We start from the raw sequence: 72,089 nt of genomic DNA, 5'->3' as shown, positions 1-72,089 counted from the left end.
ATGAGTCAATGTGATATTAAACTCATTTGGTTTACCATTAGAACTAGAATACATAATCTCTAAAACATTTAGAGATTACTTAATCGTCATGAAGAAAGAAGATAATGGATGTAGAACGATACGTAGAACGATGATTATACTCGAGGTACATAATGAGATGTTGAGGCATGGATTGTTGATGGTACTGGTGCTGTTACTGATGGTACTGTTGGTGCCGATGATGTTGCTGAAGCTGGTACATTTTGCACCATATTCTCCAAATTGATTACTAGAGCGCGAAGTTTATTGATTTCTTGTATTACTCCGGGATGATTGTCGGTCGGAATGAGAGGATGAATAAGGTTTAGAATCTGAGTTATGATATAGTCGTGGCGAGATATTCGAGAAATGAGGGTGAAAATGGTGTTACGAACAGGTTCACCGGTAAGTGCTTCAGGTTCTTTGCCAAAAGGTGAATTCGGTTAGTGGAAGGGATTGCCTTCTGCGCGTCTCCATTGATTAATTCGACTACGAATCCATCAGATGAATTGGGGATGGATGATTGTTGATTCATTCTGCTGACGTTGCTTCCGAAGCATAGATGACTATCCATTCGGAATAACTGTCGGGATAACTATCGGAATAGCTGTCGGAATCCGAGGGACTCAAACTAGTTGAAGGATTCATCTCGTATGATCAGATGAAGGATTTTCGATAAGAAATAGATTATAGGATGTAGATTAGTATCCTGCAATACATAATTTACATATGCATATATAATACTAAAATCTCATAAGTTACGGAGGAATCTACGGAAGCTGTCAGGCAAAGATAACAATAACAGATACGCTAAGATATGAATTTATCCATACACTGTTCATGCAATCTAGGCAGTAAGATATGTCTAGATTAAGAATGATAAGCAAGTGATTTCCTAAGAATGATAAGCAGGTAATTTTTGACACGAAACGATAAGTAAAACTTTTGGCATGCAGACACGGTCGAAGTCCAGACTCACTAATGCATCCTAACGACTTATCAGTTAGACACACTAATGCAGACTTGGTTCGCTAAGACCACCTCTCTGATACCAACTGAAGCGACCCGTCCTAATCCATCCGGACGAAGTCCATATTGATTATAAACGATTCACAATAGTTGATTACATCGCGAGGTACTTGACCTCTATATGATACATTTTACAAACATTGCATTCGTTTTTAAAAGACAAACTTTCATTACATCTAAAGTTGACAAGCATGCAACCCATTTCATAATATATCAAACTATAATTGACTTAATATTAATCTTGATGTACTCAACGACTCGAATGCAACGTCTTTTGAAATATGTCATGAATGACTCCAAGTAATATCTTTAAAATGAGCAAATGTACAGCGGAAGATTTCTTTCGTACCTGAGAATAAACATGCTTTCAAGTGTCAACCAAAAGGTTGGTGAGTTCATTAGTTTATCATAAATAATCATTTCATAACTTTTAATAGACCACAAGATTTCATATTTCCATTTCTCATAAACATACGTCCCATACATAGAGACAAAATATTCATTCATATGGATTGAACACCTGGTAACCGACATTCACAATATGCATATAAGAATATCCCCATCATTCCAGGATCCTCCTTCGGACATGATATAAATTTCGAAGTACTAAAGCATCCGGTACTTTGGATGGGGCTTGTTGGGCCCGATAGATCTATCTTTAGAGTTCGCGTCAATTAGGGTGTCTGTTCCCTAATTCTTAGATTACCAGACTTAATGAAAAGGGGCATATTCGATTTCGATCATTCAACCATATAATATAGTTTCAATTACTTGTATCTATTTCGTAAAACAGTTATAAAAACAGCTCATGTATTCTCAGTCCCAAAAATATATATTGCAAAAGCATTTAAAAAGGGAATAATGAAACTCACCATACTGTATTTTGTAGTAAAAATACATATGACTAAATTGAACAATGCAGGGTTAGCCTCGGATTCACGAACCTATATCATTTGTATATATATTAAAATGTATAATCGTAATCAAACAAGTTTATATATTATCTTAAATTATATATTATACTTATTTAGTTTGTGTATATATTCAAAATGTTTAATATCTATATTTTTAGTTATATTAATATATCTTTATATATATATGGTTAGTATTATAATAAAAATATCATTAGTTTGTTATATATAAGTATTTATATAAATATTGTTATTATGTTTGATATGTAGGTATGTAAACTATTAATATAATTATAATATATGTATTAAGTATATTTTAGGTACAAAATAGTTATTTGTAAAAAGATGATAGTTTTGATAATAATGATTTACTAATATTAACTTTCTTAATATCGATAATACTAATAATAATAATACAATGATAAAAATAATACTACAATAACGATAATATTAGTATTGATAATATTAATAATTATAAATATATTGATAATACTATTATTTATAAAATGATACAAATTTTAAAATTAATGATAATAATATTAATAATCCTAATCATGGTAATAATAATAATGGTTATACTAGTAATAACCATAGTAATAATACTTTTAATTATTCTATTAAACATATTGATAATATTAATAATAATAACAATTAACAACAATAATAATTAATAATAATAATAATAACAACAACAATACTAATAATAATAATGATATCACTAATAACAATAATACTAATAATTTATAATAACAATAATAGTAAGAATAATAATAATAAATTTTTTTTGGTTTTGCAAAACTACCTCAAGATGCTTTAAAAAAATAGTTGCCTCTAGCCGGGCTCGAACCCGCGACCACCCATTCCCCAACCAAACGCCTAGACCATTGAGCCGATGCTCATTTTTCTCAAATATCATCCCTTTCATTTGTATTTAACCCAAATTGCTTTTTATGTTCCTTTAACCTTCTTCTTCCTCAGTTACAATTCGACCAAAGCCCAAAACCATTCAATCAGGGAGTTAATTATTTGGCTTAGGATTTAATGACCAACATTGAACCATTACATAAGATTAATTGGATTGAAAAGTAAAAAAAAAATCAATCTGCTGTGTCGCGGTTAAAAAAAAAAGTTTGATTTCAATTCTCGAACTTTTTGGATGATGGTTGCAACACGAAATATGTTTTAAATACATCCTATGATCTTTCCAAATCGTCAATTTGACTTGAATCGTAACACATAGTTCGAATTCGATTGAAGAAAAATATGTTGACTTTTAAAATAAAAACTTTGACCTTGCAATTCACACTCGTTAAGAGGAATTGGAGTTTAGGATTTTGCATTTAGATTAAGTAAACAATTCCTAACAAAATAGCATTAACACAATTTGAGAGTTGAATTGAATTCGAGTTTTAAAAAAGTTTTGACATGAACAGAGGTATCGAGAGATAAGAAAAAAAATTTTTTTTGTTTAATTCCTGAATTGGTGGAAAAAAATTTAGCTGGTAATGGTGATGTTATATCGAAGGGTTTTTAAAAATTCACAGGCAATTGATTGATATGATCTGAAGGTGTGGATCAACAGATAATTCACGGCAAAAAAATAAAATAAAAAGACTAGAAAGTTGAAAGTGAAGCTTAACATCTTATTTGGGATTTAATGGGGGTAAGTGTCGACAGACCATCACAAGCAGCACAGAAAAAAAAAGAAAAAAAAAATAATAATAATTAAAATAAATGGTAGAGATATTACGCATACATATCTATATTTATAATTTTTGTTTAATATTAATAACTAATATATATAATTAATAATAATAAATAATAATGATAATAATAATAGTAATTCACAATGATAATAATAATCTTATAAAAAAAATAATACTTTGTATTATTTTTATATATATATATATATATATATATATATATATATATATATATATATATATATATATATATATAGTAATAATAATGATATTGATAATTATAATAATAATAATGAAAACGATAACATTAATATTGTTATTGATAACAATCATAGTACTAACTAATAAAGATAATAATAATAATATAAGTAGTAATAATATAACATTTTATATCAAATTTCATATTTATATGTTATGTCCTTAAAATAGTAATATTATAAATGTTGACAATAATATTGGAAGTAAATAATATTATTACTATAGCAAATCTTATTTTAACTTGTAATAAAATTTAATATATATATATATATATATATATATATATATATATATATATACTTTACATAATATAAAGTATGTAATATTTACTATTATAATTATATATAATGAATGTTTAATATTTATAAATTTTATATATTTTACAGTATACATATAATTATATTTATGTATAGAATTCATATTCATATATTTTCAAATTACTATGTCTATAAATATGTTTTCTCAAATTTAATTACATAGATAAGTTTATAATGATTATATATATTGAAACAGATAAATTTAAAATATATATATATTTATCTACAAACAATTGTTCGTGAATCGTCGAGCATAGTCAAAGGTCACATGTATACATGAACGCAGCTCAAAGGTTTTGAGACTTTAACATTACAGACTTTTGCTTATCATGTCGGAAACTTATTAAGATTAAGTTTAAATTTGGTCGGAAATTCCCGGGTCATCACAACTCCTGGATGGTTCTGTCGGTCGGAACAAGCAGATGAATAAGGTTTAGAATTGTGGATAGAATATAATCGCGTCGAGCTACTTTGGAAATGAGGCTAAAAATGGTGTTTCGGGTAGGTTCGTCGATAAGTGCTTCGGGTTCTTCACCAAGAGGTGAATTCGGTTGGTGGAAGGGATTGCCTTCTTCGCGTCTCCATTGATTAAGTCGACTACGAACCTATCAGATGAATTGAGGATGGATGATTGGTTGATTCATTCTGGTGACACTGCTTTCAAAGCTTAGGTGAATATCCATGTCGGGATACCTGTCGGAATAACTATCGGAATAGCTATCGGAATCCGAGGAATTCGAACTGGTTGAGGGATTCATCTCGTACAATCAGATGAAGGATTTTCAATAATAAATAGATTATAGGATGTAGATTAGTACCCTGCAATACATAATTTACATATGCATATATAATACTAAAATCTCATAAGTTATGGAGGAATCTACGGAAGCTGTCAGGCAAAGTCTACAGTAACAGATATGCTAAGATATGAATTAGCAGATACGCTAAGATACGAATTTTGTCTATACACTATCAGTTAGACACACTAATGCAAGACCTGGTTCGCTAAGACCATCGCTCTGATACCAACTGAAAGGACACGTCCTAATCCATCTGGATGAAGTCACCAACAATTGGTTCCATTGCGATGATCGACTCCAAAAACTGTTTTTAAAAATGAGCAAATGCACAGCGGAATGTTTCTTGCATACCTGAGAATAAACATGCTTTAAAGTGTCAACCAAAAGGTTGGTGAGTTGATTAGTTTAACATAAATAATCATTTCATAATTTTAATACACCACAAGATTTCATATTTCCATTTCTCATAAACATACGTCCCATGCATAGAGACAAAAAAATATCATTCATATGGATTGAACACCTGGTAATCGACATTAACAATATGCATATTAGAATATCCCCTATCATTCCGGGATCCTCCTTCGGACATGATATAAATTTCAAAGTACTAAAGCATCCGGTACTTTGGATGGGGCTTGTTGGGCCCGATAGATCTATCTTTAGGATTCGCGTCAATTAGGATGTCTGTTCCCTAATTCTTAGATTACCAGACTAAATAAAAAGGTGCATATTCGATTTCGATCATTCAACCATATAATGTAGTTTCGATTACTTGTGTCTATTTCGTAAAACATTTATAAAAATTGCGCATGTATTCTCAGCCCAAAAATATAAAGGGTAAAAAGGTAAATGAAACTCACCCTACAATATTTTGTAGTAAAAATATTCATACGACAGACTGAACAATGCAGGGTTGGCCTTGGATTAACGAACCTATATCATTTGTATATTTATCAATACATATAACCGTACTCGAACAATTTCACATACTATATATATATATATATATATATATATATATATATATATATATATATATATATATATATATATATATATATATATATATATATATATATGTTATTTATTTAATTTGTATATATATATTTGAAAATGGTTATTACTTATATAGTTATATATATTTATGTTGTATATATATTTAAATGATTAATATCTATATATTTAATTATATTAATATATATATATATATATATATATATATATATATATATATATATATATATTTATATGTGGTTAGTATTATATCTAAAATTCTTTGGTTTGTTATATATAAATATTTGTGTAATTAATGTTAATATGTTTTATATATATAGGTATATAAACTATTAATACCATATATATGTTAGGTCAAAATATTTGACTGTAATAATAATGATAGTTTTGAAAATAATGATTTACTAATAATAATAACTTTCTTGATAATGATAATACTAATAACGATATTGTTAAGAAAATATTTATATTAATAATAGTAGTAATATTAATAATTACGAAAAATGATATTAATACTAATTTTAGTGGAACTAATTATAATTTGTATCACTTTTATAATAACAATAATAATAATAATCCTAATCATAATTATAATAATAGCACTTAAAAAGATAAGTTAGTAATCATAATAAAAGTAATATCATTCATAGTTGTGTTTATAGTCATAATACTAATAATAAATGATAACGTCATTGATGATTTTATTACCAATACTTTTGTTGATAATAATAATAATAATAATACCAACAATTTTATAAAATGATACTAATAGTAATATTTATAATGATAAATTGTATTATGTTCATAATAATGATAATAATAATAATAATGATCATAATTATAATTATAATAACAATAGTACATATGTAATAATATTAGTAATAATAATATTCTAACAATATTAATTAATACTAGTAAGAACAATAACAATAATAATAATAATAATAATAATAATAATAATAATAATAATAATAATAATAATAATAATAATAATAATAATAATAATAATAATAATAATAATAATAATGATAATGAAAAGAAATGGTATACCATAAAAAGAAATGCACCCAACGGGACTCGAACCTCCGACCTCTCGTTAACCGTCACCTCCTTAAACCATCTGGGCTGATGCCCGTTTTCTGATTTATATCGCTACCTAAATGTATTTAACTCGTATTATTTATCATGTTCATATCTTCTTCTTTCTCAGCTCCAATTCGACCCAGACATCCTAATCACAATCCAATAACAAATTTTGTTTTATAAATAAAGTTTGAACTTAACTTTCAATTGATTTATAACAATATTGATTTCATAAAAAAAAATAAAAAAATATTCTGCTGTAAATATCCCCACGATGAACACCCAAAACATTAATTCAAAAATTTAATTTCCAGACTGTTTAAGGTTCCTTAAATAAAATAGAAATGACTCATACCAATAGTTTGAATTAAATAGAACAGAAAAGAAAAAAAAAACTTTGTGCAGGTAGTAAGAACACGTACCTGAACTCAATTTCAAAAATCAGATTTCAAGTCGTTTCAGCCTAAACTTACATCATGAAAAAGATGTGAAATCACCCCTAAAATCTTTCTGAATTATCAATTAGAACTAAAACACCTAAGTGATTACGAATTTCATCTTGAACAAAAAGTTTGACTTTCAAGAACCGAAACTTTGACTTCAAAATTTGTGATGAATATGAAGAATTGAAATCTATAACTTTGCAGATAGTTTTAGTAAAGGAAAATCAATAAGATTGCATTATTACAATTTGAAAAATCATTTGAAATTGAATTATGGCGAAAAAGTAAATGATACAGAGGTTACGAGCTGTATAAAGGAATTTCTTTTTTAATTCCCAATCAGACTGATACGGTAGTGATTTTTACCTGTTAGTGTCGATGGACAACTGGATAATTTTCTCAATAATGTTGTGTAATTTATCTGAGTTATAGCAAAAAGTGTCGACACATTTTATTTCCTCAGGTACAAGATATATAAATAAATATATAAAGGAGATTATGACTAGCAACTGATTTCGTTTGCATTCTAATCTATTTGGACATAATTGTAGACAGTAGTACCCATTTTATACAGTTTGAGGTTGATTTATAACAACTCTCAACTTTCTGATTTCCTTTTGGGTTATAAATAAATATAAATATTATTAATAATAATAATAGTAATCATAATAATATAAGTAATAATCATAATAATATCACTAATCTTAATAATAATGATTCTCATAATTGATAATAATAAGAATGTTAATGGCATTAGTAATATTATTATTTATGTTAATAATAATTTTAATATATATATATATATATATATATATATATATATATATATATATATATATATATATATATATATATATGTATTATATCTCATATTAACATTAATAATGATAAAAGTAATAAGAATATTAATAACAATAATATTAACAATAATAAATTACATGTATCAACTTCATATTTGTAGATTATATGTTATAATAATATTAATAATACAAATAATTAATATTAATTTTAATATCAATAATTAGAATAATGGTAATAATAACATAACAATTACATTTAATATGTTAACATTACATATTGTTAATTATGTATACTTATTTTATATTTAACATATTTGAATATTTATTATTTATATATTTTATATTTATTACAATATATTAATACTTATTAATAGAATTTATATACAGATTTATAATAATAACATTTATATACATTTATATATATTCATTTTAATGGTGACTTAATTATTCTAATTACTAGTCTTCTTTTTTAATTCCACTTGATCAAAGTATACCTTATTAATTCAAGATTTTTATATATACTCTTATTTATATTTATATATTTACCTATTTATTTACACACAATTGTTCGTGAATCGTCGAACATAGTCAAAGGGTATTTGAATATATGAACATAGTTTCAAAGTTCTCGAGACTCAACATTATAGACTTTGCTTATTGTGTCAGAATCATATAAAGATCAAGTTTAAATTTGATCGAAAATTCCCGGGTCGTCACAATACTTGGGCGCACTGCTCTGCGCATGTTTGGCGCTATTCCTTCTACTATACATGGCATGGTTAAATTTTCTGCCAATAAGGGAATTGGCACGCTAATTTCTGTGGAGATGGAGCCATTCTGCGCTATGATTATGGCAAATGCGAATATGGGTATTGAAGGACATTCAGTTAATCCTGAATAGTGCGAAATTTTAAAAGTTGTAATGAGATACTAAGGCAAACTTCATCAATGTATGATATAATGATGCGAATATGATTGTTGCGTTTATTTTTGAACCTTGTAATGCGAAACAATAATGAATGAAGCAAAGTTAATTTCAGTGTTAGTAGTTATTTCTTTAATAAAGCGAACACACTGTGTGTGGCCACGCGTAGTGATAATTTCGCAGAATACAATTACTTATCTTTTATAACACTAAGTTAATGTTTATTCTGTGGATACTTTAAGTAAAGTGGCATGGTTTTTGCTAAACGTGACCTACTTAAATGTTATAATAATGCAAAAATGCATTGCGAAATAATTTGTTAAACACAAAGTGATGAAATTGCCCACTTGTGTTAATAATTGTGAAAGGATAAAATTTCCTAAGTATTTGATCTTGCCAATACTTAGATGCTTCGCAATGCTAAATTTGCCTAAGGATCGATTTGTCGGACTTAGAAGATTCATAATGATTAAAAGATTGTTTCACATAAAGTACGCTTTGTTATATGCACAATAGCGAATGCAGAAATTGTAAAGGGCAAGTCTGAATTATGAATATATGATAATGTAAAGCACTATATAAATAAAAGAAGTTGCAACTGCGAATTGTAAATAAGTCATTAATATTAAACGTGGAAACAACGCGGATCATTACAAAAAAACGCAATTTAGGATTGCGAGAATACATTCAAAAGCTAGCTAAGGCAAATTTAAAGCTCTAATGCTTCAATATCTGCGAATGAAACGCCCTCGCGCTGACTAAGTTCCTCCAGGGCAGGTATGCTGACTTTCTCGACCTCCTTCTTCGCTCTCTCGAGTGCTTCGCGAGCATCATCTGTGGCGCATATTTCTTTCGCCATGTCAGAAGGTAGAGGTTGAGAAAGATCGCCAAGCTTGCACAATAGATCATACCACTCACAGCGAGTGGCAAGTTTTGCTGCTGTCATACCCCGTCCAAATTTTCCTGAACGGATACAATAACATCTGGCACCATTGCAATGAACGGACCTCTATATGCCATGAACGACTCCATGTAATATGAGAAAATGCACAGCGGAAGGTTTCTTTCATACCTGAGAATAAACATGCTTTCAAGTGTCAATCAAAAGGTTGGTGAGTTCATAGGTTTATCATAAAACAATAAAATTCATCATTTTGATAGAACACAAGATTTAAATGCTGCATGGTATAAATGGGCCCGAATCCTATACCCACCTGTAATGTACATGCGATATGTTTTAAATACAGTACACATTTCTCGTGTACGAAATCATCTTTCATAAATCTTAGTAACCGTACACATATCTCGTGCACAAAAATAACATACACATAACCTGTGTATAAAATCTTTCTCTCGATACATAACATTCACTTTTCATTGCTTTCATAGCTTAGCTTGGTAACCGACCTTAACATATAATGCGCATAATAATATCCCCAAAACAGAACATCTCGTCTGTATAATAATCATATAAACTTCGAAGTACTAAACACCACGCCCACTAGCCCTTCCGTCTAGTGAACATTCTGGGAGAGGGTGTTAAACCCGGTAGCTACCTTTAGGATTCGCGTGAATTAGGGCCATACCCGATTCTAATTCTTAGGTTACCAAGCAATAATAATCAGGGGGAAAATATTCACAACAATTATTGGCAATTATCAAGTCCACATAATTCAATAATAATCCACAGAACTTCTGTCTGCATAATAATTCATTCGAGGAATGTTTTGCTTGTGTCTATCTCGTCAAACATTTATAAAAGCTGATAGTTAAAGCTAAGGGGTATAAAATACTATTAAATTTTACAACGAAATACTATTAAATACGATACAATTTTACACAAGATATTTATTTATTTATAGAATGGATATACATAAACCTTGCTACAACACTTATAGGCAGTGTACCTAATCGTACAGTAGTGTAGTTTTTAGTAAGTCCGGTTCGTTCCACAGGGAAAAATCTTTAAACAAAGCTTAACGCTATATTAGTTTAATTTATAAAAATATAAATATATATAAGTAATATTATTATTATAAAAGGGGGTTTTTACCGTTTAATGACCGGTTTGTCGATTTTTAAAACTTTAGTCGCAGTTAAAACCTAATGTAAAATATAAAAAATAAATACAAGACTTAATTTAAAGCATAAAGTAAATAACGATAATGAAATTGCGATAAATAAAAGTGCGATAAAATAAAAGTGTGATAATTAAAAAGTACGAAAATTAAAAGTGCAATTAAATACAAAGACAAAAAATAAAAGTGCAATTAAATACAATAACAATAAATAGAAGTGCGATAATTAGAAGTGCAATTAAATATAAAAATAAAGGAATTATGCTTATTTAAACTTCCGTAATCATGATGTTTGACGCGTTGATTTTAGTTTATTCCCATGGGTTAATTGTTCTTTGTCCTGGATTATTTAATATGTCCATACGGATTTGTCCATAATAGTCCATCAGTCATAAATATAAAGAACGAAAGATTTCGTCAAATTATTCTTATTCCCGAAGTCAAATATTCCAACTAATTGGGGATTCGAATTGTAACAAGGTTTTAATACTTTGTTTAATGAATACACCAGGTTATCGACTGCGTATAAACCAAGGTTTTACTACTTTGTTAAAAATTACACCAATTACCCTTGAATGTAATTCACCCCTGTTTCAACAAGTCTATTAACTATTAATCCAGTTCCGTGTCCGGTAAAATGAATAATTATTGGTATTTATAGATATCCCGCCTACCGTACCCAGTCAAGCGTATGTGATTATATATAAATACGTCAAATTATAAGTTTGTATATTAAATTAACAAGGTATTGTTTAGTTAATATAAAACCCATTAATAGCCCATAGTCTAATTTCCACAAGTGTCGTTCTTTTATCCAAACCCCAATTATGGTACAAAGCCCAATTACCCAATTTTAATATTTTTAGCCCAACATCATGATTACTTCGGTATTAAATAAGAATAATAATAACTTAGCTACGAGACATTAAATTAAAAAGGTTGAACATAACTTACAATGATTAAAAATAGCGTAGCGTTACACGGACAGAATTTCGACTTACACCCTTACAACATTCGCTAACATACCCTTATTATTAGGATTTAAAAATAAAATTAAAATTAAAATATAAATTATATATATATATTACGTATATAGATAGAGAGGATGGATATATGGATATTTTTTTACGATCAGAATGCGCGAGCTTTATAGGCAGTTTCAGAATTTGGGGCTCCGCGACTCGTGGCATTTTTCCCCTTCAAACTCCGCGAGTCGCGGAGTTTGATTTTACAGCTCACTCCATTTTGGATCCTTTCTTGCCGACGGTTTTTAAATATAATATATTATATATATATTAATTTTAAGAATTAATTATATATTATATTATATTCATGTGCATAGTTGACTTGTATTTTTTAGTCTGTTGCGTCGAGTGTTGAGAGTTGACTCTGGTCCCGGTTCCGGATTTTCGAACGTCCTTGCGTACAATTTAATATCTTGTACTTTGCGTTTTATAACTTGTACTCTTGTAATTCTGAGACGTTTCTTATAAATAATTGGAACCTCTTTGATTGTATTTTATACTTTTGAACTTTTTGGTCGTTTGCGTCTTCAATTCGTCGAATCTGTCTTTTGTCTTCACCTTTTATTATTTAAACGAATATCACTTGTAAATAGAACAATTGCAACTAAAAGCTTGTCTTTCTTGAGGAATAATGCTATGAAATATATGTTAGTTTTTAGCATTATCAAATATTCCCACACTTGAGCGTTGCTTGTCCTCAAGCAATATAGTCTTGAAATACTAGAATCACTTCTTTATTCTTCACACTTTGTACATCAGTGATTTCTATATGGCGGTATAAACAATGGTAGTAACGTTATGGTTTACAGTCCCACATGACTATAAAAAATTAGATCCTTAAGGAAATTGGATCTTTATGAAAACATTTGATCTTTTGAAAATTAAATCTAGCTTTTACCCTAGATAAGTTTTCCGGAATAACCCTTCACCGGTGTTTGCAAATTCTTTTTGTGGGTTTGGTGGGTTTCATATTTGAAATTATTAGCTCAAAACTTGTGGTTCTGTGTCACCCAACTGCTAACCTTGTATTAGGAAAGCAACACGTCCAGTATACTTGCTCCGAATATTACCTTTCAATAAACTACCGTCCGGTTGTAAAGGAAAGCGTTTGAACAAGCAACTGTTAAGGGAATGTCTCCTGACATGCTTTTAATTATGGTCTATAACATGTCGGACGCAATTACTATCCTTTGCAGGAGCAATAGTAAAGCTCACCCTTATAATTTTTCGGTCTGGCACAAGGTCCTGTCTTTGACCATGCTATGCAACTACCGTTCTTACGGTTGACACCCGATTTGGTTCAGGTGACCTAATGAATTCCAGTTGAATTCCTAGGATTTTACGTTCAATGGTAATGAACGCATTGAAAATAGGTTTTCAGAAAACAAATCGGTTTTAATTTGATCAAAATATTTTCTCGTTCAAGCTCGAGTTTAGATATCATTGAATTCCATGAGTTTGTAATTCTCAATCTTTAAGGTCAATCTCAAGGATTGAGTAATATCAGGCTTAAAAGCTGATTTTTAATCTTTAAGGAGATTATCCTTTCTGGGGGTCTGATTCATTAGTCTTGTCAAGCTAATTTCCATGGCGCCCTTCCCATTTTACGAGACAGATCCTCTCATGGTTAGGATAAGTCTGACCACTTGGCGACCCTGTTTGATGCTGAGGTCTGTAGATTTCCTGCTGATTTTAGAGATGACTTTTCTAGATTTTTCGTCAACCTACAGCTGGTCTGGACGACAACTTCATGACCTAAATCAAGAAGCGCATTTCTTTTTCGGAAGACTTTACTTCCTTTAAATGATGGAATTGATTTTTCGTGTAGATCCATCTTTCTTACAGTAAATCGGGTAAAACTGTTTAGTTTAGTCCAAAGCAAAAGTATATTGTATCTTTAAATATATGTGACATATGTTTAAAATAACTTGGTAAATTTTCCCACACTTGGCTTTTATTTTCCTTTTTATTGTCCTCTATTCCATTTTAAATGAATTCTAACATTTTAGTTTGTTTCTCAATTTATGTCCTTTCCGAGGTAACAATAATTTCGGTGTTAACACCTAGTTTTATCGTTCATAAATATGTATAAACATGATTTTGAGTTCATTTAATTGAAAATTTTAAAAAATTTTACTAGAAGTGGGTAGTCAGTATATAAGACTAGGGCTGTTCTTTATTATTAGAGTGCACTAGATTCTAATACAACTACTGCTTTACTAGTACTTTTAATGGTAACCAAGTGTTTAAATAAAATTTTTTTAAAATTCTAAAGAATTTAACCCCTTCCCACACTTAAGATCTTGCAATGCCCTCATTTGCAAGAAATCAGTAACAATTTAAATTATTGAGGGTGATTAGCGTAGAAAAATGATTAAATTTTACCAAAGTTTTCAAACATATTGTTGTTTGTGTTGAATGATAAATGGTGCACATCATTTGTTCATTCCGTCTTGTCGTTATTTCACATATATTTTGCATCTTGTCGTCAAAATTAGTTGCTTTTGCTGAACTTAATGCCAGTCTTTGAAAATGCATTGTTTTACCCTGTTGTGTACATAAGATAAACTGCAAACATATATACATATTTTTGAAGTTTGGTATATTACCCCACATTCAAAAATTATTAAAATCTAATAATAAAAGTTAGAAAATTATAAAAACTATTACAATATCAACATAAGTGTATAATGTAGTAACATTACAAAAATAAAATAAATAAAACTAAATAAACTAGGGTTGTTACTGATACCAGTAGGGGTTCCATGCATAACCGTATGTGTTATAAAATGCTTCAGCTGGGTTATAAGTAGGATACGGTGGTTGGATTTCTATAGACCAGGGAGGAAATATGGGCGTTGGAATAGGAATATAGTTTCTACCTACATGTTGGCAATGAGCTATGATTTGGTTTTGATGAACTTGCCAATCTTCAAATGCTCGATGTCTAGCATTTTCATACTCTTGTGAAGCTATAAACCTTTGCATTTCTGTCATTTCATTTCCCTCTCCCACATTACCTGGCTGTTGATTTCTCTCAACCTGTGGATGTCTTCCATTATATCTTACTGCTGCGTTATTTCACCTCTTCAAAACCTTAGCACCATGATATACATTTAAACCAATTGTATCGCGGGGTTCTGGTTCTTCAATTAATAATCCCCCCCACTTATATCCACATTGAGATACTCAGCAATTAATGTAATAAATATACCACCTCCTATTATACTGTGCGGTCTCATCTCCCTAACCATAGCTGATAAATAATAACCCACACAATAAGGTATACTTACAGCGCTTTGTGGGTCTCGAATACACATGTGGTAAAATAAATGTTGCTCATTTACCTTTTCCTTATTTTTACCTCGCTGTGTAATCGAGTTCGCTAGAAACCTGTGAATTACTCTTAACTCAGCTCTATCAATATCAAGATAAGAGTAATTTCCCCCTTTAAATCGGTGATGGCTAGTCATTTGACTCCATACACCATGCGTATCAAAATTTTCATCAATCTTCCTACCATTTAATATCAACCCTCGATAATCGGCAGATGCTAGCTCCTCAAGCGTATATATACGTAAGGCCTGAGCCATGTCTAGTAGAGACATGATGCGCATCGAACCTCCTAACAAAAATCTAATAAAAGTTCGATCAGTTAAACTAGCTACCCGATCATTTATTTCTATACTACACAATAATTCTTCACACCATACTTTATATACAGGTCTACGCATGTTGAATAAACGTATCCAATCGTTAAAAGTAGAATTACCATACCTTTGAGTAAGTAATTCCCTAATTGGCTCGGCCAATTCTACGGCTTCTAACGGTTCCCATTCTATTACCCTAGATACTTCAACAGCTTTAGAATGTAGAGTATGCAAGCCCCTTTGGTATTTTGGATAATCTATCCAACGTCTGTCTAATCTCAAGTTCGGGTGCAAATTTTCCACGTACATATCTGAAAATGTCATAACTAGATGAGGTATATCTTGTTTGTAATGGTTATCAACATCTTGTTGTTCCGCATTCTCAGGAGGAGCAATGCGAGCTTGGGATGAAGATTCACCCCTTTCAGTCTGCAAAACACATCAAACACAATTTTTGTGCATCCAAATATGCATTAGTGTCAGCAAAATTATCAATCAAAATAATTACAATGACATGTTCAATTTATATAAAACTTATGCTCATTTTCATATTTTTATCAAATCTACAGTTTTTCAAATAATCATATACGAAAATGTTCGCCAAGTTCATAAGCATTCAACTCAAATAACATGTCAAAATAATCATTATTAGCAATTAAACAAGTTTCAAATGGCATTATCTCTCAAAAATCAAGTTCATGAATTTTAGACTTGAAAAAGTCCACTTTAATTCTCAAAAATCATGTTTAGGCTCAAAGTTTGGATCAATTAACTACTTAAACATGTTACACTACTTAATTTAGCAATAATTCATGACAAAAATAGGCCATAACCTGTTTATATCAAAAAGCCCCAAATTGCTCAAGAACACAAACCTTAGATTACTCAAAATTTGAAGTTTAAGGCTTCTAATCATGTTAAATAGCATCAATCTAGGTTATACAAGCATAATACATAAGCAATTTAAGCATAATTACACTAAAAAGCATCAAAATCGAATTGGGTATAAATTTGTTCAAGAACACTAATTTTCGGATTAAATGGTGTTTTGGTGTAGAAATTTAATGTTTTCCTTGAGTAATTCCTTGATAGCATTCTTCTCAACATGATTTTGTGAAAGATTTGATGAAAAATGACCAAAAATTGCGGATTTGTGTGTGTTTTTTGGGTGTTTTTCGCAGTAAAATGGGGTGTGGTTGTGTTGGGGACTGATGCGTTTTATTTTTTTCTGTATTTTGCATCCTCCGCGAGTCGCGGTGAATTTCCTCTTCAAACTCCGCGAGTCGCGGAGTTTGTATATTTTTTTTTTATAATAACTTAACTTATAAAACAATTAATTAATTAATTTTAAAATTTTGTTTCCCTTGTTATTTAGGACGAGGTCGTTTCGGAACGATGTCCTAGTCCGTCCCTCGACAAAATTTTAAAATTTGTCAATTTAAAGCGCGGTTTTAAAAGCAAAGATTTTTGGGTTTTTTTTAATATTTTTGACATACTTTAATTCAATAAGATTAAAAACAATGATAATAAAAGTTCTCGTCCCTCCCTCGGGTAAAGTAATTTCGGTTCAAAGACCTAGTCTTCAACTAACGACGAATTTTAAAAATCATATTTTTAACTTAGCGAAATAAAGTAAATTTTTGTTTTTAAATTCACACCAAACTTAAATTTAAAATGCATAAAATAAAAAAAAAAAAAAATTTACACCAAACTTAATTAAAAATTCATATTATAAATTCACACCAAACTTAAATTATATTTTTGTTTTTGTACATACAAAATTATATTAAAAATATTAATTTTCCAAATATTTACAATTTTAAATATATTGATTTAAAAAGTTTACAATATCAATTTAAGATTTATATATTAATTTTAAAAACATGGTAAAAATAAAATTAAAATTCTTTTTGGCTTTTATCCCACTTTAAGCAATCAAATATTATCAAAAATATACGCCCCTCTTTTCGATAAAGTAATTTCGGTTCCATGATCTAATTTAACTCATGAAGAATTTTTGAAATATTTTGGGTTGATTGATTAAAGATATTTATACCTTAAGAATAAACGTTAAATTTCGCAGTGATGTAATATATTTTTGTATGATATCAATAATTTCGGTCGCAAGACCTAATTTCATCGAATACCAATTTAATACTTTATAGCGAACAAATTAGCGTTTATTATCAAAAGTTTAAAATAAAAATAAAAATAAAAACTGTACAGACTTACCTGTGAGATAGTATTCTTAGTGATATGCTCTAGCCCACTCATAAGATAGTCGGACTAATTGATTTTCCATGGCAACATAGGCGTAACCTCGATCATTTAACATTTTTTCTTCTAAACATATGAACGGTCCATCTCTGCATAAAGGAACGGTCCATCTCTGCATAAAGTAACTAATTCGGTGTTTGAATAGGTTTGATTATTTGAACATTTACCTTCGTGTGACCATTTTTCGCATTTGTGACATTTTTCAAGGTGTCGTGCTCTCCTTTTCGCTGCGGATTTTGATTTTCCTTTACCAAATTGTAACTTATTATCTTCGCATCTGGATTCTTTTCTTACTCCGTCCAATTTACCTCTGATTAATGATACTATTTCACTCGGAAGTGTGTCATTATTACGTTTAGTGATCAAAGCGTGTAGCATTAGACCATGGTTTAGTTCACAGGAAGTCTTCATTTCGAAAAACCTAAAAAAAATAAAAATTCAGAATGGGGTAAGAAGACTAGTTCTGTAGGGTCTGCTAGGGAAAGACCATTCGGGTTCCATTTTCGAGAACTACACGAAAACAGAAAATATAACTCTAACGGAAATACATATTATCCTTTAAAGACTTGATTCTCCCCACACTTAGTTAGCTGTGGTATCGAAATTGTGATTAACTTCGTTGTCAACTTCCATCGGACTATCTATGTAGTGTTTAACTCTGTGACCATTAACCTTAAATTCAATCCCATTTGAATTTATTAATTCTACTGTTCCTTATGGGAAAACTCTTTTGACTATGAATGTTCCAGACCATCTTGATTTCAATTTTCCAGGAAATAGCTTGAATCGTGAATTGAAAAGAAGAACTCTGTCTCCTTTTTTAAATTCTTTTGAACTTCTGATTCTTTTATCATGCCATTTCTTCGTTCTTTCTTTATAGATTAACGAATTTTCATATGCTTCATGTCTTAATTCTTCTAATTCGTTTAATTGACTTAACCGTAGACGTCCAGCTTCATGTAAATCAAGATTACATGTCTTCAAAGCCCAAAATGCTTTGTGTTCAATTTCTACTGGAAGATGACATGCTTTTCCGTAAACGAGTCTAAAAGGTGTGGTTCCAATTGGAGTTTTGTAGGCTGTTCTAAAAGCCCAGAGTGCATCCTCCAATTTAATGGACCATTCCTTCGGATTTGATCCTACGGTTTTCTCTAGAATACGTTTTAAAGCTCGGTTGGTATTTTCAACTTGTCCACTTGTTTGTGGATGATATGCGGTAGAGATTTTATGAGTTACTCCATATCTTTTAAGAACTTTCTCAAGTTGATTATTACAGAAATGAGTTCCCCGATCACTTATTAAAGCTTTCGGTGTTCCAAACCTTGCAAAAAGACGTTTTAAAAAGTTGACTACAACTCGTGCATCGTTAGTTGGGAGAGCTTGTGCTTCTGCCCATTTAGATACATAATCAGTGGCTACGAGAATGTAGAGATTATTATGAGATTTTAGAAATGGACCCATAAAGTCAATACCCCAAATGTCAAATACTTCACATACTTGAATGACATTTTGTGGCATTTCATCACGTTGACTTATTTTTTCGGCCCTTTGACAAGCATCACAGGATTTGTAAAGAAGGTGCGCGTCTTTGTAAATTGTAGGCCAATAGAATCCAGCATCATAAACTTTTCTTGCGGTAAGTTGAGGCCCATAATGCCCTCCTGTTGGTCCTGTGTGACAATGGTTTAAGATTTTACTAGCTTCATCTCCGAATACACATCGGCGTATTATTCCATCGGGACAACTTTTAAACAAATGTGGATCTTCCCAGAAATAGTGTTTTATATCACTAAAGAATTTCTTTCGTTTTTGGTACGACAATCCTTTTTCAAGGAATTCACATACTAAGTAGTTTGCATAGTCTGCAAACCATGGAATTTCATTATAATCTATCTTCAATAGATATTCATCAGGAAAGTTGTCTTGTATGGCCGATTCATTTAGAACTTCTAATTCGGGATTTTCAAGACGAGAAAGATGATCAGCGGTGAGATTTTCTGCTCCTCTTTTATCTCGGATTTCAATATCGAACTCTTGTAAGAGTAAGATCCAACGGATTAATCTTGGTTTGGCATCTTGTTTCGAAAATAGGTATCTAAGAGCAGAATGGTCGGTATAGACCACCGTTTTTGCTAGAACGAGATATGAACGAAATTTGTCAAAAGCAAAGACAATAGCAAGGAGTTCTTTTTCAGTAGTTGTATAGTTCGTTTGTGCTCCTTGTAACGTCTTACAAGCATAATATATAGGTTGAAATCATTTTTCAATCCTTTGTCCTAAAACGGCTCCCATTGCAAAATCACTTGCATCGCACATTAGTTCAAACGGTAGATTCCAATTTGGTGTTATCATGATCGGCGCATTAGTGAGTTTCTCTTTAAGAATATTAAAAGATTTGATGCATTCATCTGAAAAGACGAATGGAGCATCCTTTTCTAGGAGTTTATTCATAGGAGTGGCAATTTTAGAAAAATCTTTTATGAAACATCGGTAAAAACCGGCATGCCCTAGAAAACTCCTAACTCCTCTAACATTGGTGGGATGTGGAAGTTTAGTAATTACATCTACTTTAGCTCTATCCACTTCAATTCCTTCCTTTGAGATTTTATGACCAAGAACGATGCCTTCTTTAACCATGAAATGGCATTTCTCCCAATTAAGAACTAGATTTGATTGTTCGCATCTAATAAGCATTCGTTCAAGATTAACTAGACATGATTCAAATGTATCACCGAAGACTGAAAAGTCATCCATGAAAACTTCCATGCATTCTTTTATCATGTCGTGAAAAATTTCCATCATGCACCTTTGAAAGGTTGCAGAGGCGTTGCAAAGTCCAAATGGCATGCGTTTGTAAGCAAAAGTACCATAAGGGCACGTGAATGTGGTTTTCTCTTGGTCTTCGGGTGCTATTGGAATTTGAAAATATCCGGAAATTCCATCAAGAAAACAATAGTAACTATTTCCGGCTAATCTTTCCAACATTTGATCAATGAAAGGTAAGGGAAAGTGATCTTTTCTGGTGGCGTCATTTAATTTTCTATAATCAATACACACACGCCATCCTGTTACAGTCCTAGTAGGAATAAGCTCATTTTTCTCATTTGTAATGACAGTCATGCCACCCTTCTTAGGCACGCATTGAACTGGGCTTACCCATGGACTATCAGAAATTGGATAAATTAAACCCGCATCAAGCAGTTTAATAATTTCTTTCTTAACAACATCTTACATATTAGGATTTAGTCTTCGTTGGCGTTGTACATACGTTTTATGACCTTCTTCCATAAGGATTTTATGTGTGCAATACGAAGGACTTATTCCTTTAATATCATGAATCTTCCATGCAATGGCTGGTTTATGAGCTTTCAACACAGAAATGAGTTGTGATTTCTCATTTTCAGTAAGAGAAGACGATATTATTACAGGTAATTCAGATTCACCATGTAAATAAGCGTATTCCAAATGGTTTGGAAGTGGCTTTAACTTTAATGTCGGAGGTTCTTCTATCGATGATTTATATCGATATCTGTCTTCTTTTAGCATTTGAATTTCTTCTGTTGTTGGTTCATATCCATTAGCTATTAGTGTAGCTAACATTTCAGTTTCATCAATTGGTTCAGTTCCTTCTCCTAAAGAACATTCTCCTGTTCCTTGTAATTCTGGAAATTCTTCTAACAATTCTGCATGTGAATCTATAGTTTGAATATAATAACATGTATCATCTGCAGATTGCGGTTGTTGCATTGCTCTATCAACTGAAAAGGTACCACTCTCATCCTCTATACTTAGGGTCAGTTTCTTACCAAACACGTCTATCATTGCTTTAGCCGTGTTTAAGAATGGTCTTCCTAATATGAGAGGAACTTGAGAATCTTCTTCCATGTCCAGAACAACAAAATCTACTGCAAATACTAAAGTACCAACTTTAACTAGCATGTTCTCCATTATCCCTCTAGGATATTTTATTGATCAATCGGCTAGTTGTATGCTTATTGTTGTTGGTTTCAATTCTCCAAGGTCTAGTTTAGCGTATAGTGAATACGACATTAAATTTATACTAGCACCTAAGTCTGCCAATGCTTCTATTGAACTAAGACTTCTCAGAAAACATGGAATTGTGAAACTTCCTGGATCAGATAGTTTTTCTTGTATCTTATTCAACAGCACTGCTGAACAATTAGCATTCATAGTAATGGCCGAGAGTTCTTCCATTTTCTTTCTATTTGATATTAGATCTTTCAGAAATTTAGCATATCTAGGCATTCTTGAAATTACATCAATGAAAGGAAGATTTATATTTATCTGTTTAAACATATCCAAAAATTTGGATTGCTCGGCTTCAAGTCTTTCTTTTTTCATTTTACTCAGGTAAGGAAGTGGTGGTTGGTATGGTTTAACATAAGGTTTAGTCTTAACTGTGTTATCTTCATTAACCTTTTCAACTACCGGTTCTTTTTCCTTATCTTGTTTAGGTTGTGGTTCTTGTGGAGTAGGAATAGCTTCATCAGAAATTTCAGGTATTTCAGGTGGTTTAAGTGTAATACCACTTCTTGTGGTAATGGCTTTAGCTGTTTCATTCCGGAAGTTAGCATTTGTATCACTAGGTAGACTTCCCGGTTTTCTTTCACCTATTAACCTTGCTAGGTTACTTACTTCTTGTTCCAGATTTTGAATAGAAGCTTGTTGATTTCTAAATGCTTGAGCATTTTGTTCATTAGTTTGTTTCTGAGATGTGAAAAACTGCGTTTGAGTTTCAACTAGCTTCGTCATCATATCTTCTAAATTCGGCTTTTTATCATCGGTTTGTTGTGGTTTGTTTTGAAAATTAGGTCTTTGCTGATTGTAAGTATTATTGGATACTTGTTGATTGCTAGGACCTTGTTGGTTGTTGTATGGAACATTTCGATTATAATTCTGGTTTTGATTGTAAATTGGTCTTGGCGGTTGATAATTATTCTGATAATTATTTCCAGGCCTTTGGTTTATATATGAAATATTCTCTCTTTGTTCCATTGTTAGTTCAATACTGAGACAATCTTTTGTCAAATGTGGTCCTCCAAACTGCTCACAACTAATTCGTATTGAGTGTATATCCTTAGTCATCTTTTCCATTCGTCTCTCGACAGCATCTATCTTTGCTGAAATGGAATCTAAGTCATGGCTAGAATCGGCTCTAGCTGCTTTAGATGATCTAACGATATCTTTTTTCTTGGTGCCACTCATGTATGACGAACCTCAATTTTCCATTTCTGTTTATACTGTTCAACTATTAGGACTTTGTGCTCATGAACTTTATTTAACAAAACTTTGATTAGAACTAATGTAAAAATTTATAAAGACATGGACTAATAAGTAAATTAATAAACAAAATTTAAATTAAATAAATGTAACTTAAAAAGAAATATAAAATATATAATTATATTAAAAGGTCGATTATTTAAATAAAAAAATATCACTATTTTTAATCGTTGATTATCGATACTATATCATTTTGAGCTAAATATATAAACCAAATGTTATACATATATTACATTATTATTGTACAATAAATTTAACGGGAGTAATAATACTTCCAAGTTTTTGATTGTAAATTTAATTATTAATTATTTCACATTCAGATACTCATATACGAGTCTATCCTAATAAAAGACTAATAATTAAGTTAGTTGATTTAGGATTACAAATTAAATATATTCAGTGACTTAAATGATAAGAAGTGTATACAGAGTCAAACTTGGAACTTAAGATAATGCCAACTCCCAAACAATTCTTAACGTCCTGGATTAAAATAATGAGTTATAAACAACTTAGGAAGTACTTTGTTAAGAATCCAAACACATTCACAAACTTGAACACGTCAAACACGTTTATTCATCTTTCCTTTTATCATAATCTTTACGGTTACAAAGTTCGGGAATACATCACACGATTTATGCTATTTACTTCACCAAAACCCACATTGTATCAAGTCTCAGCATATATCTATATCATATACGTATGGGTTAAAAATGATCAATCATCAAAACACTCCAAAAACTCCCTCACCCTTGTGCATTTCGGCAGCCTCAAAGAGCTCCACAATCACCACCTTCGGCCACCACCTAGCCGAAAACCATCATCATTCTGTTGCTACTTTTTGGAGCCCCACACTCCACCAAAACTGCAGTTTTGCTGCTGTTTCCTGCACGCCAAAACAGCCCCGAAACCACCACAAAACAGCCACCTGCTGCTGTGTTTTTGCAGCCATAAAACCGCCATTACCACTGCATGTTTTGCTGCTATTTGCAGCTGCAAATCATCCTAGAATACCTCTGTTTGCAGCCCCTGCTGCTGCTCTTGTTTTCTGTTTCGAACGCCACACAAGACCACCACGAACTGCTTCAGTTTCGTGTCGATTTGCTGCGTTTTAGTCACTGTTTCTGCTGCTTTTCGTGATCAAATAGTCTCTTAATTGATCCTAAATTGCTACGTTTTTCCTCTGCTTCTACGTGTTCAAAACAGTCCAAGAAACCCTTCAATTGAGTCGTGATTGTTCCTGCTGGTTTTGCTGTTTTCTGTCGAGCCAAAACAGACCCAATTGGGTCGAACTTGTTGCTGTTGGTTTCCTGGTTTTGTTTCAGTTTTCATTCATCAACTTTCTTGATCTCTACCCTAATAAGGTATACCTAAAACCCTAGTTAATCTTGCTTTTAATCTATTACTTTTAAGTTATTTATATAAGTATTATGTTATAAGTATTATATTAAGTATGATCGTGATTATTAAGATCATGTTGTAATGTTATAAAATCAAATATGAATTATGATTAAGATTATGAATAAATTATTAAAGTGGATTATGAATAAGTTAATGATGATGTAAAAAGGTTATGAATAAGGGTTACAAATTGATTAATAATATTGTTAACCTAAAAAGGATTATGAATTAGTTATGATTGATAAAAGTTGAACTAGTTAATGAATCATGTAGGAATAAGGATTATGGTTATTGAATAATAAACTAGTTAATATAATTAAGTGTTATGAATTTTAAATTGATTATGAAGTATTATGATTAAGGTTAAAGAATTGATAGGTTGGTTTGAGATTGTGTTAAAGATTAATAAGAATAGGAATAATGATAATGAATATCATTAATAAGTTAAGGTTGATTGAATAATTATGATATAGATTATGAAGATGAGTTAAGTGTGATTAAAAAGGTTTAGAGTTAATGAATAATGATAGTAGATTATGATGTTATGTTAAAAGTATAATTATAATATTATGATTATGATAAAGATGTGTGATTAAAGGATTAAGATTTTATGTAAGTGAATAAGCTAGGAGATTAATTAGTTGTTATAATCAATGATTAGGATTAAAAGATAATAAAAGTTATGATTTTAAAAGGTTAGTGAAAATAAAAAGAAAAGTAAATGGTGTATATGTATATGTAACATCTTACACACACACACACATATATATATATATATATATATATATATATATATATATATATATATATATATATATATATATGTAACACTTACATATAATATGTACATATATCACATAGCTATAAACATATATATGTATGAAAATAAATAAAGAATGTATGTATGTATCACATATGTGTATATCTATATATGTAACATATAATGATAAGTTTACATAATAGTTGAATAATTAAGGACTAATAATACCATTATAACTTATACACTTATCTATATAGTAACACTTAAGTACACGAAGTATATTATCCCATATATAAATAAAACTTTTCTCGAGAATGGTCACTGTTAATATAGTTTACTATATTAATAAACAAACTTTATGTCTATAATTTATGATCCTCGCTATCCTCTCTAAAGGAGTTACCTTAAACGTTTATGATGTTTATGTGTTTACTCTAAACTAGTTAATAATGGATGTGATTCTAGACAAAATTTCGACCACTGTTACAACATATAGCTAAAATCATGATCATAAGGAGAGTTCCGCAAGGATAAGTTCGTATGTATTATAATATGTTGAACGATATCTTTCATTTAATCTTTCATACCATTCTAAGGGCATATTGGTAATTATGGCTTGCTTTGATTAGTGACTTATCAGCTGGAATCTTGTTTCGTCTATTCACATTAGACATTTCTTGAAAACCAAAGGTATCATGTCTATGGTTACCTTCCGGAATTTGAAGTTGGTACCATCTCTAACAAATACAAGTCATGCATCAAACTACATGACTGTAATCTCCAAGTACTTTTCTCTGGTTGTCTGCCCTAATGGCGACATAAAAGTTCAAGGTTTCAAATAAAATTAGTAATGTTCGTTGCACATTTTAGTTGTCCAACTTACTGAAATGCTTGTACGACTAAAATATCACAATCCCTTTTAAGGAAACCTAGTCAGATGACACACATCTTATCCCTTTGAATTACCTCAGCATTGATAATAAATTGCACTTCATAGAAGAACCTATAGAAGTTATGGATCGTGAGATCAAACGCTTGAAACGGGACAACAGTTCCTATTGTTAAGATCCGTTGGAATTCACGAAGAGGCCCCGAGTATACCTGGGAACGTGAAGACAAGATGAAGCTGAAATATCCCCATCTAATCTCAACCGTTGATGTATTCGGGAAGTCTACCTAAAACTTCGGGACGAAGTTTTTATTAACAGGGAGGTACTATGACAACCCTCAATTTTCCATTTCTGTTTATACTGTTCAACTATTAGGACTTTGTGCTCATGAACTTTATTTAACAAAACTTTGATTAGAACTAATGTAAAAATTTATAAAAACATGAACTAATAAGTAAATTAATAAACAAAATGTAAATTAAATAAATGTAACTTAAAAAGAAATATAAAATATATAATTATATTAAAAGGCCGATTATTTAAATAAAAACAAACATCACTATTTTTAATCGTTGATTATCGATACTATATCATTTTGAGCTAAATATATAAACCAAATGTTATACATATATTACATTATTATTGTACAATAAATTTAACGGGAGTAATAATACTTCCAAGTTTTTGATTGTAAATTTAATTATTAATTAGTTCACATTCAGATACTCATATACGAGTCTATCCTAATAAAAGACTAATAATTAAGTTAGTTGATTTAGGATTACAAATTAAATATATTCAGTGACTTAAATGATAAGAAGTGTATACAGAGTCAAACTTGGAACTTAAGATAATGCCAAGTCCCAAACAATTCTTAACGTCCTGGATTAAAATAATGAGTTATAAACAACTTAGGAAGTACTTTGTTAAGAATCCAAACACATTCACAAACATGAACACGTCAAACACGTTTATTCATCTTTCCTTTTATCATAATCTTTACGGTTACAAAGTTCGGGAATACATCACACGATTTATGCTATTTACTTCACCAAAACCCACATTGTATCAAGTCTCAGCATATATCTATATCATATACGTATGGGTTAAAAACGATCAATCATCAAAACACTCCAAAAACTCCCTCACCCTTGTGCATTTCGGCAGCCTAAAAGAGCTCCACAATCACCACCTTCGGCCACCACCTAGCCGAAAACCATCATCATTCTGTTGCTACTTTTTGGAGCCCAACATGCCACCAAAACTGCAGTTTTGCTGCTGTTTCCTGCACGCCAAAACAGCCCCGAAACCACCACAAAACAGCCACCTGCTGCTGTGTTTTTGCAGCCATAAAACTGCCATTACCACTGCATGTTTTGCTGCTATTTGCAGCTGCAAATCATCCTAGAATACCTCTGTTTGCAGCCCCTGCTGCTGCTCTTGTTTTCTGTTTCGAACGCCACACAAGACCACCACGAACTGCTTCAGTTTCGTGTCGATTTGCTGCGTTTTAGTCACTGTTTCTGCTGCTTTTCATGATCAAATAGACTCTTAATTGATCCTAAATTGCTACGTTTTTCCTCTGCTTCTACGTGTTCAAAACAGTCCAAGAAACCCTTCAATTGAGTCGTGATTGTTCCTGCTAGTTTTGCTGTTTTCTGTCGAGCCAAAACAGACCCAATTGGGTCGAACTTGTTGCTGTTGGTTTCCTGGTTTTGTTTCAGTTTTCATTCATCAACTTTCTTGATCTCTACCCTAATAAGGTATACCTAAAACCCTAGTTAATCTTGCTTTTAATCTATTACTTTTAAGTTATTTATATAAGTATTATGTTATAAGTATTATATTAAGTATGATCATGATTATTAAGATCATGTTGTAATGTTATAAAATCAAATATGAATTATGATTAAGATTATGAATAAATTATGAAAGTGGATTATGAATAAGTTAATGATGATGTAAAAAGGTTATGAATAAGGGTTACAAATTGATTAATAATATTGTTAACCTAAAAAGGATTATGAATTAGTTATGATTGATAAAAGTTGAACTAGTTAATGAATCATGTAGGAATAAGGATTATGGTTATTGAATAATAAACTAGTTAATATAATTAAGTGTTATGAATTTTAAATTGATTATGAAGTATTATGATTAAGGTTAAAGAATTGATAGGTTGGTTTGAGATTGTGTTAAAGATTAATAAGAATAGGAATAATGATAATGAATATCATTAATAAGTTAAGGTTGATTGAATAATTATGATACAGATTATGAAGATGAGTTAAGTGTGATTAAAAAGGTTTAGAGTTAATGAATAATGATAGTAGATTATGATGTTATGTTAAAAGTATAATTATAATATTATGATTATGATAAAGATGTATGATTAAAGGATTAAGATTTTATGTAAGTGAATAAGCTAGGAGATTAATTAGTTGTTATAATGAATGATTAGGATTAAAAGATAATAAAAGTTATGATTTTAAAAGATTAGTGAAAATAAAAAGAAAAGTAAATGGTATATATGTATATGTAACATCTTACACACACACACACACACACATATATATATATATATATATATATATATATATATATATATATATATATATATATATATATATATATATATATATATATATATATATATATATATATATGTAACACTTACATATAATATGTACATATATCACATAGCTATAAACATATATATGTATGAAAATAAATAAAGAATGTATGTATGTATCACATATGTGTATATCTATATATGTAACATATAATGATAAGTTTACATAATAGTTGAATAATTAAGGACTAATAATACCATTATAACTTATACACTTATCTATATAGTAACACTTAAGTACACTAAGTATATTATCCCTTATATAAATAAAACTTTTCTCGAGAACGGTCACTGTTAATATAGTTTACTATATTAATAAACAAACTTTATGTCTATAAGACATTAACTAATCGAATATAATATCTCTAGGTTGAGGTTTTTGTGTTCAACACTCCGATCATATAACTTGCCAGGAATATCTATCTGCTATTAAGGTGAACTTCATAGCCCCAATTTTTTTTTTAACTTTCTCTATTTACTTATTTTGAACTTTTGGGGTGAGACACATGCTTGCTTTTAAACTATTTTACGCTTAGACACAAGTACTCAAACTTTATTTTGATTAGTTCAAACTGTTGCTAACATGCTTTGATTCATGCTAAATCCTTACCATGATATCTTTAATTGCTACGTATAAAGGCAAGCTTAGTTATTGTGAATAGCGCTATTGAGGGTGACGTCACTATCCGGATGACCGCTGGTCAATGAATACATAATAACGATGAACGACACGAACGTGATGTGTTTAGGGTAACTTATGGTTAGTATCAATATCATATACACCAGCACTACTACCGAACTGATTAAACCGCTTATTTAAATCTTGTGGTCTAAAAACTTGTTATAACTATTAAACCTATGTTGTTCACTCAACCATTTTGGTTGACACTTTAAGCATGTTTTGTCTCAGGTACTTAGATATATTGCTTCCGCTGTAGAACTCTGCTGATACTTAGAAGTCAAGCTGAGCACTGGGACCAGAGTTAACATCCGCGTCAATGGTGATTTTGGCGGGGTGTTACAGTTGGTATCAGAACTCTGGTTATAGGGAACTAGGTTACATTAGTGTGACTAACATGAATAGTTAGGATGCATTAGTGAGTCTAGTCTATAACCGAGTTGTTCATTTGCATTGATTATTTGCATTACATTCTAGATTATGTGCATTAAGTTCACTTATATTTTTTATGCCTAGAACTCCTATACCATTCAAAATCTTTAGAAACACTTTGCTATAGAAACTATACTTACACGTCTGACTCTTAGAATAAGAGCCATGACTTACTTGTATTCCAATAATAGAATGCCACCATACCTATCTCATTATGTAATTTAGGAGAGCCAAGGCTTGTTATACAGAACCAGGATTGCATTCTATGTGTGCCTTATATGGGTGCCTTATCAATCTTTAGGTCTATAACCTTTCATGCCTTAGTTTTAAGTGCTTTCCCTTAATCTTTATACTGCCAATCCATCTTACTACATGCTTTTACCTCTTCTGACATTATGTATCCTTTCCTAAGGATGTCACGACAAAACCCTATCATCTTGCATGATCCCGACTCTGAAGGATCAGCTAATATGAGATTGTTATCATATCCAAACATACCCTATGACCTGACTTCGCCATTGTGATTCAAAGTATTCTTTTACTCACACGAAGGGATGTCACTCATGACTCGACATTCCCACGTCAACTATCTAAGTTTGATCACGTGTCCTGACCTTATGGAGTGACCTTGGAATGGAAATATGAATTAGTGAAATATAATGACGCTTGGCCGACGTGATTATATTACGGTAATTCATATAGAAATTCCAATATCATTACATATGGAATAAAAAGTGAATCAAAGAAAAATTTCCAAGCCAATCATGTTATTACACGAAGGTTAATCAACATCTGATTTGTAGAATAGCTCGTTTCAACCAAACTATCTATCTCATACCCATAAGTAGATTAACAAATTCTCCTATGCCATAAATGTTGCAAAGCTTTGCATTCTTTCTTTCTTAAACAACTTATCTTTTTATCTTTGACGCTTAATTATTACATCCCCGCTGGAAGGAAGGATGCCTGTTCTTAAGTTACCTGAGGTGACACCCCCGTAATTTCTTCGAAGCATGCTTCCTGTTATCTGTAATTACACTCCTAGTGTAGATTTTCATAAACCCATTAGGAAACCCGTCGAAGATAAGCGACAACCACTCGCAAGATTTTCATTTGAATATTTAAACGAAGATATTATAAACACCACATTCACTCTGACATTCTGTGTGCCGAGATGGTCAATATCTCACGGGCATAATCACATGAAGAATATGACCTTCCAACAAGTATCTTTTGATTACCATAGCATGCGAGTAATAATGTCATACCTAAATAATAATCAATCATTGTCAATTCAAAATCTAGGGTTTAATACATCACCTGAAGTTTTTCCATATTCTCGTGAGCTGCGGCTTGAGCTAAACCTACCCTAATCACATCAAAAAACTACCATAGCAATTAAAAGAACCCCATCATACACTAGTGGATAGTATCCTAATTTCCGACCAATTAAGGCTGAAGTATACATATATTTCCATCACCATATTGAAAAGCACGTGATCCTTCATACGCTCCATATGATCAAAGGTAGCATTGATATGATTATCATTACGTTACAAATGGTCAAACATCTCGTGATTTGTTGTACCTAAACAATAAGTCGCGACCTTTGAATCGTTAAGCATTTTTCTTAAAAATCTTACGATTTCATCTCGGTGTTACAAGCATGTTAGATGTATCATTAAATGATCATATAATAATAGGCAAGTGACACCGTGTCCTTACATCGCCCTTACTCATTGGGAAAATTCATACCATCCCGATAATAATCACAGATTTAGCGAGAACTTGATAGACTGATAAACATCATATAGTCGAAATTCACTGCATTAGCGTGCCTTCATACTTGTCTATGTGAACATCAGATTATACATGCTCAAGTTATTATGAAATCTTTGTGACCGTCGGAATCAAGAAATCCATGCGTAGATATAATAAGGGCACGTACTGCCAGTCTTCCGACTCCAATGATAGTCATGACCAGTTGGCATTTCAAAGTCAACGGGGGATTAGCTTCACGTTCTCATGCTCTACCATTCATACCTCACTTGTCAGCAACAGCTTCACACATGCAAATTTTGAATTCCAAGAACATATGCCCTAATAATAGTCAACAACCGCATTTAAACACAATAGATTTCATTACCTCGTAACATTGTTGCTCAAATATCACCCGAAATTTTCAAAAATCCCTCACTCAATCTTTTTCCAACTTGAAAATTTTGCTTACCAAAATTCTACACAAACTATTTTACTGTGCGATCCTCTCGAAATTTTATAAAGTAAATTAATTTACTGCCATTCGTTCAAATTTTATAAATCGTATATGTTTATATAATAAAGTAAATAAAATTTACCTTTACTTATTTTTGACTAGTACATATAAAATTATACTCTCACTTTTACAAATCATTTATTTTATTCAAAAGATATTTTACTTAAAATAGTACATGTTATACATAACTCTAGTTTTACTAAGAACTTCGTTCCTTTTTAAATTGTCACCTTAAACGACTAGAACTCCTATTAAAATTTTCATTGCTTGTTTATATAAAATTTTCGTATTATTCTACACCTCGTAGTAATCACAATTCCTCTTGCCCTTCGAAACTTACCATTGAGTTCATCATTCAAAACTCTATGTTCTCAGTAACGTTTCCCTTATAAGGTTGACCGTTGAGAAGATTTTACTTCTGATATCTCACGGCTAAATCACAGCAACCTCGTAAAACGTCAATTCTATGATTTAATATCTTCTTGGCACAAGAAAGCATTTCTCAGATAATTCCTCACCCGGTGTAAACTATTCTTCGTAGCCAATGATTCACATTTATTCTCATCCGCACTTAAACTCATAAGAGAATGATAGACCGACTCGCCATCTGTGCGAGAACGTCTTTCTCATTAAGAGATCACACTTTTTCGTGCGGTTTCCTATCAGAAATATAATTTATGATCCTCGCTATCCTCTCTAAAGGAGTTACCTTAAACGTTTATGATGTTTATGTGTTTACTCTAAACTAGTTAATAATGGATGTGATTCTAGACAAAATTTCGACCACTGTTACAACATATAGCTAAAATCATGATCATAAGGAGAGTTCCGCAAGGATAAGTTCGTATGTATTATAATATGTTGAACGATATCTTTCATTTAATCTTTCATACCATTCTAAAGGCATCTTGGTAATTATGGCTTGCTTTGATTAGTGACTTCTCAGCTGGAATCTTGTTTCGTCTATTCACATTAGACATTTCTTGAAAACCAAAGGTATCATGTCTATGGTTACCTTCCGGAATTTGAAGTTGGTACCATCTCTAACAAATACAAGTCATGCATCAAACTACATGACTGTAATCTCCAAGTACTTTTCTCTGGTTGTCTGCCCTAATGGCGACATAAAAGTTCAAGGTTTCAAATAAAATTAGTAATGTTCGTTGCACATTTTAGTTGTCCAACTTATTGAAATGCTTGTACGACTAAAATATCACAATCCCTTTTAAGGAAACCTAGTCAGATGACACACATCTTATCCCTTTGAATTACCTCCGCATTGATAATAAATTGCACTTCATAGAAGAACCTATAGAAGTTATGGATCGTGAGATCAAACGCTTGAAACGGGACAACAGTTCCTATTGTTGAGATCCGTTGGAATTCACGAAGAGGCCCCGAGTATACCTGGGAACGTGATGACAAGATGAAGCAGAAATATCCCCATCTAATCTCAACCGTTGATGTATTCGGGAAGTCTACCTAAAACTTCGGGACGAAGTTTTTATTAACAGGGAGGTACTATGACAACCCTCAATTTTCCATTTCTGTTTATACTGTTCAACTATTAGGACTTTGTGCTCATGAACTTTATTTAACAAAACTTTGATTAGAACTAATGTAAAAATTTATAAAAACATGGACTAATAAGTAAATTAATAAACAAAATGTAAATTAAATAAATGTAACTTAAAAAGAAATATAAAATATATAATTATATTAAAAGGCCGATTATTTAAATAAAAACAAACATCACTATTTTTAATCGTTGATTATCGATACTATATCATTTTGAGCTAAATATATAAACCAAATGTTATACATATATTACATTATTATTGTACAATAAATTTAACGGGATTAATAATACTTCCAAGTTTTTGATTGTAAATTTAATTATTAATTAGTTCACATTCAGATACTCATATACGAGTCTATCCTAATAAAAGACTAATAATTAAGTTAGTTGATTTAGGATTACAAATTAAATATATTCAGTGACTTAAATGATAAGAAGTGTATACAGAGTCAAACTTGGAACTTAAGATAATGCCAAGTCCCAAACAATTCTTAACGTCCTGGATTAAAATAATGAGTTATAAACAACTTAGGAAGTACTTTGTTAAGAATCCAAACACATTCACAAACTTGAACACGTCAAACACGTTTATTCATCTTTCCTTTTATCATAATCTTTACGGTTACAAAGTTCGGGAATACATCACACGATTTATGCTATTTACTTCACCAAAACCCACATTGTATCAAGTCTCAGCATATATCTATATCATATACGTATGGGTTAAAAACGATCAATCATCAAAACACTCCAAAAACTCCCTCACCCTTGTGCATTTCGGCAGCCTCAAAGAGCTCCACAATCACCACCTTCGGCCACCACCTAGCCGAAAACCATCATCATTCTGTTGCTACTTTTTGGAGCCCAACACGCCACCAAAACTGCAGTTTTGCTGCTGTTTCCTGCACGCCAAAACAGCCCCGAAACCACCACAAAACAGCCACCCGCTGCTGTGTTTTTGCAGCCATAAAACCGCCATTACCACTGCATTTTTTGCTGCTATTTGCAGCTGCAAATCATCCTAGAATACCTCTGTTTGCAGCCCCTGCTGCTGCTCTTGTTTTCTGTTTCGAACGCCACACAAGACCACCACGAACTGCTTCAGTTTCGTGTCGATTTGCTGCGTTTTAGTCACTGTTTCTGCTGCTTTTCGTGATCAAATAGTCTCTTAATTGATCCTAAATTGCTACATTTTTCCTCTGCTTCTACGTGTTCAAAACAGTCCAAGAAACCCTTCAATTGAGTCGTGATTGTTCCTGCTGGTTTTGTTGTTTTCTGTCGAGCCAAAACAGACCCAATTGGGTCGAACTTGTTGCTGTTGGTTTCCTGGTTTTGTTTCAGTTTTCATTCATCAACTTTCTTGATCTCTACCCTAATAAGGTATACCTAAAACCCTAGTTAATCTTGCTTTTAATCTATTACTTTTAAGTTATTTATATAAGTATTATGTTATAAGTATTATATTAAGTATGATCATGATTATTAAGATCATGTTGTAATGTTATAAAATCAAATATGAATTATGATTAAGATTATGAATAAATTATGAAAGTGGATTATGAATAAGTTAATGATGATGTAAAAAGGTTATGAATAAGGGTTACAAATTGATTAATAATATTGTTAACCTAAAAAGGATTATGAATTAGTTATGATTGATAAAAGTTGAACTAGTTAATGAATCATGTAGGAATAAGGATTATGGTTATTGAATAATAAACTAGTTAATATAATTAAGTGTTATGAATTTTAAATTGATTATGAAGTATTATGATTAAGGTTAAAGAATTGATAGGTTGGTTTGAGATTGTGTTAAAGATTAATAAGAATAGGAATAATGATAACGAATATCATTAATAAGTTAAGGTTGATTGAATAATTATGATATAGATTATGAAGATGAGTTAAGTGTGATTAAAAAGGTTTAGAGTTAATGAATAATGATAGTAGATTATGATGTTATGTTAAAAGTATAATTATAATATTATGATTATGATAAAGATGTATGATTAAAGGATTAAGATTTTATGTAAGTGAATAAGCTAGGAGATTAATTATTTGTTATAATGAATGATTAGGATTAAAAGATAATAAAAGTTATGATTTTAAAAGATTAGTGAAAATAAAAAGAAAAGTAAATGGTATATATGTATATGTAACATCTTACACACACACACACACACACACACATATATATATATATATATATATATATATATATATATATATATATATATATATATATATATATATATATATATATATATATATATATATATATATATATATATATATATATGTAACACTTACATATAATATGTACATATATCACATAGCTATAAACATATATATGTATGAAAATAAATAAAGAATGTATGTATGTATCACATATGTGTATATCTATATATGTAACATATAATGATAAGTTTACATAATAGTTGAATAATTAAGGACTAATAATACCATTATAACTTATACACTTATCTATATAGTAACACTTAAGTACACTAAGTATATTATCCCATATATAAATAAAACTTTTCTCGAGAATGGTCTCTGTTAATATAGTTTACTATATTAATAAACAAACTTTATGTCTATAAGACATTAACTAATCGAACATAATATCTCTAGGTTGAGGTTTCCGTGTTCAACACTCCGATCATATAACTTGCCAGGAATATCTATCTGCTATTAAGGTGAACTTCATAGCCCCATTTTTTTTAACTTTCTCTATTTACTTATTTTGAACTTTTGGGGTGAGACACATGCTTGCTTTTAAACTGTTTTATGCTTAGACACGAGTACTCAAAATTTATTTTGATTAGTTCAAACTATTGCTAACATGCTTTGATTCATGCTAAATCCCTACCATGATATCGTTAATTGCTACGTATAAAGGTAAGCTTAGTTATTGTGAATAGCGCTATTGAGGGTGACGTCTCTATCCGGATGACCGCTGGTCAATGGATACATAATAACGATGAACGACACGAACGTGATGTGTTTAGGGTAACTTATGGTTAGTATCGATATCATATACACCAGCACTACTACCGAACTGATTAAACCGCTTATTTAAATCTTGTGGTCTAAACTTGTTATAACTATTAAACCTATGTTGTTCACTCAACCATTTTGGTTGACACTTTAAGCATGTTTTGTCTCAGGTACTTAGATATATTACTTTCGCTATAGAACTCTGCTGATACTTAGAAGTCAAGCTGAGTACTGGGACCAGAGTTAACATCCGCGTCAATGGCGATTTTGGCGGGGTGTTACATCATGTGAGTGGGAAGCAGTGTTATCAATAATTTGGTAAGCATCAGTTTCTGTTTTCTTCATAATAAAACCACCAGCTGCTATATCGATGTCTTTTCTTGTAGTGATGTCGCATCCTTGGTAGAATATTTGTACTATTTGACAGGTGTCTAAACCATGTTGCAGACATCCTCTCAATAACTTACAAATCTAGTCTGAAATGTCCCGTTCTTATTGATTAAAAACGTTCCATATTAATTGATTTCGTTGCGAGGTTTTGACCTCTATATGAGACGTTTTTCAAAGACTGCATTCATTTTTAAAACAAACCATAACCTTTATTTCATAGATAAAGGTTTTAAAAAGCTTTACGTAGATTATCAAATAATGATAATCTAAAATATCCTGTTTACACACGACCATTACATAATGGTTTACAATACAAATATGTTACAACAAAATAAGTTTCTTGAATGCAGTTTTTACACAATATCATACAAGCATGGACTCCAAATCTCGTCCTTATTTAAGTATGCGACAGCGGAAGCTCTTAATAATCACCTGAGAATAAACATGCTTAAAACGTCAACAAAAATGTTGGTGAGTTATAGGTTTAACCTATATATATCAAATCATAATAATAGACCACAAGATTTCATATTTCAATACACATCCCATACATAGAGATAAAAATCATTCATATGGTGAACACCTGGTAACCGACATTAACAAGATGCATATATAAGAATATCCCCATCATTCCGGGACACCCTTCGGATATGATATAAATTTCGAAGTACTAAAGCATCCGGTACTTTGGATGGGGTTTGTTAAGCCCAATAGATCTATCTTTAGGATTCGCGTCAATTAGGGTGTCTGTTCCCTATTTCTTAGATTACTAGACTTAATAAAAAGGGGCATATTCGATTTCGATAATTCAACCATAGAATGTAGTTTCACGTACTTGTGTCTATTTTGTAAATCATTTATAAAACCTGCATGTATTCTCATCCCAAAAATATTAGATTTTAAAAGTGGGACTATAACTCACTTTCACAGATTTTTACTTCGTCGGGAAGTAAGACTTGGCCACTGGTTGATTCACGAACCTATAACAATATATACATGTATATCAAAGTATGTTCAAAATATATTTACAACACTTTTAATATATTTTGATGTTTTAAGTTTATTAAGTCAACTGTCCTCGTTAGTAACCTACAACTAGTTGTCCACAGTTAGATGTACAGAAATAAATCGATAAATATTATCTTGAATCAATCCACGACCCAGTGTATACGTATCTCAGTATTGATCACAACTCAAACTATATATATTTTGGAATCAACCTCAACCCTGTATAGCTAACTCCAACATTCACATATAGAGTGTCTATGGTTGTTCCGAAATATATATAGATGTGTCGACATGATAGGTCGAAACATTGTATACGTGTCTATGGTATCTCAAGATTACATAATATACAATACAAGTTGATTAAGTTATGGTTGGAATAGATTTGTTACCAATTTTCACGTAGCTAAAATGAGAAAAATTATCCAATCTTGTTTTACCCATAACTTCTTCATTTTAAATCCGTTTTGAGTGAATCAAATTGCTATGGTTTCATATTGAACTCTATTTTATGAATCTAAACAGAAAAATATAGGTTTATAGTCGGAAAAATAAGTTACAAGTCGTTTTTGTAAAGGTAGTCATTTCAGTCGAAAGAACGACGTCTAGATGACCATTTTAGAAAACATACTTCCACTTTGAGTTTAACCATAATTTTTGGATATAGTTTCATGTTCATAATAAAAATCATTTTCTCAGAATAACAACTTTTAAATCAAAGTTTATCATAGTTTTTAATTAACTAACCCAAAACAGCCCGCGGTGTTACTACGACGGCGTAAATCCGGTTTTACGGTGTTTTTCGTGTTTCCAGGTTTTAAATCATTAAGTTAGCATATCATATAGATATAGAACATGTGTTTAGTTGATTTTAAAATTCAAGTTAGAAGGATTAACTTTTGTTTGCGAACAAGTTTAGAATTAACTAAACTATGTTCTAGTGATTACAAGTTTAAACCTTCGAATAAGATAGCTTTATATGTATGAATCGAATGATGTTATGAACATCATTACTACCTTAAGTTCCTTGGATAAACCTACTGGAAAAGAGAAAAATGGATCTAGCTTCAATGGATCCTTGGATGGCTCGAAGTTCTTGAAGTAGAATCATGACACGAAAACAAGTTCAAGTAAGATCATCACTTGAAATAAGATTGTTATAGTTATAGAAATTGAACCAAAGTTTGAATATGATTATTACCTTGTATTAGAATGATAACCTACTGTAAGAAACAAAGATTTCTTGAGGTTGGATGATCACCTTACAAGATTGGAAGTGAGCTAGCAAACTTGAAAGTATTCTTGATTTTATGAAACTAGAACTTTTGGAATTTATGAAGAACACTTAGAACTTGAAGATAGAACTTGAGAGAGATCAATTAGATGAAGAAAATTGAAGAATGAAAGTGTTTGTAGGTGTTTTTGGTCGTTGGTGTATGGATTAGATATAAAGGATATGTAATTTTGTTTTCATGTAAATAAGTCATGAATGATTACTCATATTTTTGTAATTTTATGAGATATTTCATGCTAGTTGCCAAATGATGGTTCCCACATGTGTTAGGTGACTCACATGGGCTGCTAAGAGCTGATCATTAGAGTGTATATACCAATAGTACATACATCTAAAAGCTGTGTATTGTACGAGTACGAATACGGGTGCATACGAGTAGAATTGTTGATGAAACTGAATGAGGATGTAATTGTAAGCATTTTTGTTAAGTAGAAGTATTTTGATAAGTGTATTGAGGTCTTTAAAAAGTGTATAAATACATATTAAAACACTACATGTATATACATTTTAACTGAGTCGTTAAGTCATCGTTAGTCGTTACATGTAAGTGTTGTTTTGAAACCTTTAGGTTAACGATCTTGTTAAATGTTGTTAACCCAATGTTTATAATATCAAATGAGATTTTAAATTATTATATTATCATGATATTATCATGTATGAATATCTCTTAATATGATATATATACATTAAATGTCTTTACAACGATAATCGTTACATATATGTCTCGTTTAAAAATCATTAAGTTAGTAGTCTTGTTTTTACATATGTAGTTCATTGTTAATATACTTAATGATATGTTTACTTATCATAGTATCATGTTAACTATATATATATATATCCATATATATGTCATCATATAGTTTTTACAAGTTTTAACGTTCGTGAATCACAAGTCAACTTGGGTGGTCAATTGTCTATATGAAACATATTTCAATTAATCAAGTCTTAACAAGTTTGATTGCTTAACATGTTGGAAACATTTAATCATGTAAATATCAATCTCAATTAATATATATAAACATGGAAAAGTTCGGGTCACTACAGTACCTACCCGTTAAATAAATTTCGTCCCGAAATTTTAAGCTGTTAAAGGTGTTGACGAATCTTCTGGAAATAGATGCGGGTATTTCTTCTTCATCTGATCTTCACGCTCCCAGGTGAACTCGGGTCCTCTACGAGCATTCCATCGAACCTTAACAATTGGTATCTTGTTTTGCTTAAGTCTTTTAACCTCACGATCCATTATTTCGACGGGTTCTTCGATGAATTGAAGTTTTTCGTTGATTTGGATTTCATCTAACGGAATAGTGAGATCTTCTTTAGCAAAAAATTTCTTCAAATTCGAGACGTGGAAAGTGTTATGTACAGCCGCGAATTGTTGAGGTAACTCTAGTCGGTAAGCTACTGGTCCGACACGATCAATAATCTTGAATGGTCCAATATACCTTGGATTTAATTTCCCTCGTTTACCAAATCGAACAACGCCTTTCCAAGGTGCAACTTTAAGCATGACCATCTCTCCAATTTCAAATTCTATATCTTTTCTTTTAATGTCAGCGTAGCTCTTTTGTCGACTTTGGGCGGTTTTCAACCGTTGTTGAATTTGGATGATCTTCTCGGTAGTTTCTTGTATAATCTCCGGACCCGTAATCTATCTATCCCCCACTTCACTCCAACAAATCGGAGACCTGCACTTTCTACCATAAAGTGCTTCAAACGGCGCCATCTCAATGCTTGAATTGTAGCTGTTGTTGTAGGAAAATTCTGCTAACGGTAGATGTCGATCCCAACTGTTTCCAAAATCAATAACACATGCTCGTAGCATGTCTTCAAGCGTTTGTATCGTCCTTTCGCTCTGCCCATCAGTTTGTGGATGATAGGCAGTACTCATGTCTAGACGAGTTCCTAATGCTTGCTGTAATGTCTGCCAGAATCTTGAAATAAATCTGCCATCCCTATCAGAGATAATAGAGATTGGTATTCCATGTCTGGAGACGACTTCCTTCAAATACAGTCGTGCTAACTTCTCCATCTTGTCATCTTCTCTTATTGGCAGGAAGTGTGCTGATTTGGTGAGACGATCAACTATTACCCAAATAGTATCAAAACCACTTGCAGTCCTTGGCAATTTAGTGATGAAATCCATGGTAATGTTTTCCCATTTCCATTCCGGGATTTCGGGTTGTTGAAGTAGACTTGATGGTTTCTGATGCTCAGCTTTGACCTTAGAACACGTCAAACATTCTCCTACATATTTAGCAACATCGGCTTTCATACCCGGCCACCAAAAATGTTTCTTGAGATCCTTGTACATCTTCCCCGTTCCAGGATGTATTGAGTATCTGGTTTTATGAGCTTCTCTAAGTACCATTTCTCTCATATCTCCAAATTTTTGGTACCCAAATCCTTTCAGCCCTATACCGGATTCCGTCTTCCCGAATATTAAGATGCGTCTCCGATCCTTTGGGTATTTCATCCTTTAAATTTCCCTCTTTTAAAACTCCTTGTTGCGCCTCCTTTATTTGAGTAGTAATGTTATTATGAATCATTATATTCATAGATTTTACTCGAATGGGTTCTCTGTCCTTCCTGCTCAAGGCATCGGCTACCACATTTGCCTTCCCCGGGTGGTAACGAATCTCAAAGTCGTAATCATTCAATAATTCAATCCACCTACGCTGCCTCATATTCAGTTGTTTCTGATTAAATATGTGTTGAAGACTTTTGTGGTCGGTATATATAATACTTTTGACCCCATATAAGTAGTGCCTCCAAGTCTTTAATGCAAAAACAACCGCGCCTAATTCCAAATCATGCGTCGTATAATTGTGTTCGTGAATCTTCAATTGTCTAGACGCATAAGCAATCACCTTCGTTCGTTGCATTAATACACAACCGAGACCTTGCTTTGATGCATCACAATAAATCACAAAATCATCATTCCCTTCAGGCAATGACAATATAGGTGCCGTAGTTAGCTTTTTCTTCAATAACTGAAACGCTTTCTCTTGTTCATCATTCCATTCAAATTTCTTCCCTTTATGCGTTAATGCAGTCAAGGGTTTTGCTATTCTGGAAAAGTCTTGGATGAACCTTCTGTAGTAACCAGCTAGTCCTAAAAACTGGCGTATGTGTTTCGGAGTTTTCGGGGTTTCCCACTTTTCAACAGTTTCTATCTTTGCTGGATCCACCTTAATACCTTCTTTGTTCACTATGTGACCGAGGAATTGAACTTCTTCCAACCAAAATGCACACTTTGAAAACTTAGCGTACAATTTTTCCTTCCTCAATACTTCTAACACCTTTCTCAAATGTTCACCGTGTTCTTGGTCATTCTTTGAGTAAATAAGTATGTCATCAATGAAAACAATGACAAACTTGTCAAGGTATGGTCCACACACTCGGTTCATAAGGTCCATGAACACAGCTGGTGCATTAGTTAAACCAAACGGCATGACCATAAACTCGTAATGACCGTAACGTGTTCTGAAAGCAGTCTTTGGAATATCATCTTCTTTCACCCGCATTTGATGATACCCGGAACGTAAGTCAATCTTTGAATAAACAGACGAGCCTTGTAGTTGATCAAATAAGTCATCGATTCTCGGTAGTGGGTAGCGGTTCTTGATGGTAAGTTTGTTCAACTCTCGGTAGTCGATACACAACCTGAATGTACCATATTTCTTCTTGACAAACAAAATAGGAGCTCCCCACGGTGATGTGCTTGGTCGAATGAAACCACGCTCTAAAAGTTCTTGTAATTGGCTTTGTAGTTCTTTCATCTCGCTGGGTGCGAGTCTGTAAGGAGCACGAGCTATTGGTGCAGCTCCTGGTACAAGATCTATTTGAAATTCAACGGATCGATGTGGGGGTAATCCCGGTAATTATTTCGGAAATACATCAGGAAATTCTTTTGCGACGGGAACATCATTGATGCTCTTTTCTTCAGTTTGTACTTTCTCGACGTGTGCTAGAACAGCATAGCAACCTTTTCTTATTAGTTTTTGTGCCTTCAAATTACTAATAAGATGTAGCTTCGTGTTGCCCTTTTCTCCGTACACCATTAAGGGTTTTCCTTTTTCTCGTATAATGCGAATTGCATTTTTGTAACAAACGATCTCCGCTTTCACTTCTTTCAACCAGTCCATACCGATTATCACATCAAAACTCCCTAACTCTACTGGTATCAAATCAATCTTAAATGTTTCGCTAACCAGTTTAATTTCTCGATTCCGACATATATTATCTGCTGAAATTAATTTACCATTTGCTAATTCGAGTAAAAATTTACTATCCAAAGGCGTCAATGGACAACTTAATTTAGCACAAAAATCTCTACTCATATAGCTTCTATCCGCACCCGAATCAAATAAAACGTAAGCAGATTTATTGTCAATAAGAAACGTACCCGTAACAAGCTCCGGGTCTTCCTGTGCCTCTGCCGCATTAATATTGAAAACTCTTCCACGGCCTTGTCCATTCGTGTTCTCCTGGTTCGGGAAATTTCTAATAATGTGGCCCGGTTTTCCACATTTATAACAAACTACATTGGCATAACTTGCTCCGACACTACTTGCTCCGCCATTACTCGTTCCGACACCATTTGTTCCTTTCGTTCTATTAACCCCTGGTCCGTAGACCTCACACCTCGCCGCGCTATGACCATTTCTTTTACACTTGTTTCAAAATTTGGTGCAGAACCCCGAGTGATTATTTTCACACCTTTGGCATAGCTGCTTCTGATTGTTGTTGTTGTTGCGGTTATTATTGTTGTTGGGATGATTGTTGTAGTTGCTGTTGTTGTTATTGTTGTTGTTGTTGTTGTTGTTGTTGTTGTTGTTGTTGTTGTTGTTGTTGTTGTTGTTGTTGTTGTTGTTGTTGTTGTTGTTGTTGTTGGGCCGTTTGTTGTTGTTGCGATTGATGTTACGATTGTTGGGATAATTGTTGCGATTATTGTTGTAATTGCTGTTGTTGTTGTATTGGTGATTCTTATCACCGTTTTCCTCCCACTTTCTTTTGACTTGCTTCACATTGGCCTCTTCAGCAGTCTGTTCTTTAATTCTTTCTTCAATCTGGTTCACGAGTTTGTGAGCCATTCTACATGCCTGTTGTATGGAGGCGGGCTCGTGTGAACTTATATCTTCTTGGATTCTTTCCGGTAATCCTTTCACAAACGCGTCGATCTTCTCTTCCTCATCTTCGAATGCTCCCGTACACAATAGGCACAATTCTGTGAATCGTCTTTCGTACGTGGTAATATCAAATCCTTGGGTTCGTAACCCTCTAAGTTCTGTCTTGAGCTTATTGACCTCGGTTCTGGGACGGTACTTCTCGTTCATCAAGTGCTTGAATGCTGACCACGGTAGTGCGTACGCATCGTCTTGTCCCACTTGCTCTAGATAGGTATTCCACCATGTTAACGCAGAACCTGTGAAGGTATGCGTAGCATACTTTACTTTGTCCTCTTCAGTACACTTACTTATGGCAAACACCGATTCGACCTTCTCGGTCCACCGTTTCAATCCGATCGGTCTTTCGGTTCCATCAAATTCCAAAGGTTTGCAGGCAGTGAATTCTTTGTAGGTGCATCCTACACGATTTCCTGTACTGCTAGATCCAAGGTTATTGTTGGTATGTAGCGCAGCCTGTACTGCGGCTATGTTTGAAGCTAGAAAAGTACGGAATTCCTCTTCATTCATATTCACGGTGTGTCGAGTAGTCGGTGCCATTTCCTTCAAAATAGTTAAATGGAACAAGTTAATCATACAGAATATTAAGAGTAGTTAATAGTATTTCGTAGCATAATATGAACTCATTTATAAAAGCTTTTTCTTCATATTAGCGTTTTATAAGTTTAAATTCGGGTAGTACCTACCCGTTAAGTTCATACTTAGTAGCTAATATACAATTCAACTACTACAATTCTATATGAAAAACTGATTATAATAATATTTCGCGTTCAAACTTTTACACAATATTTTACAAACTTACAATACCGCTTATTTTACATATAGCATGAAATATAGCACACAATAAATTTGATACAAGATGGTTGTGAAGATAATTCTAGCTATTACACAAGTCGTTCAGCAAAGGCAATAAAGACACGTAATTCATACGTCCAGAAACAAGTCATGCATTCTGGTTTTACTAGGATTACTTCCCATCCTTGGTCTTGTGGAACATAACCGTTATGGCCGTTGATAAGACAGCGTGTTGTAATGTCGTCAAAGGGACGAGGGTTACGTAATGTCCAACAGTCCCGTAACAATCTAAAAACCTCATTTCTTACCCCAATTACCGACTCCGTCACTTGTGGGAACGTTTTGTTTAATAGTTGTAGCCCGATGTTCTTGTTCTCACTTTGGTGAGAAGCGAACATTACTAATCCGTAAGCATAACATGCTTCTTTATGTTGCATGTTAGCCGCTTTTTCTAAATCACGAAGTCCAATATTCGGATATATTGAGTCAAAATAATTTCTTAACCCATTGCGTAAAATAGCATTTGGGTTCCCCGCAATATATGCGTCAAAGTAAACACATCGTAACTTATGGATTTCCCAATGTGATATCCCCCATCTTTCGAACGAAAGCCTTTTATAAACCAAGGCATTCTTGGAACGTTCTTCGAATGTCTTACAAACTGATCTCGCCTTAAGTAGTTGTGCCGAAGAATTCTGACCGACTCTAGACAAGATTTCATCAATCATGTCTCCGGGTAGGTCTCTTAAAATATTGGGTTGTCTATCCATTTTGTGTTTTTATACTGTAAAATAGACAAGAGTTAGATTCATAAAAAAAAATAATTATTAATACAAGCAATTTTTACATATATCATAAAGCATAAGCACACTATATTACATATATTACACCACACGAATACAACTATCTTATTCCGACTCGCTTGTTTCTTCTTCTTCGGTTTTGGTTCGTTTTGCCAAGTTTCTAGGGATATATGATGTTCCCCTAATATGAGCCGTAATTTTCCACATTGGTTTAGAAAAACCTGGTGGTTTAGAGGTTCTCGGGTCATTGTTACAACTTAAGGACTTCGGGGGTTGACGATACATATAAAGTTCATCAGGGTTGGAATTAGATTTCTCTATTTTTATGCCCTTTCCCTTATTATTTTCTTTTGCCTTTTTAAATTCAGTTGGGGTAATTTCTATAACATCATCGGAATTCTCGTCGGAATCCGATTCATCGGAGAATTGGTAATCCTCCCAATATTTTGCTTCCTTGGCGGAAACACCATTGACCATAATTAACCTTGGTCGGTTGGTTGAGGATTTTCTTTTACTTAACCGTTTTAATATTTCCCCCACCGGTTCTATTTCTTCATCCGGTTCCGATTCTTCTTCCGGTTCCGATTCTTCTTCCGGTTCCGACTCTTCTTCCGGTTCCTCTTCGGGAACTTGTGAATCAGTCCACGAATCATTCCAATTTACATTTGACTCTTCATTATTATTAGGTGAGTCAATGGGACTTCTTCTAGAGGTAGACATCTATCACATAATATCAAACGCGTTAAGAGATTAATATATCACATAATATTCACATGTTAAAAATATATAGTTTCCAACAAAATTTGTTAAGCAATCATTTTTCAAGTAAACACGGTCGAAGTCCAGACTCACTAATGCATCCTAACTGTAACGTCCTCCCAATAGGGTCTGGAAGAAACGTTACTAATATCAAATAAACCAACATATTATAATACGAGAACAATACTAAATGAGAAAATTTAACTTTATTGAGTACGCAGCGGAAAATGAAATGTCGTTACAATAATGGAAATAATGATAAAGTAATTGTTCATATGCAGAAGTAATAAATGCGATATCTCTTGATCCTAAGTCCAAGTAGCATCACATAAGTAGTAGATAAGAAAGCTTGAATCAAACAGCACCTGAGACAAAACATGCTAAAGTGTCAACCAAAAATTTTGAGTGAAGTTCATAGGTTTAACAAAAGTAGTTATCGTTGTTTTTAGACCACAAGATTTAGTTGTAAAGTTGATCTCCCGCAGGATCAAAAAGTAGATCTCGCAGATCCAAAAGTTATGCCAGTGCGTGATATTTAGACTAAACGTTCAAGTTTGCCCCATGACAAGTTGTGTCTGTCCTTGTCGGTTTAAATTTCATTATCAAGTAATACAAAGACTGAGTCAAATGTATCGGGGACGTTACTCCCGATAGGCCTACCCCCAATAAATAAGCATGCCGCAGCACTTAAAAATATCACTGTAGGGACTTAGTCGAACATAGCCGGGTATAGCATATTTTTAACAGTTGGTACTGATATTTAGACTAGACTTTCAAGTTTACCCCGTGTCAAGTTATCGTTTATACTTATCGGTTGGGGGCTTGCTGGTCATAGCCCAACATATCACAGTTTAATAGTTGATACGTGTAAGTACTGATATTTAGACTAGACTTTCAAGTTTACCCCGTAACAAGTTATCGTTTATACTTATCGGTTGGGGGCTTGCTGGTCATAGCCCAACATATCACAGTTTAATAGTTAATACGTGTAAAATAGTTATAAAAGTTGTGCATGTATTCTCACCCCAAAAGTTATAAAACAGTTATGAAACAGTAAAAAGTGGGGCTATGAATTCACCTTAGTAAGTAGAGAGAGTTATTCCTCGGAATAGAGAGTTGAACGAGTAAGCAGGAAAGTCAACCTATTGACATTTAAGAGTAGTTAAGTGTTTTGCCCATGTTTAAGTTTAAGTATGTGTTTAAGTATAGTTTGTTTTACTAAGTTTCTATTCCTAGTAAGTTACTATTTTTATAAAGTTTTTATTTTTAGAAAGTTTCTTATTTTACTAAGTTTCTATGACTAGAGAGTTTCTACTTTTATGAGTGTTTCCATTTTAGGATACTTGCCGTATTAGATAAGCTTCCAATCACCCCTTTCCCTTCGAATGGCTAATTTAGATCTAGGGGCTTGAGCCATAGGACCCTTTAAATCGGAAATCCAAACCCTCTGCCTAGAATCTCGTAGAAACCATTCGTCAAGAAAGTTCGAAGATCTATACATCTCTAATACATATCCCAAAATGTTTTTGTGCTACAATATAATTAGTAGGTTATAGGTGCTAGTAATAGTAATAGTGTATACATGTTAAGTACTAGTATAAGTAGTATTCGGGTTTCATTAATTAGGGTTAGTTAATTAAAGTAGTAATTAATAACTAGGGTTTAGTAATTAATGTCCAAGGGTTTCATAAATGTTTAGAGTTTAATTAATTAGGGTTTAAGAATTATAGTTTAGGTGTAATTAGGGTTTAAGGTTTTAATATGTATATGTATATATAATTCATATATATATGTATATATATATATATAAAAAAATATTTTTTTTACATGTATATATGTATATATAAATCTAGGTGTGTTTATGTATATACTTATGAATAACAAGTTTATAATATGAATATGAATTATCAAAGATCAAAGTTTATGTAAATAGTTTAGGGTTTATGTTATACCTTTGAAGATTCAAGATAATTAACAAAGAAAAGATGAACACGATGAAGATGGAAGATCAAAGCCTTGAAAATCTTGAAGAACTCCTTGAAGATTCTTGAAGAACACGAAGAACAAGCTTGAAGATCCGAATACCACAAGAGAGGGAGAGGGAGAGATTGTTTTTGAGAGAGGATTTTGGTGTGATTTGTGAATGAGAAACTAGGTGTTTATATAGTGCAAGTATTAGAGTGTTAGTCAACATAAGGATGTTCTAATTAATGATTTTATTTTGTTTTATAATTTTTAGTCAACAATAGGTGGTACTAGTTTATAATTAATCAACATAAGGATGTACTAGTTTACACTTTATTTTCAGTCAACATAAGGATGTAAGATTTTTTTAGTCTCATTATTATTACTATTATTATTACTATTATTATTATTATTATTATTTTTACATTTACTACATGATAAGTATTATTTTCTTTTTACTAATTCATGACTTGTATATATTTAGTTCCCAATTGTTTTATTATTTATATAAATGTCACTTTTTATTTATTACTTATAGGTTATTAGTTATAATATTACATAAATGCATAAATTTTAATTAGCAGTGAGTGTCGACTAACAGTTTATTATTTTCATCTTTTATTAACTTGTCAATTTTTGTACAAAGTTAATTAATATGTTTTCTAAATCTTAACACTTAATAATTGTTGATTAAAGTTTAATCATTAAGTTTTAATTATATTGTTTGGGCTTTTAATATTGGAAAAATATAGAATGGAAAAATGAGGGTCGTTATAGTACCTCCCCGTTATTGAAAACTTCGTCCCGAAGTTTTTAGGTAGTTTCCTCGTTTGCATCAGCAGTTGAGAAGAGATGGGGATATTTCCGTTTCATATGGTCTTTGCGTTTCCAGGTATATTGGGGGCCTCTACGCGAATTCCAACGGACTTTAATGATAGGTATATTGCTTTTACGCGTTTGTTTGACCTCTCCTTCCATGATTTCTATAGGTTATTCAACGAAGTGCATTTTATCATTAATGCGAAGATCATTCAAAATGATGATGTTATACAAGTCATTTCAGTAAATTGGATACATGAAATGTGTTATGAATAGTATTGAGCTCATTTAAAACCTTGAGCATTTTATGCCACAATATTAGGGCAGACAAACAAAGAGGAGTTCGTGAAAATCACAGTCATGAAATTTGATAGAGATCTTCATTGTTTACAACAAGAATATTTTAATGATGAATATAAGTTGAAAAATAAAGTTTTATCACTATTGAATAATATGGATAAAACGATTCGTTTATAGGAAGAGTATAAATGAAGCTATCATAAAAGAGTGAAATGAGAAAATTAAATGTTCGCCTTAACTTTTGACGTAGTCACGATTGATTTTCGGAATTCAAGGAATTAAAGGAAATCTTCGTAATCTATAAGATTTGATTCTCCGGTATTTACGAAATTTTGAGATTTGTTTGATTAAATGCGGTGATTTGCCTCGATTGATGTGTTTGGAATTTTGCTATAAATTAGCTTCTTTCGTTTCATTATCTTCACCACTTCTATACTTTCTTTCTCAATTCAAACTTCTAAAAGATTAAGAAAATGTTTAATCCAGTTCTGATCCTGGTTATTATATTGACCATCTATGCAGTCATTCTTCTTTTTCTTTTACCGCCAGAGGAATCTGTTTACTTCTACTATGCTCTTGGGGTTATAGTGTTTTTAATTATCCCGTGTCTTTATATTGCTATACGCATTGATATACACGGTTTGTAATTTCGGAGTCGTTATCGGGCTTTATATTTTCCCTTATATGTCGGAGCTTTATGCTTTTGTTTCTTTTTCCTGACTTCAAGTCAAGCGAGTAATGGTCCAGAATTCATAGGTATGAAGTTTTGAATGATCATAATATATAAAGTAGAAAGGAAAGGTAATAGCACGATTTGATTTGTCATATTACCAGAATATCCGGAAAAGACCGAATCATCAAGAAAAATATTTTCTTGATATGTTTAGAGGTTAAATAGAATGTAAGAGTCGTGTAACATGGAAAATGATGATTATAAAATCTATGAATCATCATCTTCCATTAAAAACTTAGCATGACTTACTGTAATATAATCACGTTGGCCTGACGTCATTATATTATACTAACTCATGCTTCAATTCCCAACACTTCTTCAAAGCATTTATAATTTAAACTCGAATTTTACAGAATATAGAAACTAAAACAGTTTCCTTTATAAAGATATCGCAAAGAGATACTTAATTGCGGACATGAATCGTTATGAAGATATCTTTCGAAATATAGAGGATATTTATGATGATATTTTGGAATTTCTAAGTTCGAAAGTTGATGAAGAAAAATTTTCCGCAAGCTTTTAACATGACTTTGGAGCAAGATATTCTCTAAAGATTTCACCGGATCCAAAATTACCTGGATTCTTTGAATATAGGGTTTGGCCCTTGTGTTTGTCCTTGGTCTCCTCCATGGTTAACTCAATCCGTTTTTCAGTTCCAAATTTTCTTTTGAGCTTTTCCAACGTACCATTCTTTATTATCAAACTGTTGGCCCTTAAGACCATCTACAATTTTTCTGTTTCCTCTGCATTTAATGCAGCCATATTTGAATCATCGGTTATCAATCCGAAATGGTTTCAAGAAATTTCATTTTTAGATGATTAAACGCTGATTGCGATAGTCAAGATTCAAAGGATGTTTTCAAGAATTTAAAATTTGAAGTGTTTAAGCGTAAGATGCATCCATCAATGGATCTAACGGTTGACGAAGAAATGTTGTGATTTTCAAAAGTAAGGAATGGTAAGTTGAAAGGATCCGAAACTAATCATCCGGACGTTGTCCATATTGATTACAAACGAATTACAATAGTTGATAACATTGCGAGGTACTTGCCCTCTATATGATACATCTTACAAACGTTGCATTTATTCTTAAAAGACAATCTATAGTTACATCCATAATTGACATATTCGCCTGACATTTCATAATATTCAAATGACCTAAACCGCCATTTACTTAATAATAGTCTCTATGAACTTCAATGACTCGAATGCAACGCCGTATGATATAAGTCCTTAATGGCCTCAAGTAGTATCCTTAGTACGAGATAATGCACAGCGGAAGACTTAATTCATACCTGAGAATAACATGCTTTAAAATGTCAACATAAAGTTGGTGAGATATAGGTTTAATATCGACAGCGATATAAATATAGACCACAAGATTTCATATATAAACATTTTAATAAAAATATTCTAAGTGGTTGAGCACTTGGTAACCATACTTAACAATTAATCACGTCGCATATTCCCTTTAATATGAAATCTTACTACACTGTACCAAGTGTAGTCACGAAACGAAGTACTGTGCAACCGTTGAATACTGGTCGTCCAGTCCGGTTGGGGTTGTCAGGCCCGATAGATCTATCAACAGGATTCGCGTTTACAATACCGCTGTAAATATTAGTTACCAAGCTACAGGGAAGTATGCCAGTGGTACAACTCAACGTAGAATATATTTTTCAGTTACTTGTGTCCATAACGTAAAACATAAAATACATGTATTCTCATCCCGAAATATTTAGAGTTTAAAAGTGGGACTATATACTCACTTTCGTCTTGAAGATATATATAATTTGACTTGGTCTCCGGTTGATATCACGAACCTATCCATATATAATATATCAATACCTTTTCTTTTTAAACAAACGTCACATATATATACTTGTTATACTTTTAATACTTTGAATAATTCCTTAGTCCGTAGTTAGCAGCTCGTTGTTAGTAATTCAATTTTAATGGTTCATTTTTAGATGTTTAATATACCCGCAATGAAATAAATAAAACCCCCAACAAAATAAATAAAACCCCATCGTATATGTATTGGTCGAGATTAATCTTGACCCACGGTACCGGTGTTGTCAAATGACGTGTTGCGTACATAAAGTACCGGTGTTGTCAAATGACGTGTTGCGTACAAACATGGAATCTTATGATTAATCTTCTCGTGTTGTTTACGGGTGATCCTGAACCATATAAAATTGAATTATAAGTACATATATATAAAATATCATGTTATCTTAGAAATATGTGATTTATTTAATTTTTCCCAATTAATCCCGAAGTTAAACAAGTCTAGGATAACCAATTTTGTTTCGGTCATAGTTTCTTCGTTACAAATCCGTTTTCGTTGATTCAACTTGACATCTCCTTGGATCGAGTCCCTCTTTAAGACTATGAACTGAAAATACCTTGGTTTGTATTCAAAATCACACGGCATAGGTGAAACTTTAGTGAAACTTATGAAGTTAAACATTTTTGTTACAAAAAAATAACACTTAATGACCATTTTTCTAAAAATACTTATACTTTGAATTAAATCATGAAATTTCTATGTGTTAACATATTTATAGTAAAAATCATTTTTCGAGAACATAAACCTCCAATTCAAAGTTTAAGATAGTTTTTAATTATCCAACCCAAAACAGTCCCCGGTTACACTCCGACGTCGTAAAAACAGTTTTTAAGATATTCTTTGAAAAACCAAGTTATACCTTGTTAAGTTAGCATATATTTAAGTTATATTACAGGTCTTGAAGTATTTTAAAAGTTAAGTTAGAAGGATCTATTTAGTTTGCAAACAAGTTTGAAAACTTTCAAACTATGTTCTTGTTGTTAAAATTGTATACCACAAAATATGATAGCTATATATATATGAATCGAATAAGGTTATGAACATAGATACTACCTCAAGTTCCTTGGACAAGGTTTCTGTAAAAGAGGAGTAAAAAGCTAGAACCAAAAGGGTGATGGAATTGGATGAAAGATTGGAAGTAAGTTTGTGTTCTTGGAAGGATTTCTTGAAGTGTTTTTGTATGGTTTTCTTATGGTGTTTAAGTAAGGTTTTTGAAGCTAAATGATGGGGAAAATGCTTGGAGATGATCAAGTATAAAGTTAAGAGTATTTTGAGAGAGAAATGGAAGTGTAAGTATAAGAAAATGGGGTGAAGAAATGGTGTGCATGCATAAAAACGTTTTTAGGTTATAAAGGAAAAAAAAATACCTAACTTTGTTTTCTTGCTAAATAATTCATGCTACTTGACAAATGGTTGGTTCCACATGTTTCTTAATCATTTAAGGCTGCTAAGGAGCAGATTTTTATTGGTATATACCAATAGTAAATACATCTAGAAGCTGCGTATGATACGGGTACATATACCCTAGGTATACGTATAGAAATCTTTGAGAAAACGGAACGAGGATTCAAATATAGCTATCTTTTGTAAATATACTTATATTGTTTTATGTATTTAAGTCTTTAAAAGTGATTAAATACATTACTTATACGATATATGTATAAACATTATAGGTCATAAGTATTTAAGTCAAATAACGTTACGTATGGTTATCGTTTTGAAAACTTAAGTTAGTAGTTTCAAAATATACTTATAACTTATTGTTATTAATACAAAATGAGATATTAAAACATTCTTAGATCATGTTAAATATGTATATATACATATATATACACAAACGTATAATTATCATATATTGTATAGTTCGTGATATCATCGGTCAAACTAGACGGTCAAACGTTGTGTAAAACTCTTTTCGAAAACATAAGTCTCAACAATTTGGATTGCTTATCATGTTGGTAAGGTTTAATTTATGTAAATATTAATCTTATAAGTATAGAACGATCGAAAAAGTGCGGGTCAACTTTAGGGTTTTTGCTTATCGTGTTGGAACCATATAGAGATTAGAGTTTAAATTTGGTCGGAAATTTCCGGGTCGTTACAGTACCCACCCGTTAAAGAAATTTCGTCCTCGAAATTTGGTAGAGGTTGTCATAAATAACAATAGGAATGTTTTCATGACGAATATGAGGTAATAATGAAATTTTATCATTATTGAAAGATTTAGATAAAACGATTCGGTTATGTGAGACGTACGAGCGAAGCTATCACAAAAGAGTGAAATGAGTAAATATAGAATTGTTGTAACCGATGACGTGATTATGATCGATTTCCGGGATTTAAGGGTTTTAAAGAAAATCTTATGTAATAAGATTTAGTTTTGCGGCGATCAGGATCTTCTTTGATTTAACGCGGCAATCTGTTTTGATTTCTTTGTCGAATATTTCACTATAAATTTACCTCCTTCCCTTTCTTTCTTCCCACATCTTCTATTCTTTCTCTTTAGTTCCTACTTTAAGACATTCGCTAATATGCTCCATCTCATTCTAATCCTTGTTATATTTCTAACTTTCATATCTTTCATTCTTCTTTTTCATCTATCACCAGAAGAATCTATTCTCTTTTATCCTTTCCTTGGAATTATAATGTTTTTAATTCTCCCGTGCCTTTACGTTGCAATACGTATTGATATGCACGGTTTGTAGTTTCGGGGTTGTTGTTAGGTTTTATACCTTCCCTTATATTTCGATGTTCCTACTCCCGTCCCTTAAAATCATTGTCATCCACAGTTAATGCTCTCTCTTATTTGCTGTGGTGTATGTTCCTATTTCTATTCTGAGGTTTTGTCCCTTCGTTTCTTCTTCCTGTCCTCGAGCCAAGCGAACAATGGTCCGAAATTCGTAGGTAGGAAATTTGGAATGAACCTAGCTATTGGTTTTAGAATGAAATTGTAATGGCACGATCTTGATTCGTTAAATTACTCGAATATTCCGGAAAAATAGAACTATCAAGGTGATACGTTCTAATATGTTTGGAGACTTGATAGAATGTAAGAGCCGTGTAACATGGCACATGATGACGGTACTGTGAATCATCACATTCCATTAGAAACTTAACATGACTTACTGTAATATAATGAAGTTGATCAAGTTTCATCATATTATACTAATTCATGCATCAGTTCCCAACACTACTTCAAATCATTTATATTTTAATCTCGGAGGTTTCAGAATTTAGAAATTAACACAGTTTCTTTTATATTGCAACGCAGATGTTACGGAGAGATAAATGATCGCAGATAGGAATAGTTGTAAAAATATCTCCAGAAATATGAAAAATATGTATAACGAATGATATGAAGATATCTTATAATATCTAAGATAAGATGATGATGAAAAATATCATCCGGGCAAGGTTTTGAATAAAGAGTAGGGTTCTTACTGACGGTTTCAGCAGGTACGGAATCGTTTGTATTCTTTGAGAGCAGGTTCAGTCCCTGTGATTTATCCACAGCCTCTTTCATACTTTGCTTCATCCGTTTTCTAGTTCCAAACTTTTTTTTTTCAGCTTTCCCACCTTACTATTCTTTGTCATCAAACTTTTGACCGTTAAAGTCGTTTACAGTTTTTGCTGCTTCGTTAGCATTTCAAGAACTATTTCATAGTCCCTGGTGTTTTTCAGAAACTTCACGTTCAGATTATGAAATTCTTAGGGATAGACATTATAGATATGATGGAAGAAGTTCCGCGAGATTTTCAAAATACTGATTGTTGATTTTTCCAAAAGGATAACGATCTGCTGGTGCACCTGTTGATGTTGTCGAGGGATATAAAAGGTTTTCCGGTAATGACGGCGAAAGGACAAGGTATAAATATCATGATTATAATAGAAATAATCTCACTGAAAAGTCGAAGTGGAGCTGTGACAAAATTAGCTTCTTGAAAAGGAATTGTAGGGTTGTTCTTGCTAATAAATGGCAAAGGATTCAATACGTTATGTGTTAAATTATGAATTTGGGTTCAAGAGTTCTTCAGGTGTATAACTGTATGTATAAATCTTCATTCCGTAGGCAAGGTGCGGCGGGTTCAACTTCTCGGTCGAGGTGTTTTCAGGAATCATGAAAGGATTTGAATGCGAATTGTAATCGTCAAGTTACGAATGAGGTTTAAGATAAAATCAAGTGGCAAGCTTGAAGAATTGTTTAGCTTCATATGTTACAATCAACATTTTAATTCATTTTAATTGTCCAGAGTTAGCCGGAACAGTTAGCGTGGAATCCTTAATTGATTTTTAATTAGTTAAATCGTGTGTTTCTAACAATTTTTTTTTTATTTTGTCCAATGTTTTCTTCTTTATGCCACTTGTTGGATTCTGGTAGGTCAAAATCCGAATATGAAATTTGATTGAAAATGGTTATTCTGGGGTGAGCGGATACGAATATCGGTGGTTGTAAGTAAGATAATAGATAACCGTTGAATCAGATTCAAGAATGTACAATATAACTTATTAATGTGAATTCTAAATATTCCTCGGGTACTACCCACCCGTTAAAATATTTTCATCATTAATAGTTTGTACGAAGGAATTTTTAATTACTATCTTTATGAAAATATACTTGCATATATATTTTCTTCAGAGATAATCATAGATTTAATGAGTCAATAAGATATTAAACTCATTTGATTTATCGTTAATTCTAGGTTACATAATCTCTAAGACTTTAGAAATTACATAATCGTCATACGATACGTAAAGCGAAGATAATCGATGTAGAACGATATATAGAACGAAGATCATACTCGAAGTACAGATATTGAGTCGTGTGATGTTGATATTAGAGATACAGATTGTGATGTTGAGATTTAAGGCGCGGTTGTGATTGGGGTGATAAAGGTACTGTCGGCGTTGACGATGGTAGTACGGATTGTGCTGCTGGTGCTGCTGTTGGTGTTTGTAACCTTCGCACCATATTCTCCAAAACCACTACCCGAGCACGGAGTTCGTTGACTTCTTCTATTATACCGGGATGATTGACGGTTGGAACGAGCGAATGAACAAGATTTGAAATATGGGATAGTATGTAATCATGACGAGATACTCTAGAAATGAGCGAGAAAATGGTGTTTCGAATAGGTTCGCCGGTAAGTGCTTCAGGTTCATCGTTAAGAGGACAATTTGGTGGATGGAATGGATCACCTTCTTCTTGCCTCCAGAAATTTAGTATATTACGAACCCATCCCCAATTCATCCAGAATAGATGATGGGAAATTGGTTGATCCATTCCGGTAACGCTGTTCTCGGAGCTCGAATGGAAATCCATATCGGCGAAGCTATCGAAGTCGGAGGAATTTGAGCTGGATGAAGAATCCATCTTGTATGGTCGGAGAAATGAATTTTTGGTTTGGAATAGATTATAGGAGTTGGGTTTGGTACTCTTCAATACATAATTTACATATGTATATATAATATCAAAATCCCATGAATTACGGAGAATCTTTGAAATACGTCAGGCAATGTCTATAGTAACAGATACGCTAGGATATGAATTTTGTCTATACACTATCGATGCACTAAATGCAGTAAGACGTGTCTAGACTTAAGAATGATAAGCAGGCAGTTCCCTAAGAATGATAAGCAGATGATTTCCGACTAGGATTGATAAGCAAAAATTTTGACAGGCAGACACGGTCAAAGTCCAGACTCACTTAATGTATCCTAACAACTACTAGTTAGACACACTAATGCAAGGCCTGGTTCGCTAAGACCAACGCTCTGATACCAACTGAAAGGATCCGAAACTAATCATCCGGACGTTGTCCATATTGATTACAAACGAATTACAATAGTTGATAACATTGCGAGGTACTTGCCCTCTATATGATACATCTTACAAACGTTGCATTTATTCTTAAAAGACAATCTATAGTTACATCCATAATTGACATATTCGCCTGACATTTCATAATATTCAAATGACCTAAACCGCCATTTACTTAATAATAGTCTCTATGAACTTCAATGACTCGAATGCAACGCCGTATGATATAAGTCCTTAATGGCCTCAAGTAGTATCCTTAGTACGAGATAATGCACAGCGGAAGACTTAATTCATACCTGAGAATAACATGCTTTAAAATGTCAACATAAAGTTGGTGAGATATAGGTTTAATGTCGACAGCGATATAAATATAGACCACAAGATTTCATATATAAACATTTTAATAAAAATATTCTAAGTGGTTGAGCACTTGGTAACCATACTTAACAATTAATCACGTCGCATATTCCCTTTAATATGAAATCTTACTACACTGTACCAAGTGTAGTCACGAAACGAAGTACTGTGCAACCGTTGAATACTGGTCGTCCAGTCCGGTTGGGGTTGTCAGGCCCGATAGATCTATCAACAGGATTCGCGTTTACAATACCGCTGTAAATATTAGTTACCAAGCTACAGGGAAGTATGCCAGTGGTACAACTCAACGTAGAATATATTTTTCAGTTACTTGTGTCCATAACGTAAAACATAAAATACATGTATTCTCATCCCGAAATATTTAGAGTTTAAAAGTGGGACTATATACTCACTTTCGTCTTGAAGATATATATAATTTGACTTGGTCTCCGGTTGATATCACGAACCTATTCATATATAATATATCAATACCTTTTCTTTTTAAACAAACGTCACATATATATACTTGTTATACTTTTAATACTTTGAATAATTCCTTAGTCCGTAGTTAGCAGCTCGTTGTTAGTAATTCAATTTTAATGGTTCATTTTTAGATGTTTAATATACCCGCAATGAAATAAATAAAACCCCCAACGAAATAAATAAAACCCCATCGTATATGTATTGGTCGAGATTAATCTTGACCCACGGTACCGGTGTTGTCAAATGACGTGTTGCGTACATAAAGTACCGGTGTTGTCAAATGACGTGTTGCGTACAAACATGGAATCTTATGATTAATCTTCTCGTGTTGTTTACGGGTGATCCTGAACCATATAAAATTGAATTATAAGTACATATATATAAAATATCATGTTATCTTAGAAATATGTGATTTATTTAATTTTTCCCAATTAATCCCGAAGTTAAACAAGTCTAGGATAACCAATTTTGTTTCGGTCATAGTTTCTTCGTTACAAATCCGTTTTCGTTGATTCAACTTGACATCTCCTTGGATCGAGTCCCTCTTTAAGACTATGAACTGAAAATACCTTGGTTTGTATTCAAAATCACACGGCATAGGTGAAACTTTAGTGAAACTTATGAAGTTAAACATTTTTGTTACAAAAAAATAACACTTAATGACCATTTTTCTAAAAATACTTATACTTTGAATTAAATCATGAAATTTCTATGTGTTAACATATTTATAGTAAAAATCATTTTTCCAGAACATAAACCTCCAATTCAAAGTTTAAGATAGTTTTTAATTATCCAACCCAAAACAGTCCCCGGTTACACTCCGACGTCGTAAAAACAGTTTTTAAGATATTCTTTGAAAAACCAAGTTATACCTTGTTAAGTTAGCATATATTTAAGTTATATTACAGGTCTTGAAGTATTTTAAAAGTTAAGTTAGAAGGATCTATTTAGTTTGCAAACAAGTTTGAAAACTTTCAAACTATGTTCTTGTTGTTAAAATTGTATACCACAAAATATGATAGCTATATATATATGAATCGAATAAGGTTATGAACATAGATACTACCTCAAGTTCCTTGGACAAGGTTTCTGTAAAAGAGGAGTAAAAAGCTAGAACCAAAAGGGTGATGGAATTGGATGAAAGATTGGAAGTAAGTTTGTGTTCTTGGAAGGATTTCTTGAAGTGTTTTTGTATGGTTTTCTTATGGTGTTTAAGTAAGGTTTTTGAAGCTAAATGATGGGGAAAATGCTTGGAGATGATCAAGTATGAAGTTAAGAGTATTTTGAGAGAGAAATGGAAGTGTAAGTATAAGAAAATGGGGTGAAGAAATGGTGTGCATGCATAAAAACGTTTTTAGGTTATAAAGGAAAAAAAAATACCTAACTTTGTTTTCTTGCTAAATAATTCATGCTACTTGACAAATGGTTGGTTCCACATGTTTCTTAATCATTTAAGGCTGCTAAGGAGCAAATTTTTATTGGTATATACCAATAGTAAATACATCTAGAAGCTGCGTATGATACGGGTACATATACCCTAGGTATACGTATAGAAATCTTTGAGAAAACGGAACGAGGATTCAAATATAGCTATCTTTTGTAAATATACTTATATTGTTTTATGTATTTAAGTCTTTAAAAGTGATTAAATACATTACTTATACGATATATGTATAAACATTATAGGTCATAAGTATTTAAGTCAAATAACGTTACGTATGGTTATCGTTTTGAAAACTTAAGTTAGTAGTTTCAAAATATACTTATAACTTATTGTTATTAATACAAAATGAGATATTAAAACATTCTTATATCATGTTAAATATGTATATATACATATATATACACAAACGTATAATTATCATATATTGTATAGTTCGTGATATCATCGGTCAAACTAGACGGTCAAACGTTGTGTAAAACTCTTTTCGAAAACATAAGTCTCAACAATTTGGATTGCTTATCATGTTGGTAAGGTTTAATTTATGTAAATATTAATCTTATAAGTATAGAACGATCGAAAAAGTGCGGGTCAACTTTAGGGTTTTTGCTTATCGTGTTGGAACCATATAGAGATTAGAGTTTAAATTTGGTCGGAAATTTCCGGGTCGTTACATAAGTTCGGTGGTTTGATTTGATAACTCATCATAGAATACGAATGAATATAATTCATGAATGTAGTGATCTTTAGGAAGATAACACTTGCTAAAGCTTTACTTAAGTTCCGATATGTCAAAATCAGAGTATGTAACTGAATTTGTATGAAAGTGGTTTTTCTTTGGTGAACATATACATATATCATGTGAATGTAAGTAGTATAGTTAACAACTGCTGAATCAGAATGGAAGAATGTACAATGTAACATATTTATATGAGATATGAATATTCTCTCGGGTTTTACCAACCCGTTAAAATATTTTTTACAATTAACAGTTTGTACAAAAGAGAAGATATACGTTCATATATGTATCTTCAGATGTAATCATGGTTTTAATGAGCTAATATAATATTAAACTCATTTGATTTGCTGTTGAAACGAGAATAAATAATCTCCAAAACCTTAGAGATTTCATAATTGTCGTGAAATATTTCGCTAATGAAGTTATGAATTAATACTTCATCGTTCATTGTTATTGATATACTTCGGTATATGATGTTGGTGCTCTTGGAATTCTTGTGAAATTCATAAGGCACTAATGATATTTTCTAGAAAGTTTCGAGTACATCGAAAATTAAAGTATACAATCAATCATGTATTTGAGTAATACACTTGGTTTATTACGAAATGGAGTTTATTGTATTGAAGCAATGATTAACGATTGTTAAGTTATTAACAAAAGATGTACATCATAGCATATTGTGATATGAATTAACCATGTAGTACATACTAGTTAAGATTCACACGTAATAGCTTAGTACGAAAAGATTTATTATTGTTCCAATCCATATATATATAAAGTATACATATGTAATTCTTCAGGAAGAATGAGTCAATACATCTTAACTCATTATTAATAATATTCCTTGGTATCTATGGGGCGTATGATGTTGATGTTTGAGGTACTGAGTGTGATGTTGAGGCGTGGAATGCGGATGTTGTCATTGGTGAAGCTGGTGATGTTGGTGGTGATGCCGATGGTACTGGTGGTACTGGTTATGCTGCTGGTGTTCGTAGGTTTCGCACCATATTCTCCAGAGCCACTACTCGAGCGCGAAGCTCGTTGACTTCTTCTATTATTCCGGGATGATTGGCGGTTCGAACAAGTGGATGAATAAAATCTAAAATTTTAGATATTATATATTCGTGACTGGATATCCTGGAAATGAGGGTGAAAATAGTGTTCCGAACGGGTTCGCTAGTAAGTGCTTCAGGTTCTTCACCAAGAGGTGAATTCGGTTGGTGGAAGGGATCACCTTCTTCTTGTCTCCATTGATTAAGTTTACTACGAACCCATCCCCAATTCATCCAAAATAGATGATGGCTGATTGGTTGGTTCATTCCGGTTACGCTACCATTGGAGCTCGAAGAGTTCGAGAAATCCATATTATGTGTTTGGAATTAGGGTTTTTGATATGAGATTAGTGTTGAATACTGGATGATATATTCGTCTCCTCGAATACGTGTATATAGCAAAAAGATTTTCGTAATTTACGAAGGGAATTTAGGAAAAGTGTTAGACAAAATCTATTGGGATAGATACGATAAGATATAATAAGATATGATGTGTCTATACTTTAATAATGGCAGTATGACGTGTCGAGATCATAAAGTGATAAGTATGTAATCTAATAATCTTTTGATTAAAGACTTTCAATTCATATACTGTGATAACCCAATGACATTTTTTGATTCACAAACCGATGCATAAAGGCATAAGGCATATAGGTACGTGATATAACAGGGAGTTATATACGTTTGTGTGTGAGTAGTAACAATTATAAGAGTTTCAAAATCATGGATAATATTTCATGTAATACATATGTAATACACATAACCATGATAGATGACTTATGAATGTCAAGAATTTCTGAAATCATTGTGTCGCATTTAGATGCGGTGGTGTAATTGGATAGTACTCAGGAAAGTGAGCAGAGTTCTTAGATTAGCTCGGCATTCTAAGATAAGTAAAGTTTCTAAAGTATAGTGTAGCATTTAACAGTTAAAGGCAACAATTAAAGGCACTATGGTCAAGAAAAGTTGTAGTCCTACATTAGGAAAGAGACTTTGATTAGAATCTTTAAGTCAAGTTTGGTAAAGCATGATTGTTAAGATTATAAGGCAATCCTAAGTGCTTTAAGTGTAAGGCAGGAAAGGTTATAGTTTCCTAGATTGCTAAGGCACCCTAGCTAGTAAGTAAGGCACACATAAAAATGCAATCCTGGTTCTCTATAACAGCCTGGTTATGCTCTGATACCAATCTGTAACGTCCTCCCAATAGGGTCTGGAAGAAACGTTACTAATATCAAATAAACCAACATATTATAATACGAGAACAATACTAAATGAGAAAATTTAACTTTATTGAGTACGCAGCGGAAAATGAAATGTCGTTACAATAATGGAAATAATGATAAAGTAATTGTTCATATGCAGAAGTAATAAATGCGATATCTCTTGATCCTAAGTCCAAGTAGCATCACATAAGTAGTAGATAAGAAAGCTTGAATCAAACAGCACCTGAGACAAAACATGCTAAAGTGTCAACCAAAAATTTTGAGTGAAGTTCATAGGTTTAACAAAAGTAGTTATCGTTGTTTTTAGACCACAAGATTTAGTTGTAAAGTTGATCTCCCGCAGGATCAAAAAGTAGATCTCGCAGATCCAAAAGTTATGCCAGTGCGTGATATTTAGACTAAACGTTCAAGTTTGCCCCATGACAAGTTGTGTCTGTCCTTGTCGGTTTAAATTTCATTATCAAGTAATACAAAGACTGAGTCAAATGTATCGGGGACGTTACTCCCGATAGGCCTACCCCCAATAAATAAGCATGCCGCAGCACTTAAAAATATCACTGTAGGGACTTAGTCGAACATAGCCGGGTATAGCATATTTTTAACAGTTGGTACTGATATTTAGACTAGACTTTCAAGTTTACCCCGTGTCAAGTTATCGTTTATACTTATCGGTTGGGGGCTTGCTGGTCATAGCCCAACATATCACAGTTTAATAGTTGATACGTGTAAGTACTGATATTTAGACTAGACTTTCAAGTTTACCCCGTAACAAGTTATCGTTTATACTTATCGGTTGGGGGCTTGCTGGTCATAGCCCAACATATCACAGTTTAATAGTTAATACGTGTAAAATAGTTATAAAAGTTGTGCATGTATTCTCACCCCAAAAGTTATAAAACAGTTATGAAACAGTAAAAAGTGGGGCTATGAATTCACCTTAGTAAGTAGAGAGAGTTATTCCTCGGAATAGAGAGTTGAACGAGTAAGCAGGAAAGTCAACCTATTGACATTTAAGAGTAGTTAAGTGTTTTGCCCATGTTTAAGTTTAAGTATGTGTTTAAGTATAGTTTGTTTTACTAAGTTTCTATTCCTAGTAAGTTACTATTTTTATAAAGTTTTTATTTTTAGAAAGTTTCTTATTTTACTAAGTTTCTATGACTAGAGAGTTTCTACTTTTATGAGTGTTTCCATTTTAGGATACTTGCCGTATTAGATAAGCTTCCAATCACCCCTTTCCCTTCGAATGGCTAATTTAGATCTAGGGGCTTGAGCCATAGGACCCTTTAAATCGGAAATCCAAACCCTCTGCCTAGAATCTCGTAGAAACCATTCGTCAAGAAAGTTCGAAGATCTATACATCTCTAATACATATCTCAAAATGTTTTTGTGCTACAATATAATTAGTAGGTTATAGGTGCTAGTAATAGTAATAGTGTATACATGTTAAGTACTAGTATAAGTAGTATTCGGGTTTCATTAATTAGGTTTAGTTAATTAAAGTAGTAATTAATAACTAGGGTTTAGTAATTAATGTCCAAGGGTTTCATAAATGTTTAGAGTTTAATTAATTAGGGTTTAAGAATTATAGTTTAGGTGTAATTAGGGTTTAAGGTTTTAATATGTATATGTATATATAATTCATATATATATGTATATATATATATATAAAAAAATATTTTTTTTACATGTATATATGTATATATAAATCTAGGTGTGTTTATGTATATACTTATGAATAACAAGTTTATAATATGAATATGAATTATCAAAGATCAAAGTTTATGTAAATAGTTTAGGGTTTATGTTATACCTTTGAAGATTCAAGATAATTAACAAAGAAAAGATGAACACGATGAAGATGGAAGATCAAAGCCTTGAAAATCTTGTAGAACTCCTTGAAGATTCTTGAAGAACACGAAGAACAAGCTTGAAGATCCGAATACCACAAGAGAGGGAGAGGGAGAGATTGTTTTTGAGAGAGGATTTTGGTGTGATTTGTGAATGAGAAACTAGGTGTTTATATAGTGCAAGTATTAGAGTGTTAGTCAACATAAGGATGTTCTAATTAATGATTTTATTTTGTTTTATAATTTTTAGTCAACAATAGGTGGTACTAATTTATAATTAATCAACATAAGGATGTACTAGTTTACACTTTATTTTTAGTCAACATAAGGATGTAAGATTTTTTTAGTCTCATTATTATTACTATTATTATTACTATTATTATTATTATTATTATTTTTACATTTACTACATGATAAGTATTATTTTCTTTTTACTAATTCATGACTTGTATATATTTAGTTCCCAATTGTTTTATTATTTATATAAATGTCACTTTTTATTTATTACTTATAGGTTATTAGTTATAATATTACATAAATGCATAAATTTTAATTAGCAGTGAGTGTCGACTAACAGTTTATTATTTTCATCTTTTATTAACTTGTCAATTTTTGTACAAAGTTAATTAATATGTTTTCTAACTCTTAACACTTAATAATTGTTGATTAAAGTTTAATCATTAAGTTTTAATTATATTGTTTGGGCTTTTAATATTGGAAAAATATAGAATGGAAAAATGAGGGTCGTTATACTAACAAACTCGATAAGACACACTAATGCAAAATTCTGGTTCTCTAAGACCAACGCTCTGATTCCAACTGAAATGTCCCGTTCTTATTGATTAAAAACGTTCCATATTAATTGATTTCGTTGCGAGGTTTTGACCTCTATATGAGACGTTTTTCAAAGACTGCATTCATTTTTAAAACAAACCATAACCTTTATTTCATAGATAAAGGTTTTAAAAAGCTTTACGTAGATTATCAAATAATGATAATCTAAAATATCGTGTTTACACACGACCATTACATAATGGTTTACAATACAAATATGTTACAACAAAATAAGTTTCTTGAATGCAGTTTTTACACAATATCATACAAGCATGGACTCCAAATCTCGTCCTTATTTAAGTATGCGACAGCGGAAGCTCTTAATAATCACCTAAGAATAAACATGCTTAAAACGTCAACAAAAAATGTTGGTGAGTTATAGGTTTAACCTATATATATCAAATCATAATAATAGACCACAAGATTTCATATTTCAATACACATCCCATTCTTAGAGATAAAAATCATTCATATGGTGAACACCTGGTAATCGACATTAACAAGATGCATATATAAGAATATCCCCATCATTCCGGGACACCCTTCGGATATGATATAAATTTCGAAGTACTAAAGCATCCGGTACTTTGGATGAGGTTTGTTAAGCCCAATAGATCTATCTTTAGGATTCGCGTCAATTAGGGTGTCTGTTCTCTAATTCTTAGATTACCAGACTTAATAAAAAGGGGCATATTCGATTTCGATAATTCAACCATAGAATGTAGTTTCATGTACTTGTGTCTATTTTGTAAATCATTTATAAAACCTGCATGTATTCTCATCCCAAAAATATTAGATTTTAAAAGTGGGACTATAACTCACTTTCACAGATTTTTACTTCGTCGGGAAGTAAGACTTGGCCACTGGTTGATTCACGAACCTATAACAATATATACATGTATATCAAAGTATGTTCAAAATATATTTACAACACTTTTAATATATTTTGATGTTTTAAGTTTATTAAGTCAGCTGTCCTCGTTAGTAACCTACAACTAGTTGTCCACAGTTAGATGTACAGAAATAAATCGATAAATATTATCTTGAATCAATCCACGACCCAGTGTATACGTATCTCAGTATTGATCACAACTCAAACTATATATATTTTGGAATCAACCTCAACCCTGTATAGCTAACTCCAACATTCACATATAGAGTGTCTATGGTTGTTCCGAAATATATATAGATGTGTCGACATGATAGGTCGAAACATTGTATACGTGTCTATGGTATCTCAAGATTACATAATATACAATACAAGTTGATTAAGTTATGGTTGGAATAGATTTGTTACCAATTTTCACGTAGCTAAAATGAGAAAAATTATCCAATCTTGTTTTACCCATAACTTCTTCATTTTAAATCCGTTTTGAGTGAATCAAATTGCTATGGTTTCATATTGAACTCTATTTTATGAATCTAAACAGAAAAAGTATAGGTTTATAGTCTGAAAAATAAGTTACAAGTCGTTTTTGTAAAGGTAGTCATTTCAGTCGAAAGAACGACGTCTAGATGACCATTTTAGAAAACATACTTCCACTTTGAGTTTAACCATAATTTTTGGATATAGTTTCATGTTCATAATAAAAATAATTTTCTCAGAATAACAACTTTTAAATCAAAGTTTATCATAGTTTTTAATTAACTAACCCAAAACAGCCCGCGGTGTTACTACGACGGCGTAAATCCGGTTTTACGGTGTTTTTCGTGTTTCCAGGTTTTAAATCATTAAGTTAGCATATCATATAGATATAGAACATGTGTTTAGTTGATTTTAAAAGTCAAGTTAGAAGGATTAACTTTTGTTTGCGAACAAGTTTAGAATTAACTAAACTATGTTCTAGTGATTACAAGTTTAAACCTTCGAATAAGATAGCTTTATATGTATGAATCGAATGATGTTATGAACATCATTACTACCTTAAGTTCCTTGGATAAACCTACTGGAAAAGAGAAAAATGGATCTAGCTTCAATGGATCCTTGGATGGCTCGAAGTTCTTGAAGTAGAATCATGACACGAAAACAAGTTCAAGTAAGATCATCACTTGAAATAAGATTGTTATAGTTATAGAAATTGAACCAAAGTTTGAATATGATTATTACCTTGTATTAGAATGATAACCTACTGTAAGAAACAAAGATTTCTTGAGGTTGGATGATCACCTTACAAGATTGGAAGTGAGCTAGCAAACTTGAAAGTATTCTTGATTTTATGAAACTAGAACTTTTGGAATTTATGAAGAACACTTAGAACTTGAAGATAGAACTTGAGAGAGAACAATTAGATGAAGAAAATTGAAGAATGAAAGTGTTTGTAGGTGTTTTTGGTCGTTGGTGTATGGATTAGATATAAAGGATATGTAATTTTGTTTTCATGTAAATAAGTCATGAATGATTACTCATATTTTTGTAATTTTATGAGATATTTCATGCTAGTTGCCAAATGATGGTTCCCACATGTGTTAGGTGACTCACATGGGCTGCTAAGAGCTGATCATTAGAGTGTATATACCAATAGTACATACATCTAAAAGCTGTGTATTGTACGAGTACGAATACGGGTGCATACGAGTAGAATTGTTGATGAAACTGAATGAGGATGTAATTGTAAGCATTTTTGTTAAGTAGAAGTATTTTGATAAGTGTATTGAGGTCTTTCAAAAGTGTATAAATACATATTAAAACACTACATGTATATACATTTTAACTGAGTCGTTAAGTCATCGTTAGTCGTTACATGTAAGTGTTGTTTTGAAACCTTTAGGTTAACGATCTTGTTAAATGTTGTTAACCCAATGTTTATAATATAAAATGAGATTTTAAATTATTATATTATCATGATATTATCATGTATGAATATCTCTTAATATGATATATATACATTAAATGTCTTTACAACGATAATCGTTACATATATGTCTCGTTTAAAAATCATTAAGTTAGTAGTCTTGTTTTTACATATGTAGTTCATTGTTAATATACTTAATGATATGTTTACTTATCATAGTATCATGTTAACTATATATATATCCATATATATGTCATCATATAGTTTTTACAAGTTTTAACGTTCGTGAATCACCGGTCAACTTGGGTGGTCAATTGTCTATATGAAACATATTTCAATTAATCAAGTCTTAACAAGTTTGATTGCTTAACATGTTGGAAACATTTAATCATATAAATATCAATCTCAATTAATATATATAAACATGGAAAAGTTCGGGTCACTACATAGTCCATGCCTCATATAGAGTTTCATTTGGTTTCTGTGTGAACGTAACAATTTCTCCTTGAAGTCTTACGGCTTTAGATGCCGGAAAGAATTGTTTAAGAAATTTTTCTACTAAAACGTCCCATGTATCAATCGCCCCTTCAGGTAACGATTCCAACCAATCTTTGGCTTCACCCTCTAAAGTCCAGGGAAATAACATGAGATATATATGTTCATCTTCAACTTCTCTTATTTTAAATAGTGTACATATCCTATTAAAGGTACGAAGATGTTCGTTTGGATCTTCCTTCGGCGCACCACTAAATTGGCATTGATTAGTCACCATGTGTAGAATTTGTCCTTTGATTTCATAATCTGGCGCATTAATGTCTGGATGAGTAATTGCGTGACCTTGGCCAGTGCATTTAGCTCTCATTCGGTCTTCCATACTTAAAGGTTCCAGATTCTCCATAATTGAATTTGTTGAATCTGAATCACTAGAGGATTCTGATTTAATGGTTCGTTCCTCAACAATCTCTGTTTGAATGATTGGTGGTTCTGGAGGAAAAATTAATGGTTCATGATCTATGAATCGTCCCTGAATATTCTTCGGATTCTCAATTGTGAGGTCGGGTTCAAAAATGGATTATCGGAAATTTGAATTGGAGTACTTGGTCGACTGGATGAAGATTCTAAAGAAAAATCAACGGCGGTAATATTAGCTAGATGTCTTGATCGAGTTAAAGGTGGTGAACGTACAAAAGGTGGTGAACGTCTTGCTCGGTGCATTCACTGAATATCCTATTAGTTTTTAAAAGGAAAGAAAAATTATATAAGTTATCCAATTAATAGACTTTTCTGATTTTGCCCACGTTTCGAATAGCCAAAAGATGCAGCAGAGGGACAGGATTCGTTTGGTCTCAATATAATTGAGTACTGTTTGGCTCCAATAACCCGGTCCACGTACAAATCCAACTATTACTACGAACCAGAAAATTTTGATATCTATCAATTTAACCACTTAAAATAAATTTTCGTAATTTAAAGAAATATAGAGAAGAAGTAGAATAAAAATCTATGTCCTAAAACTAGAATGGCGAGAAATGAGAAAGAAAAAAAGCGCGTCGAAAAAGGTCGAAAAAGAAAGGGGTTGAAAAATAAAAGGCGTCGAAAAATAAGAAAGAAAAAAAAATGACTATAAAACTTTAAAACACTCGACTAACCCAACCTTATTACTATCACTAACTTAAAATTAAAATTGCAAATTGAGATTACTAATTGGAGTGATAATTGATACATAGGTAAAAGGCGTCGAAAAATAAAAATAAGAAAGTAGCGCGTTAAAACTTAAAAAGGAACTAAAAACTAAGAATTAAAAGTTGCGTCTAAAAATATTAAAGCTTACAAGTAAAACTATATCCCAAATGGCAATATCTTAAAAAGGTACTAAAACTTAAAAAGGTGTCGCAAAATTCTAGAGCACCTAAATCTTAGTCTAAAGAAAAAAGCACTTAAGGGATTTTACGGCAAGGCCTAAAAATTTAGAAGTAAAAATAACTATGGCAAAAACTATATTTAAAACTAAAAACGAGCGAAAAATACAAAAGTTACGCTAAAAATGAATAAAAAGGGATAAAATATAAAAATAAACTAAAAGTTGTAAAAAGTACAATTTTTTATAAAAATATTATTTTTATTTATTTATTTTATAAAACTATTAATTTTACAATTTAAATAAAACTAATTAAAATTAATTATTACAAATTAATTAAAACTTAAACTAAATAATAAATTAATTAACCCTAAATACTAATTAATTAATATTAATAATAATAATTAAAACTCCGTAATAAATGCAAATTTAGGGTTTCTGCAGGCGTGACAGGGTGGCTC

The sequence above is a fragment of the Rutidosis leptorrhynchoides genome, chromosome 11 (assembly GCF_046630445.1).
Source record: "Rutidosis leptorrhynchoides isolate AG116_Rl617_1_P2 chromosome 11, CSIRO_AGI_Rlap_v1, whole genome shotgun sequence".
Classification (NCBI taxonomy): domain Eukaryota; kingdom Viridiplantae; phylum Streptophyta; class Magnoliopsida; order Asterales; family Asteraceae; genus Rutidosis; species Rutidosis leptorrhynchoides.
Note: the sequence above shows the minus strand (reverse complement) of the source record.